Below are 72,089 nucleotides of genomic sequence, written 5' to 3'. Positions count from 1 at the left end.
AAGCCTTCAGAGCGGTCTTCAGGGGTCCAGACCCAAACAGTGAGAGTTGCACAAAATCATCCATATGTTATATATATGCCTGACTAATTTACTATCTGGTACGCATGTTTTATAAGGGGACTGGTGTATATGTAATTTTGGGGTGACATTAAAGCTTTACAAACGATACTGCACCATATGGATTTTTTCTTCCCTTATACATCTGTGGATATGATACCTTGAGAGTGAAAAATATAAAAACGGTGATCCAGAAGTGAGAGGGGTATGCAGATTCCAATATCTAAGGGCAACACACAAGGAGATATATATTGAAACGCCATTTGAAAGAAACCGTCTGGTGAGTGTTTCCCCCGAAGGGGACCCTATATCCCCCCACGTGGTGATTGTCCTGTTTGGTGATTGGAGCACATATTCTGGCTACATCTGATCTGGCCATCCTATACTAGCCATTTTGTCTATCAAACCAGGAGTTTGCAGCGCTGTTATAAATCTGCGTCTAGCAATATAGCATATTGGAAATGTACAGACCTCCTTCAATTACTATATCACAAATAACATTCAATGAAACAAATAAGCAGGCAAAACATAAAACATGACATTGTGGGGCACCTTATCACTGGTTAACTCAATGAAAATATATATTTTTTAACTTACCGTAAAATCCATATGTTGAAGTCCATTAAGGGATTCAGAGACTGCCAGCTTATACTGATGCTTTACAGCAGGATAGGCAAGCAAATTAAATGCGGGTCAGCTGAGCATAACCCCTCCTACCTCAGTTTTGTGGCAAAACAGTATGAAAAAATAGTGTAGCGGTGCAGTCTGGGCACAAGTTCAAAAAATCCACACATCACCTTTTTGTCTGACCCTTCATTCATCCATTTCTCTTTCTAGACACAATGAAGAGTCACTTGTTTTACCTTGCTGTATTTTTGTTATAAAGATTTCTTGGATAGAGTTGGGTAAGGGTGTGACGACATGAAATGCCCATAGATATTAGTACTTAGTTGATTAGATTTTGAGGATAAGGCACAACAATGATTGGAGTTTAGTGAGCTGCGACACTGCAGACTATTGCTCCTTTGTATGATGTACTGATTCCTGCAGAATATTAGTTTAACCACTTCCATACCAGGCACTTACGCATCTTCCCGCCCAAGCCAATTTTCAGCTTTCAGCGCTGTCGCACTTTGAATGGCAATTGCGCGGTCATGCTACACTGTGCCCAAACAAAATTGGCGTCCCCACAAATAGAGCTTTCTTTTGGTGGTATTTGATCACCTCTGGGATTTTTTTTTGCGCAACAACTAAACTAAAGACTGAACATTTTGAAAAAAATAAAGTTTATTTTTTTCTGTTAATTTCTTTCTCTTTCAATTACGGGCACTGATATGGCGGCACTGATGGGCACAGATGAGAGGGCACTGATGGACATCGATGAGGTAGTACTGATGGGCACCGATAAGGTGGCACTGATTGGCGGCGCTGGTATGCGGCACTGATGGGCACTCATAGGCGGCACTCATAGGCGGCACTGATGGGCACTCATAGGCGGCACTGATGGGCACTCATAGGCGGCACTGATGGGCACTCATAGGCGGCACTCATGGGCGGCACTTATGGGTGGCACTGATGGGTACTTATGAGTGGCACAGATGGGCACTGATAGGTGGGCACTGGGCATGGATGGGCACTGTGGGGTGGCACTGATGGACACTGTGGGGTGGCACTGATGGATCCATGTTGCCAGTCAGGGCCCATTTGTGAGCACTGATTGGCATCTTTTTTTTTTACTGCCCTTTTTTTTTACTGACTTTTTTTGTTTTGTTTGCCCTTCCCTGTGGGCTTCCCTGGTGGTCCAGTGTGGTGATCCGAGGGGGGGCTGCGCTGATAAACAATCAGTGCGAACCCCCCCTGTCAGGAGAGCCGCCGATCAGCTCTCCTCTACTCGCGTCTGTCAGACGCGAGTGAGGAAGAGCCATCAACGGCTCTTCCTGTTTACATCGTGATCAACCGTGATTGGACACGGCTGATCACGTGGTAAAGAGCCTCCGCCCGAGGCTCTTTACCGAGATCAGAGATGTGAGGTGTCAGACTGACACCCCGCATTACCGATCGCCGCGCTGCGCGCCCCCACGGGCGCGCGCGGCATGAACTTCTGCAGGACGTCAATAGACATCCAGTCAGGATTTCAGAACCACTTCCTGGACGTCAATCTGTTATTGACCGGGCGGGAAGTGGTTAAGGAATCCTGAATAAAACCCCTTTTGTATTTCTTGTGGAAAAGTCACTCTGAATGACTTTCTGTGATGATTACAGTTATCCAAATGCTGGCCCTGCGTCCGGAGCATATCCTCACACACCCCCCTCCGACAGTCCCTCTACTGCAAATGGTAACTGACGGACTACTAGGCCCAAATAGTCCAGTGATGGAAAGGCCACAGCCTTCCATATTGAGATTAGATAAGGTTAGAGTCTGTCCTTGTAACATCCTGCTGTATAGGACTGACCGTGCAACATCCCGTCTAAGACACCCCCTTGTGGCTTTCAGTTACTAGGTTAAAAACAGATATTCCCAAGCTCCTTAAATAGACTCACTTGCTGTCATGTACCCACTGACCTGTTCCATGGTCCCCGGTCCATGGAAGAGACATGGTTCAACCGCACAGTCCAGCAGTAACAGTTCCAGGCTCCTTTCTATTAGTATTGAATTCCTCCTCTGCGGTGTTAAAGAAAAGTGGTCCTCCATCAGGACTTTCTCCTCAGCACCTGGTAGGTCCTCAGGCTGGGGGCTCCTCACAGCAACACTCCTGCTCAGATCCTCTTTCCTCTCAAGACTTCTCTCAAGACTCCCCATCAGTGGCATGTTACCTCAGCCTATATAGCAGGCCCGCCCCCTGCCAACCCTAGTTGGGGATTGGTCAGAGCTGCCACACAAGCTGCCTGTCACTCAGAGCTTCCAGCTCCGCTCCCTTCCACAACATTCTTTCTGAAAGCAGGGGAGGAGTTCCAGAGCCTGAGCACAGGTGGCCACACCCACTGCTACTCTGACACTCCCAGATCAAAACAACCAGGCCTAGCTTAATGCACAGGCCTAACTAGATTTTGCCTGCACTGACAGTTTAAAACAATAAAATTCTATCTAACACATACCAAAAAGGTAGTGGGCGCTACACTCACCCCCCACCAAAATCACAGCTGTCCTCAGCTGTGGTGAGTAAAGAATTTAGGAAAATACCTCCTGAAGTCAGGAGGAAAGGCATCCCATATCAAATATTTGAAACAAGGGGGAAGGAAAGGGAACAAAAAATGAATTGCACAAAAAAGTAAAAATTATCATATGTACACAATGACCATATACATATTTGTACACTTTATACATCCTGACTCAAAGGTCCCTGTACTAACATGACATACAAGTGGAGCCAGAGCACTGCTCCCTTAGGAGGAATACTCTGCCTACCACAGGTCTTCATCTGTTCCAGCGATAAGGATGGACAGCCGTCCCATCCCAAAGGTACCTAAAAGAAGACATAAACAAACACAGGGCCATATTCTCATAGAAGTTACGATGGAGTATCTCAGGATACTCCATCGTATCTCCCTTTTTTGGCCCGTGTATCTATGCGACTGATTCTTAGAATCATTTTCGCATAGATACACTTAAGATCCGCCATCTGTAAGTCACTTACACTGGCGGATCTTAATGTAATGACGCCGGCCGCCGCTAGATGGCATTTACGTGAAGGACTCATTTGCGTATGCAAATGATCCTTCTACGCCGATTCCCGAACGAGTTTGCGTCGCGTAACCGTCGCTAACGTCGTTTGCGTAAGCGGAAATTTAGTCCTGCTATATGAGGAGTACATTTCCGCAAGCCCCACGTAGGCCATGTTACGGATGGCGTCGGGTCCGCGTCGTGTTTTTTCGTCGGGTACGTCGTTTCCGTAAGTCGTTCTTGAATACGACTTTACGTCAATGACGCACACATCGGCGTCATTGACGTTTTCCGCCGAGAACTGGAGCATGCGCACTGGGCTTTTTGAAGCCCGACGCATGCGCAGTTCATTAGAATCGGGGGCGCGCTTAATTTGAATACAAGCCGCCCCCTTGGAGATCCGCCAGGCTACGCCGGGGCATTTACACTCCGCCGTCCCAACTTATGGAGCAAGTGTTTGGGGAATACAACACTTGCTCCTGTAAGTTGGGACAGCGGAGTGTAAGTGCCTTAAGCGCAGCCCGCGGGTTTTTAGAGAGAATATGGGCCACATAGACTAACTTTACACTGACTATATATATTAGCACTTCACCATGAAGAGGGGGTTATGATCCTCTACTTGGTGACAGAACAACATTAAATAGCACATTCTTTTCTTCTTCTCTCCAGCCGGAGAGAGTGAAGCCCTGTACACATGGCTGGGAATCCTGTCAGGAAAAAAACTTTGGTTTTCCTGATGGAGCTTTGCAAAGCCGTGCATACAGATGGCCAAATGCTCTCCTGGAAGTTTTTCTGCCGGGAAAAAACGGTCGTGTGTACAAGGCTTAAAGGGTGAAGCCTCTTGATGAGGTACAGAGTGCCCAGAAGCAAGAATAATGTGTTAAACTTCCTAAGTAAGATAGTCCATTAGTAAATTAACTTATTAAATTAACTTAATTAACAGATAGCGAGTTCTTGCGCAAAGAGACCTCACAGAAGCAAATAACAAAGAGACTTGAGTAGAGACAGCACATCCCTGTGTCCATAACAGTGTCCTTCTCATCAGGCACCCTGGCAGTGGTGTATTTCGATTTTGTGCTGCCCTAGGCCTGACTAAACTTGTGCAACCCCTAATTTAAATATAACCCACCCCTTTCTGTCAAGGTCACACACCTGCCCTGAAATTTTCCAGTGGGGACACTAGTTCTGAGGGCCTTGGGGAGGGGGATTCCCTTAATCTGCAGAGATTTCCTCTCACTTCCTGTTTGGTTATGGGGCAGAAAATGAACGGGTGGCAAAAAGAAAAAAAATTAACAGGGGCTATAACCCTCCCTTACTCTATCCAAAATGGAAAAAAAATGTTGGACTAAGAGGATATAACCATGCCAGTATTGCAGCAGAAAACATGTAGCACAGTGATGGAGGTACAGTATGCGGTCCAGGCAGTGAGCAAAGGAAGGATCGGGGGCAGGAACAAATAAATCCATCTGTTTATTTTTCTCATCAGCAATCAACAGAAATAAAATTAAGATTCCCCAATATGAACAACTGACACAAGCAAAGGATTGCAGGCGAGTCCTACTACCTACCTGCCAGATATAGGTGACCCTGCCAGTGTCCCTTGTGTTTGCACCATCCCTATCATACTGGCAGTAGTGGGGCCACTTTATGGGGGCACCAGACCCATTTGTCTTTGCGGCCAAGTCCACCTCATAACACTAGCGCTGCACTAAAAGTGTAGCGCAAGCCGGCGGGGACTCTTTTCATGCTGCCCCCCTGTAAAGTGTCGCCCTAGGCCTGGGCCTTGTTGGCCTAGGCCAAGATACAGCATTGCACCCTGGGTGGCAGACGTGGCTGTCTCTGCATGGTTTTATCTTTGGGAAAACCCACCCTAACCCTGCTATTACTGGCAGTCCTGGTAGGTGTACTCACTTGTGGCCACTACACACAGCAGTCCAACTACAAGTAAAAGCGGGGATCCGGAAACCTCCTTCAGACGTCCCCCTCCCCTCTGATGGCGACAGAGTGGCTTCTGGTAGGCCGACCCGCCTTCACCACCAGGACTCTGTCTTTGTGAATTGCACGCCCCAGTCTCCACTAGATGTCCTTAAAACAAGCCCAAGTTTCACGCTCTGGCACTCTTTTAGGCTTAGGTACTGTGACATTGGGGGTTGTTAGTTCTTGTGGTAGATGCATTTTCTTGTAGTGAGTCCACACCAAACAGGCATATATCGTTAAGGACGTGGTAGCCCACATTTATTGAATGAGAAAAACTAAATAAAAGTTCACTCAGGAATCCCACGCAGGGGTTTAAACGACATTTAAAGATAAATGAAAATACCAGCCCACCTGGCTACTCTTCAACAGCACTGCTGCTATAGTTACTGGTACCTTAAAACACCAGATCTTGCAGTCTCAGTCTTGGACGCACACATCTTTGGGCTTCTTAAACGCACACAGCTTGAAGTCCCTTAATGCACACAACTTTAGGCTCCTTGGGCGCACACAGCTTTGAAGCCCTTCAACGCACACAGCTTTGAACTTCTTGATGCACACAGCATCTATCTTCGAACAGAGACACTCTCTAGCAGCTGCTGCTCCAACTCCACCTTCCTCTCACTTCTGCTCTGACCAGTCCCTCATTATATGAGCTGTGTGCACTTAGGCACACACCCTGCAGGCTATCTATATGATCTGGAGAAAACTGCCAGAGCAGTTTTCTCTGTTTCAAATCTATGCTCTGCAACTCTGCAATCTGGCTATATGCCGACCCTGTGTCTATTTCAACAACATTTCCATAGGGACAGAGCCTCGCTCTGCCACAGTACATAGAGATAGTCCCAAATTAAGTCATTCTCCCATCTCTCCCGGGAGCTCTCAACAATGTCCATAACTTAGGAGGAGACATAGGGATAGTCCAGGCCCCACTCTAAGGCAACCCTCTACTGTACCTCCTGCTGAAACCGTGAAAACCTGGGCAACTCCTTAGGTGTCCCCCAGCCAGGCAAGACACAAGAGTCAGGGTCCTTACTGACCCACTGACGGTAGGTGGGTACCTTAGTTTTTGTAGTGGTGGGTGGACTAGTGAAGAGTCTGTGGGACTTTTCCTGGGAGTGTGCTGGGTGTAGTGGTTCCTCTGTCACTTTGGTCGGGGTTCCTGTTGAAGGGGATTCCTCCATGAACCAGGGCTCCTCATCACTTGAAGAGGCTTCCTCCGGGGAGGACCAAGGGAACAGATTCTCAAGGGACCCAAATTTTTCCAGCACACTGGGCGAACCCCAGTCAATGATCCGGCCCTCGCTTACCTCATCCAGCTCACCTGAGGGATCCCCCTCCGACTTAATGAGCTCCTTCCGGATGGGCACAGCAAGTGTCTTACTTGGAGCCGGCTTTTCAGCGATATCAACCGGAGGCCGCACAACAGCACTAGCAACCTCCGGGCCCCTGGCCAGGCCACAGGTTTTCCCGACATCCTCTTCATCGACTTTGTCCTGGAACTCAGGAATGGACAAGCCTGGGGAAAGTTCTCTTACTGCTGAGGTTGGTGATGCACAGCCCTCTCTGGCCCTCTGATGCACCTGCAGCTGGGGTGTACATAGCCCAGTGAGTAGATTGAAGGAGTAGTAGGTTGCCTCTCGCTGTACAGGCCCTAGGCGGGTGAGTGGGTCCCCACAGTGTCTGCACCAGGCTCAGGCGCTGATTCCAGCTGTGGGAATGCGACATCCGCGACACAACATACATAGCCGCTCCACTCCTGCTACTACACCTAAAGCAAGTCCTCCGGTGAGTTTCAGTCCCACAAACAGGGACTGCAGACTGGGAGATGGGGCACAGGAGGGGCTGCAATGATGGGCACAGTGAGGCTGTATTCGTAGGCACAGTGAGACTGCATTTGATATGCACAGTAAAGCTGCATTTGATGGGCACAGTGAGGCTGCAATGATGGGCACAGCGAGGCTGCATTTGATGAGCACAGCGAGGCTGCATTTGATGGGCACAGCGAGGCTGCATTTGATGGGCACAGTGAGGCTGCATTTGATGGGCACTGATGAGGCTGCATTGAGCTCTTGTATCATGTCTGCAGCCTCTGACCATCTCCTGTATCATGTCTGCAGTCTCTGAGGGAGTCTGGAGAGGAGTCAAGAGTGGGAGCACCGCCGGGATGGGGGTCATGGGAGAAGTCAGATGTCTGTGGACTGTGGAGAGCAGACTATATAGGAAAAAACTAGAGCCACCAAGCTGGAGACGACTGACTGAGCCCTGCATGGTGCACCTGAGAGGAGGTCGGTGACAGCACCGCTAGGCCTGTCTGAGGGGGGTTTACTGATGTAAGGGGGAAGTGAATACAATAATGTAGGGGGCACTGATATAAAGGTTTCCCCCTTATATCAGTAACCCACTACCCTTACCGTATTCTTTCTGCGGAAGGTGTTCACCCCCCACATTCTGAGTTCCTGGGGTCCCCCTTGATAATTGACCACTTTTACCTGGAATTTGCGTTTATAGATATAATCTATAAATCTAGTTGTATGTAAGATTTAACAACGAGGTGTAAAGTCAGTGTTGTTTTTACAACATATACCACTCAATATCTCTGCACCCAAAGCAGCACAAATGTTTTTTTTTGCGGAACAAACCAGCCGCAACCAAAGAGGCAAAATTTTGAGGAGTCAGATGTGTGCAGAATGTGGAGAGGATAATATAGGATGAAACCAGAGCCACCAAGCTGGAGCCTAGAGAGGACCGTCTGACTGAGCCCTGCAAGGTGCACCTGAGAGGAGGTCAGTGACAGCGCTGCAAGGCCAGTCTGAGGGGGATCACTGATGTAAGAGGGAGTGAAGACAGTAAGGTAAGGGGGCACTGATTTAAAAGTTCCCCCTGATATCAGGACCTGGTGTAAAGGGGCACTCTGATGTAAAGGGGAATGCTGTGCACTCTGATATAAGGTGATCTCTGGTCACCAGAAACCCCCTTACATTAGAGTTCCCCTTTACACCAGTCTGCGGCATTCCCTCTTACATTATGATCTGCAGCATTCCCCTTTACATAAAATGTTCCCTTGCACTGTAAGGGGGAATCCTGCAGACTCTGATGTAAGGGGGAACTCTGTGTTGGGTTATATTAACCTGACCTTCATGTAAATGGAGAAATATGTTTTTTGACTTTTGTTATAACTTAAACACAGTGGCCCAGATTCAGGTAGATTTGCCCATTACTTACACCTGAGCCGCTCAGCTGAATTTCTCTGCGCTGGAGCAATTTTGCCAAATTGCCACCTGATTCAGGAATCGTTTGTTCATTTAATTTGCTCCTGTTTAAGGCAAAGCTGAGGGCGCAAGGCCGTGCAAGTCAAAGTGGGTGTGCCCCTATGTAAATGAGGAATTTTTGGCTCAGCAGAGGTTTGCGCCGGGCGCGCGCATGCGCAGTTAGAGCGCTGCCGTCTGCGCATGCGTCAAACTGTGCCTAGCATAATTTCAGGGCAAATCCTGCTCAGCTGCTTGCACTGAGCAAATAAATAGGAGCAGACTTGTGCAGGTTCTTTGCTGAATTTCATCCTGCTTTTTCCTACCCCCCCTGAGCAAGGAAATTCAGCCCTTTTGCAAGACATGGCACCTCCCAAAGGGACCAAAAAAAGGAAGGCCAACTTTGTGGCTGCAGAGATGGACATCCTGATTGCTGCACTCCAGCAGCATAAGGAAGTCCTATATGGTGCCCAGGGCAAACACCACCATTGCCCAAAGGAGGGCTATATATGAAGCCATTGCCCTGGACATCAATGCCCTGGGTAATGAAGTGCGTACCTGGGATGACATCCAGAAGAAATTAAATGATATGAGGCGCAGGGTCCGGGATAAACTGGCCCTTATCAGGAAGCATACCGGTGGCACGGGAGGTGGGCCGCGATGTATGATCCGGCTCAATCAGGAGGAGCAGCTTATTGCCCAAACTTTTGTGCAGGAGCAGGTGGAGGGACTTGAAGGGTACGACTCCACTGTTGGGAACTTGGGGACTGGTAAGTTATTTTTCTTTCATATCTGCTGTGCATCATGGGAGGGGGTACAAGTGAACATATATGTGGGTAGAAGTGAAGATGTAAGTATTATTTTTCTTTCATATCTGCTGTGCATCATGGGAGGGGGTACAAGTGAACATATTTGTGGGTAGAAGTGAAGATGTAAGTATTATTTTTCTTTCATATCTGCTGTGCATCATGGGAGGGGGTACAAGTGAACATGTGAGAAGTGTGTTGCACCAGCAAAATATTTCGTTTTGGTGTCATCCACAGGTGGTGATGAGGAAGAAGAAGCTGGGCCGTCTTCAGCTGCGGCTCGACCCAGCCCATCCAGACCAGAGCCAGGGGTCCAGTCAGGCCCCATGGACATTCTGGCTATGCTGGTCCAGGATGAGATCATACCGGGGACAAGTATGGAGGAGCAAGTGGTATTGGAGGATTCCTTTTTCCTCATCCAGGAGGACTCTGGCTCCCTCCAGGAGGATACCACCATCCCTGTGCAACCCACCACCCCCCCGCCCAGCACGTCATCCCCCTCCAGGGCAAGCCCCTCCAGGGCAAGCCCCTCCCTTGTGGACCCCTCCCCTTCTCCCTCTGTCCGTGGCCGAGCCTCTCCTCCCAGGAAGGCTCTGTCCAAAACGAGGCATATACCCTCCAGCCTCCGTGACGGACTGCTGTAGGAGCAGGCCCTGCAGACCCGCCATATAGGGGCCATGGTGGGAGAGGTGCGTCGTCTGGCAGACAGCATGGCATCCACCTCCACCTCTATGCAGCATGCCCTCACCCTGCATTAGGACCGGGACAAACATGTGGCACAGAGCCTGGGGGAAATTAGTGGCAACTCTAAGGCCATAGTCACCTGCTTGGTGGCTCTGGAGACCACACCAGCTTTGTTAAGCAGGATCACAGCTGCGGTGGAGGCCAATACCGCTGCTGTGCAGGACAACACCGCTGCAGTGCAGGAGGAGGCGAGAGTTACCCGCCGGCATCAGCGGGATACCACCACCCGCCAAATGCGGATGTTGGCCCAGACCAACACCATCCTTGCCCGCCTGGCCAACGCCATGGAGGGCATGCAGCCACCACCTGCAAGGAGTGTGGAAGTAGGGGTTGATGCTCCTCCCCCCCTCCTCCCACCCCTCCATCCCCACCCCATGCCTCCTCCGCACCACGGAGATTGAGGAGCCGGAGCCGGGGCACCCTTGGCCCAAAGAAAAAAACAAAAAAATAATTTGATGTCTACATTTTTTTGCTCAACACAATATGATTTTTTTATTATTTTTCTATATGCTCAGGGTATGAGATTTTATATTTATTTGTAGTCCCTACACACGGTGAGGTGTGTATACTACAGTGTGACTGGTGTGTGAATGGGGGGGTGGCACTCCTGCTGGAAAAGGGGTGTCACCCTCTGCCATGTGAAAGGTGTATGAATGGACAGCAACATAATTGGAGCCTTGACGCGGCGTTGCTGCTCCCTAATACCATGGGGTATTGTTGGGTCTAATCCAATTTGGGGTGCATGTGTCGGGTGTGTGCTAGGGACTACAGTGGTGTACATACATGCATTATACTTGTGACAAGATCAGGGTGTGTTTAATGTGCAAAGAGACGTTCCACAAGACCATTCCGGATTGCTCTTCCCTCAGAAGATCCGGTAGTGTTTCTTGGGGGGGGGGGGGTTGCGTGGTTCGGGGGTAAGGTCATTGCGTAGCTCAATGTGCATGCCCCTTCTTTGAGCTAAATTGTGGAGAATACTACATGCCCCTACGATTTGGCATACAAAGTTGGGTGAATACAATAGGGTCCCCCCTGATTTATCCAGACATCTGAATCGAGATTTAAGGATGCCAAATGTGCGCTCCACCACCGCACGGGTACGTGCATGGGCTTCGTTATATCTTTCCTCTCCTGGTGTTTGAGGGTTACGAAATGGGGTCATCATGTGAGGTCCCAGGGCATAGGCAGAGTCACCTGGAAGGGAAAAGACAGGAGGATGTTAGTCGTGCATGTGCCCCTTGTGATGTGTGCATCATGGGGGGGGGGGGCAGTCATACCTGACACCCATGTCACTCACCAATCAGCCAGCTGTCTCCATACATGTTCTGGTCAAACTCGGTTGGGATGGGGCTGTGTCGGTAAATAAAACTGTCATGGCTTGACCCTGGGTGTTTGGCACGGACATGCCATATGAGGCCATGTGCATCCACAATCATCTGCACATTTATCGAATGCCAATGTTTCCTGTTGCAGTAGATATGCTCGAGGAGCCGGGGGGCGTAGTGCCACATGGGTACAATCTATTGCACCCACAGTGCGTGGAAATCTGGCTAATGCATAAAAATCACTGATTGCCTTCTGCCGCAGGTCAGACATGGTTGGTTTGATAAATTGTGTGCCCATTCGTCTGAGTATTGCAGGGATCACTTGGTGCACACACCTGCTCATGCTGGATTGGGACATCCCCGCCACCACTCCACCTGTGCGCTGAAATGAGCCACTTGACAAAAAATGAAGGGTTGCCACTACCTTCACCAGTGGCTGCACTGCCTGTCCCCGATGGGTCGGGCTGCTGATGTCATCCTGCAGGATTGTTACCAACTCAAGGATGACTTCAGGGCTGAAGCGAAACATGCGATACACCTCATTATCACTCATCTGAAAAAGGTTGTAGCGCCCTCTGTAAATCCTCTCCCGTGCCCTCCTACGAGTCGGCTCAGTCAATAGAATATCAAGAACCATAGCTGCCCCTGGCATGTTGGTGCACAGATGTGAGGTCCCGAAAATGTGGGTGCTCTGCTTGTTCAGATCGTCTGTCTAGGTGCTGCTGAAGTTGCGCGCTCCTTCAGATGACATTTGGCCATCTTTTGCTAACTTGCCCCTGCTTTTAACAGGAGCAAGTTTGCCCAGGGAAAAAAGCTTGCGCGCTTCCAGCGCAAGATGCGCATCACACGCGCATGTTTCTGAATCATCGGCAGTACCTAATTTGCATATTCGCTGAGGGAATTCCATGAAGGCGCAACTTACACCCCGCGCAAAATTGCGCGAAAATTGCGCAGGAACAGCTAGGCTGCGTGCATTTCAGGCTTAACTGGTTTACAGAATCAGCCGCAAATTTGCATAGGAGCAAATCAGTACTTGCGCGGCGCAAATCACACTTGTTCCCGCGCAAGTGCTTCTTGAATCTGGGCCATTGTTAGTAGCAGCTGCACAAATTGTATCTATATTTGTGTGGGTGTAATAATAAAACAATTGTGTGTATGTATATATATATATATATATATATATATATACACACATACCCTATGTTTAATGATATTTGATTAAAGAATAATTGGATAGAGAACATTTTAGAAACTGTGAATTCATAGGGCCTAATCCTCAAAAACCCGGCGCAACGTAATTTTTGCCATTTAAGTTACACCGCCGCAAAATCTCTAACTAAGTGCCCGATCCACAAAGCACTTACCTAGAAATTTTGAGCGGTGTTACTTAAATCCGGCCGGCGCAAGGCGTTCCTCTTCAACTGGGGGCGATTCCCATTTAAATTAGGCGCGCTCCCGCGCCGGCCGTACTGCGCATGCTCGTGACGTCATTTTCCCGACGTGCATAGCGCAAAATTACGTTACGCCGAGCTTTGTGGATCGCGACGGGTCAATAAAGTTGCGTCGGGAAAAAAAAAGATACGGCGGGGAAAAAAAAATTCAAAACAAAAAAAATAACGCGTCGCTGGACAGAAGGGTCTGCTTTTACAAGGTGTAAACAGTTTACACATGCCCTAATTTTACACATTCAACTTAATACTTACGGAGAAAAAACGAAGCTGAAAAGCTTTGTGGATCTCCATAAGTGCTAATTTGCATACCCGAGGCGGCATTTCGACGCGAAATGCCCCCAGCGGCGGATGCGGTACTGCATCCTAAGATCCGGCAGTGTAAGTCCCTTACACATGTCGGATCTTCTGCCTAACTATGGAAAACTGATTCTGTGGATCAGTTCCAAAGATAGAAACAGGGATACGACGGCGTATCAGTAGATACGCCGTCGTATCTCTTTTGAGGATCTGGCCCATAGTTCATAGGATTTAAGGCTCTTAATATAGGTGATATATACAGTTAATTTTTTATCGCTTTAATTATTTTTCCCATTATGGGCGTGAATGGGATCTCATGTCTAAGCTTTGCCTAAGGCCTCACAAAGTCTAGAGCCGCCTTTGGCCAAAGGATACCAAATCACTGTAGGCAGGCAGCAAGGATGAACCAAGGAGAGTACCACATATAACTTCAGTTTTATATAACAGTCAGAACCAAAAGCAGGAAAGTACTTAATGCTGGATGAAAGTAAAAGGAGCACTGTGTGCACAATGTACAGTGGTCGTACATCACCTAGTGGATGACATTAGCGCAGAAGCCCTCAGCAATAGCCCCTGCCATTGTGAAATTGGCTGGAATTTTAAAAATGTCTCTCATCAGTGATCAGTCTGAATAGTGAGTCTTCAGAGACAGGTTCACACCTGGCGCTAACTTTCACAATACACGCAAGTCTGGAAACCTCAAACAAAATTAGTAAAATAAGAGTATGTTGGCTCATGTAAAGGGACTCAATTTTAACAGTTCACAGAGACCAAGTTACTGTCTCACCTTGCATAACTTGGTGGGGTCCTTTGAAGCTAAATCACAATTTTACTAAGGCCAGGGGGGCCAAATAGGTCCACCCTTCTCAAAGTAGCTTTGTTTGAGGCCCAACAGCGGTGTAACCATGGTTTTAAATACATTTTTATTGAGAAAAATACAGTAAAACCTTGGTTTGCGAGCATATTTTTTTCCAGAAACATGCTTGTAATCCAAAGCACTTGTATATCAAAGCATTTTTTTTACAGGGTATAAAAGAGAAGAGAGGCACCTCTAAGTGTAATAAATTGTTGGATCTGAAAAGAAGTGCCTTTATTGGTGACAATCTTCAAACATCCATGAGAAATGTATTGGCAAGTCAGACAACCTCTTTTGCGACATTGAAAGATACCTGTCCGCTTGTCAAATAGGCCCTGATATCAAGCAGAGGTCTTTTGTTGGATTTTTCTAACTTGCTCGGGGCAATAATGTGTTTTTTATGGTTTGAGATTTTCTAAAAGTTATTTGGGGGCTTGGGAGGTAGCAGAGGAGCCACATGTTGGTCCAGCTTTAAGATGTTATAATGTTTGTAAATTATTTTTGAAATGGCCCTATATTTAGTGTTGAAAGTTGACACAAATCTAGCTGTATTTTCCGTTTCTTTAGTAATGTTCTTATTTTTTGTTTTTTTATTCATGTTCAAGAGGAAAGCATTAAGAACTAAATCCCTAGTGTACCCCTTTTCCTCAAACTTTCTCTGCATATGTTCACCCTGTGTAGTATAATCTTCCATTCTCGTACAATTTCTTCTTAGTCTATGAAATTGACCATAGGGAATATTTTTCTTCCAGGTTGGATGATGCCAATTTTCGAAATGGAGATACGAGTTACCACATGTAGGTTTTGTGTGATTACTGGTGATGATATTCTGTTGATCATGAGATAAAACCAGATAAAGGAAAACTAGTTCTTTTGGATCGAACACATGTATGAACGATAATCCCAGTATGTTGTTATTACAATAGGCAATAAAGGAGGAGAACAAGTCTGGGCCACCACTCCAGATGAGCAAGACATCGTCGATGTAGGGGCCATAAAAGACGATGTGCTCAGAGAAGGGGTTGTTGGCCCAGACATGTACCTCCTCCCAGTACCCCATAGTGATATTAGCATACACAGGGGCGAAATTTTCTCCCATAGCTGTTCCCTTCCGCTGGAGATAAAACTGATCCAAAAAGGTGAATAATTGTGCCGTAATAAAAATCTATGGGCTAGATTCACAGAACACTTACGCTTTCGTATCTACAGATACGCAGCGTAAGTGAACAAATGCGCCGTCATATCTATGCGCCCTATTCTCTTAACTAGATACGCCTGAATTTAGCCTCCATCCGACCGACGTAAGTCTCCTACACCGTCGGGTCTTGGGCGCATATTTACGTTGTTTGCATTGAGCCGTCGTATCTTATGGAGTATATGCGACGTGATTCTGAGCATGCGCGCGCATGCGCCGTTCGATCGGCCCTTCATTTACATGGGGTCACGGTTAATTTAAATGTAGCACGCCTACTACCTGCCTACTTTGAATTAGGCGGGCTTACGCCGACCGCATTACGCTACGCCGCCACAACGTACAGGGCGAGTGCTTTGTGAATACGGCTCTGGGCTCTCTGCGCGCCATCGGCGTATCGTATATTCGATACGCTACGCCGGCAAAACTAGGCGCCGAGGTACGTGAATCTAGCCCATAGCTTTTAAGCAAGAACTCGGTAGAATTCATCTCTCCATTTTTGGTAAGAAAGTATTGTTCAGCGGTGATTACAACCTCATGGGGTATGGATGTGTACAATGAGGCAACATCCAAAGAGGCCCACAGATATCCGTCCTGCCAGGAATAGCTTTGTAAAATGTCGATGACATGACTAGAGTCCCTGACATACAAAGACAATTGGCAGACTATAGGCTGTAATAAGTGGTCTATATAAACTGACAAGCTGCTGGTGAAGCTGTTAGTACTGGTGACAATCGGCCTACCTGGAGGGTCCACCAAGGAATTATGCACCTTGGGTAGATGGTAAAAATAGGGGGTGCTGCATACTTTCGAAAGCAAAAACTGTTTTTCTTTCTTTAGCACATTCTCTCTACAGGCAGCTTCAACCAGGGTGATGAGCTCCAACTAATATTGGGGAAGAGGCTCAGAGAGAAGTTTTAAATAAGTATCAGTATCGGCTAGTAGCTGATAGGCCTCTTGGAGGTAGTCTGATTTGTTTTGGACAACCAGGCTGCCTCCTTTGTCTGCCTGTCTTACTGCAATGTCCTTGTTGGATGTTAAGTCTTTAAGGGCTTGACGTTCGGCTACACTTAGATTACAGGGGGTCTGCTTTGCCGAGGCATCACACAACTGTACAATATCTTTATAAATTGCCTGGTAGAGTGTCTCAATGTGTGAACCTTTGGACTGTGTGGGGGTTAAAAGCTAGTGTGTTGGATGTCTGGGTTTAAGAATGGACATTGGGTTTGGGTTTCTATAGTTCCTTCTAGCCATAGGTCCTCTAAGACTCGCAAGATGCCATCTTGAGATTGGGAAGTGGCCTCATCATTAGTGGCCCCCAATATCAGGTTCTCATTAGGGTTCTTCGTAATCTGACATTTAGCATAATGTTGTTTAACATCACATTTATGCTTGTTATCTTCACCCCCTCCCCATCCCCTTCAATGTGCTTAAAAACCATTGTTGCCGCTTCCTCTGTGACTTTGAAAAAGCGCATGCGTGCGAAACATGTATGCCACGGCAACCTAGAACTTGCGGTCCACCAGGACAGATGGGCTTCCTGTTTCCCTTTGTTTCCAGCGCGACACCGACGTCATCCAGTGCGCCCAACTTCAGTCAGCTTGTTCGGTGGACCCATCCTCTAGTGCAGACACCATACCATACTGCCTGCGGTTCAGCGGGATTCACACCCATGACCAGCTACAGAGCCGTCCGCTTGTCACAAGGGCACTCTGCCATTGCAATCTCCTTTTTGGACATCAGCAGAGCCTGACCACCAGCTGGAGGTAAAAGGTTGTGACTTAACCATCTACTACTGATCACCGGGCTTCCATTGTCATCCACATCAGTGGTCATCAACCCGCAAGCTGATCCGTTGATGTTGACCCTTCTCCACCCGCATGTTATAGTTGTACTGTTTTTTTCTAATAACAATTTTTTTAATATTAGTATCTACATTAGCTTCATGCTTCCATGACTGCCTTTGCAACCATTGAAAGTTTTTATTATTGTCAGTTGCTGTTTATTTTTAGAAGTGCAATAAATTAACTTTTTACTTAATCAAAGGTCTACAAATATTAATGCTTTACCCATAGAGCGCTGCTTCTTTGTTTTGCATAGAGCGTCCAATCATCCTGAAAGTGGCAGTATAAACTGACAGTCTCTGAACCCCTGTGTCCTTCAATGGACAAAAATAAAATAGGTTTTAATAGTACAGCAGAACAGAACTAACCTGCTCTTCCAGTGATGTCCCTTGCTGTTCATTCTTTGCCATCTTTTCCGATAGTCTCCCAGGTCCTACATTGCACATCTGTGTATTCACAATGTTTTTTTTTTGTAATTCCTGGGACACAGGTGCATTTATGGCATCTTACAAATGTCATGGCTGAACTTGGGAATTCACTGCACTATGCATGCAGGAACTACACTTTTTAATACATTTCTAAAATAGTGGGAAGAGTTTTTTTCAGAAAGGACATTGAGACTAGGTTCACATATGCTGCAGCTCACAGCATGGGGTCCGGTGCGTCCATGTTCACCGATTCTGGTGCGGATCAGGTCTGAATTTCTTGCCTAAATTTGCACCAGAATCGGAAACAAAGACACAGGACCCTTTTTAAATGTGGATCATGACCACACAGGAGCTGTGTAAAACAGCTCCATTGAGAGCAGGTCACACTCATGTCATGCGAATTGGATGCAGGGAAACCCTCATCAAATTTGCATGTGTGAACCTGGCCTTACTCTCTGTTCTGGGAAGAAAAACTCTAAGCAATTGTAAAGAACCCTAAATTTTCACTTTAAGTATCATTATTAAGTGCTGTAAGGTCAATGTAAACTCCTGGTAACCAGATGAATAGTGTTTCCGAAGGTTGATCCAGCTTCTATTTGACTTTTTCAGTCTTTGCCAAAGCATGTGCACTGCATCCAGCCACCTTATTGCTGGTCATCCCCTGCTTTTTTCCCCCTCAACGTTTCCAAACAAAGAAATAGCACCTGTAAAGCGCCTGAAAACTGCTGCCCCAGTGTGAAAGCCTGAGTGCTGTGACTTTAGAAGAAGTCCTGCAAGCAGCATCTTCGGGGCAGTTAAGGAGCGGTGTATACACCACTCCCAGACCACCCCTGCCCATTGGAATGAATGGGCAGTGCTTCTGAAGTAGCTGAAAACTAATAGGGGAAACAGGTAATACGCCACCCAGGTGTACGTGAGGTAATGCAGGAATAGCTTCAGTGACCCCCAAATCCATGAGAGACCAAATAAGACACAGGGAAACATATTTGAGTGTGTTTATAAGGTCTCCCACGGATTTGGGGGTCACTGAAGCTCTTCCTGCATTACTTAAAGTACACCTGGGTGGCGTATTACCTGTTTCCTCTATCAGGTGGTAGCAGCAGTGGGATGAAATAATCACCTTTGGTAAGAAGGATCGCTTTGTCTTTTAGACAGACTGTTTCTCTTGCCTTAGCTCTGATTTAAATTTAATCTCAAACTAAATTTATGTCGAAAAGGGATACAAACCATGCCTTGGTGTATAGGGGATTTTTGGGGGGAAAACCCACCTTGGAAAGTACCTCTGTGAAGGTCCTAATTAATAATACAGTACTGTACAGTCCTTTTGGGAAGGAGCTGAAATGGTTCATGAGAACTTTGGTGACCCAACCTACTTTCGCTTTTCTTTCTGTCGCATAGAAGTAATAAGATAATCAGTCATGTAGATACACTGGCCGCGATTCAGATACATTGTCGTATCTTTGAGCGGGCGTAACGCATCTCCTATGCGCTACGCCAAAGTAACATTGAGAGGCAAGTACTGTATTCAGAAAGCACTTGCTCCCAAAGTTACGTTGGCGTATCGTAAATGGGCCGGCGTAAGCCCGCGTAATTCAAAGTAGCAAGGCAGTGGGCGTGTTGTATTGTAATAAAGCGTGACCCCATGTAAATGCATGTCCGATCGAACGGCGCATGCGCGCGCATGCTCAGAATCACGTCGCAAATACTCCCTAAGATACGTCGGCTCAATGCTTTGTCGATGTGAACGTAACCTACGCCCAGCCCCATTCACGTACGACTTACGCAAACGATGTAAAATACGACGCTGTTCCGTTTCCGAAGTCCATACCTTAACATGACTTACCCCTGCTTTATGAGGGGTAAACTTACGCCGGACATACGCCTTACGTAAACGGCGTAGCTAATTCCGACGGGCGCAAGTACATTTCTGAATCGGCGTATCTAGGCCATTTGCATATTCGACGCGTAAATCTACGGAAGCGCCCCTTGCGGCCAGCGTAAATATGCACCCAAGTTACGACGGCGTAAGGAGACTTACGTCGGTCGTGTATTGAAAAATTCAGGCGTATCTCAGTTCCTGCATAAGCGCATAGATACGACAGCGCGCATTTGGACTTACGACGGCGTATCTGAAATCTCCCTTGCTTATATACAAATATCGTGAGAGCGGGGTTTTAGCTATACTATACAAGCCAAGGTTTTAAGCAGTTGTTAAAAAAAATGTAGTTTCTGTTTAAAAGGAGGAAGTACATTTTTTTTATAGCCAGTTTCAAGCTAGCAGTAGATATATCTGTGTGAGCCTATATGTGTTAGTATTAAAACTAAGAAAGGGGGAACTTGCCTATTGGCATACTATTTGTTGGTAGTGTTAAATGATTAAAAGGTGAATTACTGGTTATTAGTTAAGAAAAAGTGAAATGCTTACATTTTATGTGTTTTTTTGTTTGTTGTTGTCTTGGAATTCCAATTTAAAGTATAAGTTGTTTTTCTCTTCTGAATGCAAATGGATTCTTGAGTAATTGATGTCCTTTGATCCTGCCAAGTAGGAGAGCGTTGCTAATGTTGGCAGGTGAGAGGGACTGAGTAGGGTACTCATTTGTAGGGGATAGTTTTATGGCATTTTTATTAATATTTTTTTTTACTGGTAATGGCGGCGATCAGCAGTTTTTATCGTGACTGCGACTTAATGGCGGACACATCGAACACTTTTGACACCATTGTAATTTTTACAGCGATCAGTGCTATAAAAATGCCCCGATTACTGTAAAAATTACACTGGCAGTGAAGGGGTTAACCTGTAGGGTGCGCTGAAGGGGTTAAGTGTGACCTAGTGAGTGCTTCTAACTGTTACGGGGCATCGCTTGCCGTGACACGTCACTGATCACTGTTCCCGATGAAAGGGAACAGGCGATTATTGACAGTGTCACTAGGCAGAACAGGGAGATGCATGTTTACACTTGCCTCCCCCCGTTCTGTGTCCCGATCGCAGGCCACCGGCGGACATAAAGTCCGCGAGTCCCGCGGGCACAGAGCGCGCGACCACAAAGTAAAGGGGACGTGTATGTATACGCCCATTTGCCCAGCCGTGCCATTCTGTCGAAGTAAAAGTGCGTGCGGTGGTCGGCAAGCGGTTAAAATGTTTGATTTTATCTTTTTTGGGTTAAATACAATTTTAGGACTGGGTTCACACATATGTGGTGCGAATTTGAGCTCTGTTTTGACAGCTAATTGACAAAGTAGTTGTTCAGCATTTCTTGTCAGTTTTTGATCAGTATCAGGTCAGGATTTTAAAATGTTCACAACTGAATGACATGTGCGGTTCAGAAGCATTCCCATATAAGTCAATGGGCCTGAATTCGCACTTAAGCCGGACCGTTTTTTGGGCAATGTGGCATGTAAACCCACCGCAGGTATGTGAACCAGCCTCATTCAAATGAATGTATTTTAAAGGTGTTCTGCGAATTGGATGCGGTTTAAACCGCATCCAATTGGTATGGGTGTGAACCTAGCCCAAGATAATTAAGTAGTATATATCTATGGAAAGAATAAAAAAGTTATGTATTCCAGGTGCTACGCCAGAGGAATTGTGGTTGCTAAAGAAAAAGGGAGTAGATTAAGGTTGTGTAATCCTATGCACTAGGGAAAAATATGAGGTATATGGATAAAAAAAAAAAAAAGAGGTAAAGGTGTTCAAAGGGATAATATGGAAAACATTTCTAAATGAAGAATGAATGGAATGAGAAAGTGGCTGTATTATATTTAATGAATGCACAAGGTATTATTTGATTAAAGTATCTTTAAAGCAGAGCTCCACCCTATAGTGGAACTTCCGCTCAAAATGCGACACCGGAGGGGGGTGCAGATACCTATCTAAAGCCTCGTACACACGGTCGGACTTCAAACAAACTTTTCCGTTGATTGTTGTCCAAAGGGAGTTGGCCGGGTACACTCATAGCATACACACACTCAGACTTTTCTGCAAACTTTCCCAACATCACATGTTTTTTTCTGCTCTTTACTGCCATCCTTTGGTCATCTTCTGCTATTGTTGGTTGATGCGTATTTGTACTTCGGACAAAAGTCCGATGGATTTCTGTACACACGGTCAGACTTTGCACCATCGGACTTTTGTTGCTGGAAAGTTTGTCCGTTTGCTGAACGGACTTTTGTCCGATGAAAAGCGAAAAAGTTTGTCCCATGGAGCGTACACACGGTCAGATTTTTTGGAAAACGTGCTCATTTTGAAGTTTGTTGGCAAAAAGTCTGACCGTGTGTATGGGCATTAAGACAGGTACTTGCACCCACTTCCAGGAGTCCTCTCTGCGGGTAGTTCGTCACTTCCCACCCCCGCCTTTTGTGTTCTGGGAAACACTTAACTCCCAGAACACAGCGGGGACCAGTGAGGACGGCGCTGCGCGACTCGCGCATGCGCCGTAGGGAATCAGGCAGTCAAGTCGGAAAGCTTCTTAATTCCCTCACCGAGGATGGAGGTGGGGGCAGCAGATAGACGAACGATTGCTCGTCTTCTGCTGCAGACGTCGCTGGACTCCAGGACAGGTAAGTGTCCATATATTAAAAGCCAACAGCTATAGTATTTGTAGCTGCTGGCTTTTAATATATATTTTTTTTAAACGGCGGAGCTCCGCTTTAAGTGTTTGTTTAAAATGTACACAAAGTGTTGTCTCATATTGTGTTTTCTTGTTCTGGGTGTAGAGGTTATTAGGCCCATGTTCCTGGTAATATATATTTTCCTAAAAGCTTGGGGTTAAATAAAAAATAATGGGATTTTGGTTTAAAAAAAAAAAAGGGTGAAACCAAAAAGAAAATGTTTGAAGAGTTACTGAAATTAAGTAACCAGGATTGAAAACAAATTGCTTTATATATTGAGTCCATGGGGTACTAAAATATGATGGGAAAGTTTGTTTGAATGACAGTCAGAGTGACTATTCAAGATGTTTACCTTTTGAATCCCCAGATTTGTAATCGTGAAGTGTTAATGATGTAATGTTGCTTATCCATCAATGTTTTGTTTGTCGCTGATGATCAGATATATTTGCAAAGTTGGGAAGCTGACTCCGAAGTCAGAATATGTGTTTGGGTTAAAAAGTTATGTTCTGAGTCCCTTGGGTCCCGGGATAGAAGAAACTAAAAGTGTTTAAGTTCTGTTGAAGTGCTGCTGCAATACTGGATTTGAAAATAGGTTAAATACATACAATGAAGACTGTTGCCAAGAAACATTTTATATTTCTGCATGCTTTACTTATGTTTGAGTTAATGAGGAATATTCTTTTTAATACCTTCAAATGGTTAAGGCCTGAATTGATCAAGTAGATTCTGTGATTATTCATGTTGGATGAGGAGTATTCACACTTAGCCCCCTGCACATGGAGATGCCTACCCCATTCCTACCCTAAACCCCATCATACCCTACCCTATCCGGGTGAAGAGATGACTACAGCTTTTACATGGAAATCTTTGTTGTTCATCTTTTCTGTTCAAATGCCATGGGAGGTGCTGAGATGAGTAAAGGCTTACTCCCGCTGGAAAATATTCCTGGGAATGACAGGTTTAGCCAAATGACGCACACCCAAGGTCTACCAAATTCCAGTGAGCATCACAAGGGAGAGATCCAGATACGCCAGCCCAAAGACCCAAGTCTAGCCCAATGCATCACTTCCAGTCTGTCTGTGTATATCGAGTTCTATCCTTACAAAGAGGTAGAGTTTTGGGGTAGAGGATCTCTGTAAAATATGGATGAACATAGAACAAACCAAAAGTTTAGGAAAATTAGAATTATAAATATGGACATTTCCTTCCCTTTTATGAATTTATCAGACATTCAGAAGTCATACAACTTTTGTGCCTTTCTTTGGGACCATTTTTTATTTGACCTAAAGGTTGTCACACCCCTTCCCCTTTGTATTTCATGGACAATTGCTAAGCAGCGGAGATGATGTGTTTGTTTTCTATTTTACATGCTTAGGATAACGATACATTTATGGGAAAGTAGTCCAGTGAATGTTGGGGGTTTCAGGGTTTGCGATTGTCACCTTTGTGACAAGAGGGGATGGTAATAGAATGTATAAATAACTGACTCCATTTTCTTTAAGTAGAAAGTAACTTTTGAATGTGTTTTGACATAATTAGCTTAAGTTTTTTTTCTATGCAAACACCCTGCAAGTCATTGTGGTTAAGCCAATTCATGGAGCAGCCTGTTGTGCAAGCAAAATTAGCTAGTTCTTGTTAAAGCGGAGGTTCATCCTAAATATCAACTTCGTCTCACTTATAGCAGCAGCATACATAGATGTGCAAACCATCGTTGTTTTTTTTTCGTAGGTCAATGTTTACCTTTAGAATCGTGCATTCTATGTGGCTTCCGGGTTTCATTCCCCTCGGGAGTGGGCGTGTCTTTAGATTTCCCCGGCCGTGCGCAATGTCTCCTGGGAGTGATGTGTTGAGACTCCCAGGAGACGATCTATACTGTAATCCCGCGTTCGGCAAGCGGGTCATGTGACGAGGGCGCTCGCCGTCAACACTGCACATGCGCGGGATAGAGCGGTGAATGCTGGGACATCAGCATTCACTGTATCCCGGAAGGAAATGCTTGTGGGCTTCAAAGTGCCCACAAGCAAGATGGAAGCGTCCATCTAAGATTTTTATAAAACATCTTTTGCGGCACAATGACAATGCTGGCGGCTATAAGATTAGGACACGTGAGTACCAGATTCACTAAGGTAACAGCGCAAGAAGCATCTTAAAAAAACGAATTCCCGCCGAACCCCCGCTTTAACTAAAGTCAGCAGTTTAAATCATAAGAAAAGTACAGGGTTTTTATAACTTTTAGAAACATGTGAATTAAAACACCGCCCCTCCCGTTCTTTTGCATATGAGCCACGGTAGTATTCAGTCAAGGTCAGAGACCTTATGAACACACTCAAATCTGTTTCCCTGTGTCTTATTTGGTTTGGGACTTCCCAGAACTAGTGTCCCCATCGGACGATTTCCTCTTACTTTTTTAAAGACAACCCCAATTTTTTTTTTTTTTACTCTGAATAGCAACGGTAAACAGAACAGGGTGTTCTAAACCCTTTCCACTCTGTTCAAAAGAAAAAAAAATGTTGCCTACATCATATGGGTAAAGGACAGGGCCGGAATTACCATCTGGCAAAATAAACAGATGCTTATAATTCAGGGTAGGAGGTACCAGAGTTTTCCCCTTGCCATCATGCTCTTAAAGAATAAGTGTAATTTAAAACAAAGTAAAAGTTAGTGTCTATAAACTATGGGATATAAAAATGTTTTACTAGTAATGGTGATCAGCTACTTATAGCGGGACTGCGATACTACGGTGGACAAATCAGATACTGACACTTTTTTGGGGACCAATGCGAAAAAATATGCAAGGTCATTGTACTAATGACACTGGCTGGGAAGGGGTTAACAACCGTGGCAAAGGGTTTAATGTGTTCCTAGCCAGTGCTTGTGTACTGTGGGGAAGGTGCTTTTACTAAGGGAATGCATAGATCATGTCCCTGCTTCATAGGAACACAGGATCAATGCCTTCCCTACTGACAAAACGACGATCTGCCTTATTTACATAGGCAGATCACCATTCTGCCTGTGTACTGAACAATCAGCAGGAGTCAGCGGACAGAGTCCACTGTACACGCTGCTGGTTGTGTGCGTGCATGCATGCTCTTTACCCAAGAGTTGGATCATGTACTAAGAACGTGATCCGCTGTGCCACCGTATATGAAAGTTATTTGGTCGGCAAGTGGTTAAATGAATAATTATAGTTGTGGGGTCTGGCCTGGAAGACAGCTGAAGATTTAGTTTGTCACTTTAAGCACTTATTGAGTGTTAAATGGAGGATTCAGTAAAAAAATATTTTACACGTTCTGGTGGTAGCTTCCTATTAAAACTACCTGCTCCTAATTCAGGCAAGCAAGTGTGACAGTTTTGATAACAGTACCAACACACGCAGCAAATTCAGGTATTTCCTAATTAAAACAAATTGTCATTAAGGTTGCAACAGATTCTTTAAGAATTACTGCTAGTTTGCAGAGAAGAAAACTGGTGGTAAGACAAACTTTTAAGCTGGTTTACAGAGAGAAACCAGTGCTCGGTGTGGGGTGGGATGTACTGAAGGATAGTGTCCACTATAGACACTTTGGCCTCAGGGCAGCCACCCCCTAAGACAGATTCATGAATCTGTTGTGAACAATGATTTTGGTGTGAGGGAATTTTAGTGTCAATAACTTTCTCCTCAAGGTCTAGTTAGTTGAGCAATAAAAAAGGAACAAAGGGGGTCATCATCACTGGGTTGTGCTTAAAGAGGAAGTAAACCGCAATGGGTTTTACTTCCTTCAGTTCCCTGCAAAGGTGATGCATAGTAGCCCATTATGTGTCAAACCGAAGCCTGCAATGTCACCGCTGTCCCATGAAGCGTCCATCTTTCACACTCTTCCTTCCGGGTATCTCGGCTCTGGCGCTGTGATTGGCCGGAGCCACAATGACGTCACGATCTCTTTTAGAAACAGCACGATCACCTGAGTCTACGGTGCATGCACATCTCTTTTGTAAATATCTCCTAAAGCGTGGAGGTTTAGGAGATATTTGCGAGCACCTACAGGTAAGCCTTAATCTAGGCTTTCCTATAGTAAAAGTGGTTGTGAAGAGTTCACAACCACTTTAAGGCATCACTTACTCTTAATCCAGCCCTAGGAGAGAGCCATGCAGACCTTACAACCTTTGCAGAGGTCAATCCCAAGGTGAAAATCAATAGGAAAATATCTGGCCAAGAGTAATTCAACTGTAACGGCCCCACAATGCAGAACATTTCAGGAATTTACTTGACAAGCATTCTGGAATATGTTCTGCTGGCTGTTTCTGTTCAGATAATGAATATATGGACCAGTGATCCAAATAGTGGATCTTCCATCTATAATTACAGAAGCCATTCAGGGGGAATGTAAAGCCCAAATTCATTAGAACCCTGCATCCCAAGCTCTTGATTCTGTGGCAGTTCCATTTTTATTTTATTTTTTTAAAGAAAACCACACACACCAAGTAGTGAAATCCCAGGAAAGCAATACATTCAAGCCACTTGGACAACATTTAAACTACAAATTTGTCACAGAACAGCAATCCTGGTGAATTAAATGACCAAGTAATGGCAGCCCTTTGGTGAGTAAGACAGAACACTTCTGTAAGTGAAGAAAACAGCAGATTAAGCCATCTTCTACACAAATTGTTTTTTAGCATCCGATTAGATTTGTAGTGTGCCATCTGAATTTTTTAAACCATATTTCCTTCTTGTTTCAAGGGCAAGGTCTGAATAGCCACAAGGAATTATAGAAGAAAGCAGTTCTAACAAGAACAGCTTCCTAATTAAAGGCATGTTTTTATTAGTGAGGCAAAGTTTTCTCAGAATATCAGGGGAAGGTGGCCTCCTGCCATCTAACTCAACAGTAGATCTTTTGTACCTTTTCAGGATCGGCTTTGAGAAATGTACTGTATATAATTATCCATTTTCATTCTCCAGTTAAAGAGCAACAATGCTACATAAAACGACAAACTATCTTTTCATGTGTCACTGAAGAAATTACACTTTGCTACAATGTAAAGTAGAGTGTACAGCTTGTATAACAGTAAATTTGCCATCCCCTCAAAATAACTCAACTTACAGCCATTAATGTCTAAACTGCTGGCAACAAAAGTGAGTACACCCCTAAGTGAAAATGTCCAAATTGGGCCCAAAGCATCAATATTGTGTACCACAGGCCACCATTATTTTCCAGCATTGCCATAACCTTCTTGGGCATGGCATCCACCAGAGGTACACAGGTTGCCATTGGAGTCCCTCTTCCACTCCATAAGGACATCACAGAGCTGGTGGATGTTGGAGACCATGCGCTCCTCCATCTTCCCTACGGCCCAGTCACCAAGGGGGGGGGGGGGTTGGGGGGAATCATGCTCTGCTTTAGTATGTCACAGTACATGTTGGCATTCACAATTCCCTCAGTGAACTGTAGCTCCCCAGTGCCGGCAGCACTCCTACAGCACCAGGCAAAAACACCCCCACCAGCATGCTTGACAGTAGTCAAGACACAACCTCTGAAAGCAATTTGTGTGTGGGGGGGGGGGTCAGAATATATATAATAATACAAAATAAAACAAACACACTTTTTTGGTTACAGGGTAGAATAACCGCACAATTGTCAGTTAAAGTACTGCAGTGCTGTATCAAAAAAATGGCCTGGGGGGTGGGGGGGGTTAAATCTTCCAGAGGTCAAGCGGCTAATACTGAAATTGCCATTGGGGAATAACTAGCTACACATGTCAGCAGCAATAAAGTCTCTTTAAGATACAGGGAGGATGGGGGCGTGGCTTGACACGTGGCGCGGATGGCAGCATAGAGAAGGAGCTCCGCTCTTCCCGAAGCCCTGAAGCCAAACGCGGACACATCATAGATCCAGAACATGGGCAAAACGAACCTGCCACATCCCGGTACACCCGCCAAACGCTCGTCTTCAGTCCCGCGATCGCTCAGCATTCCGGACTTGTTCAGGTCCCGATCAGCGGTTCAGAGCACAGGCGCTTCCAAGATGGCGCCGGAGGACAATGAGGACAGCGAGGATTCGCAACCTCCGTCGGAGGACACGGTGAGACACTGCTCCCCCTCTGATCATCCACTGACTTATGCTGATATGTCAGCCTTTGTAGATGATATTAAGCACTCCTTTTCTTCTGCTATCACAGAGCTGAAGGCTGACTTGCTAGCCCTGAATGAGAGAGCTCACACAGCCGAACATATGGGGCAAAAAAAGGGATAAGGCAATCTCCAGATTGGAGTCAGTATCCTGCACTCACACTGCCCAATTAATAGCAGTTAATCGCCACCTGGAAGATTTGGATAATAGGGGCAGAAGGCACAATATTAGGGTGCGGGGTGCCAGAATCAGTCTCTTCAGAACAAATGATCCCTGTGCTGTCCTCCATTTTTAACAATCTTCTGGAGAGGCCGGCGGATAGCACAATTGATTTAGAGCAGGCTCATCGGGCCCTCAGACCCCGTCCAAGCGAACCGGCTCCACCTAGGGATATTATATGCTGTATCCCAAATTACAAACTTAAGGAAGATATCCTGGCACATGCCCATCAAAATGAACTGATCTCCTTCAACGAGCAAAAAATTCTCCCTATTTCAGGACCTTTCGCCTATAACTCTGGGCAAACGTAGAGCCTTGCATCCTCTACTTGAAACGCTCAGAGAGCATAATCTCACCTATAGGTGGAAGTTTCCATTTGCTTTGTCAGTCTCTGTGGATGGGGTTCTATACACCCTTACGACCACGGATGAATTGCCATCGTTCTGTGCAGCTTGTCATCTTCCGTCGGTGGACCTTCCTGATTGGTACAGGGAATTTAGATTACCCCCAGCATCTCATAGCCCACCGGCCTCGCAACAATCTACTCCGACCAAACCTGTGCCTAAGAAGGGGAAATACCAAAAGCAACTTGGTGCGGATTCTGAGAGATCATCTCAAGCTACCAGGAGTACAAGGGCAAAAGACTACACCTGAGATGTTCCTGCCCTAGTAATTTTTTGCCCTTATTGACATTGTGAAAGTGGATATTGCAAGTTATTGTTTTGGTCGCTTCACCGTACCACAAATGTTTTTGATGAATCGCCCACTGGGAGTGAGTTTGCTCTTGATTAGTCTTTACCCAGGCGGGCACCTGAACGTTTCTCTCTGTTTACCTCCTTTATCTTCTAAGCTGCCTTTGCCCAGGTCCCAGAGCCCATCGGGCTCTATGTCTTAGCTGTGGCCACCGCCCCATACAGGGGCTGGTGGTACACTGAAGGTGTTTCAGACTGTTTTGTTTGTATTCAGTTATTTTTGGTTGTTCCTTGTTTAAACTGAACTCATTGGTGCTTAGTCCGGGTGTGCGCACACTGCATCGATGTTTCCCTTTTGGGCTGCACCGGATGCAGCGCGTGCGCTGTATTAATAAAACCTTAAGCGTTGTTCTCTTTCTGGATCTTAGTACGCTGCTATACTCATACAAGTCAGTAGTGTTTTTTGTTACATCATGTCCTATGGGGCTGAGGGAGGGAGTAGTTATTTACCTTCCATATCGCCAGAATACCCCTGGTGCTTTCTTCCTTTTGGTTTTCTTTTCCTTTTTTCTCCTAACCGTGTGCCCTAGGGTAGACACAACTTGAGGAGCCTCTCTACGGTTTGTAGAAGTGTGCTCATTGTGTTATTTGTACATATCCCACCTGTTTAATCAGAACCAGAATGGCACACTCTTCATTAGGCAGATCCCCCACTTTGATCTCTCACAATTAAAGGGGCCTCAATATTTCCTCTTAAGGGAACTGAAAAAAGTACAACCAGCCTTTGGATTTATTCAGGAGACCCACTTTCAGACCCGTTCGATACCTAGGTTATTTGATAAACATTTCCCAGAGGTGTACCACGCGCCAAATCCAGACCACAAATCCAAGGGTGTGTCCATCTTATTGCACAAACATGCAAATGTCAAAGTGTCCCAGCACTGTGCTTATCCGCAGAGACGATTTCTGTTCCTGAAAGGGAAGTAGCATAACAGACAGGAAAATAAACATTTGCAACGGTTACCTAACTCAGGTCACCTTGCCTTCTGTCGTCGTCTGGTAGACGAGTGAGGCCCCGTACACACGACAGAGTTTCTCGGCAGAATTCAGCCAGAAACTCGATCGGAGCCGTATTCTGCCGAGAAACCCGGTCGTGTGTACACTTTTGGCCGAGGAAACCGACGAGGAACTCGTCGAGCCAAATAGAGAACATGTTCTCCATTTCCTCGTTAGTCATGGGGAAACTTGGCTCGCCGAGATCCTCGGCGGCTTCACAAGGAACCCGTCGAGTTTCTCGGACGTGTGTACAGGGCCTCAAAGGGCTTTGCCACTGGCTGTATCATTTTGGGTGGGGATTCCAATATCCCTCTGCTTCCTCAGGATACCTCCAATGGCAAATCCAGTGTCATTCTATTTTGCAGAAAATAAAGACCCTGCTGAATTCTGACCTTGGACGCTTGGCGCACCCAATGGGCAGAGATTTTACGTATTATTCATCTTTGCATAAGAAGCATTCACGTATTGAATATGTGTTCATTACGCAACGTGACCTACCTTTGCTGCGTGCTGCCAACATAGGCATACAGACAGTCTCAGATCATTGCCCAGTATAGGTCTCCTTGTCTCAGACTGATAAACCTTACAGATCGTGCAGTTGGTGGTTAAATCCTACCCTACTGACCGACCACTCTACATACCAACAAATTCTTGCAGCACTTAAAATGTATTTCCAGTTTAATGTTACAGATGACATGTCACCCCTAACGATTTGGGAGGCTCATAAGTGCGTCATGCGAGGCAAACTTATCCGCCTGGGTTCCTTCAAGAAAAGAAGCTGAAAAAGCTACTGCTTCGCTGGCGGAAAAAATTGCGTCACTAGAAAGTCAACTTAAAAACAATCCCAGGCGGTAGCTCTCTCGTCTGAGAAACGCAGGAAAACTGAACTCTTTGCTTAACCTTAAAGCTAAAAGGCATTTTGGATTTAAAAAAAGGCTTCTAGTATGAGCCTGGAGATAAGTGTGGCAAATTTCTCGCAAAGGCTCTTAAAACAATAACTCATGCCCATTCTATTCTCTCCATTAAGAATTCGGAGGGCCAACTCGTACACCGAACGGACCAGATTGTAAAGCTTTTTCTAAAAGGCATGAAACTGATGCAATCTGCCCATGCCTCACAAACCCCCAGATTTTCAGGGTGGTAGAGTATCCATTTTACGTGATTTTATCAAGGAGAGTGGCATTCCCACTTTAACTCCGGCTGAGAGTGATTCTTTGGAATCGCCTATTAGAGGATGAGCTCATATTCGCTATTAAGACCCTAAAACCAGGAAAGAGCCCAAGCCCTGATTGGTTAAGGCCCATTATTATAAAACATTTATAGACACCTTAAAGGCGCCTCTTCTCCGTGCCCTTAACCATCTTAGAACCTCGCCACTCACCTCATACACTTTTACGTCAGGGCATATAAAACTTTGATTCCTAAACCTGCTAGAGATCCCACGGATTGTGCAAGTTAAAGGCCAATTTCGTTACTGAACCTAGATTTAAAAATCCTAGCCAAAATTCTGGCCATTAGACAGACGTCCTTTCTCACAAGACTCGTAGGACCCGAGCAGGTGGGATTTATGCTGGGCAGGGAAGCTCGTGATAACGTTAAAGGCCCTTAACCTGGTCCATTACGCACATACCAGAGGAATTAAGGGCCTTCTCCTGTCAACTGACGCGGAGAAGGCCTTTGATCGTGTTGCCTGGGATTATCTGTTCGCTACCTGCGGACATATTGGGCTAGGAGCACACATGACGTGGATAACAGCCTTGTACCAAAATCCACAGGCGCGGCTTAAAATTAATGGTTTCCTCTCAGAAGCGGTAGACAATGGCACGAGACAGGGCTGTTCTCTCTCCTTTTTTTTGTTTATTCTGTCTCTAGAACCCTTTATTTGCTTTATCAATGCTAACCCTGACATGCAAGGTTTCCAGATAGGTCAACGCACCTATAAAATAGCGGCATATGCCGACAACCTTCTGTTCTTCTTGGCACAGCCACATATCTCAATACCAAATCTAACTCAGGCTGGGTTCACACTACTTTCATCCTACTTTGCTCTGTGTTCAATGTTTCCCTATGAGAGCGTCTTGTAGCGTCCTACACAAGTCGGTCCGACTTTGAAAATGCTCCCTGTACTACTTTTGGTCCTACATTGATCCTACTTCAGGCCCATTGAATATCATTGAAGTCGGACCAAAGTAGTATCCTGTTCATGAAAGTAGGATGGATGTAGGACCAATGTAGGATAAATGTAGGACCAATGTAGCAGAGCAAAGTAGGATGAAAGTAGCGTAGTAGTGTGAACCCAGCCTAAAGCCTTCAAGCTCTTTGGTTACATATCAAATATGAAAATAAAACTACGCCAAGTCAGAAGCCCCCAATCTTACATTGCCTCCTGGTCATTTAGCAAAAACGCGTTCCTCTTGCTTGTTCAAATGGGTAACCTCATCCATTACATACCTAGGAATTAAACTTACGGGCAATGTAGGGGATATTTACAATGTAAACTTCCCTCCTTTGCTAAACGACATACAATCGGATCTTAATGGCTGGACGTCTAGACCCTTCTCCTGGTTCGGCAGAGCTGCCATACTGAAGATTGTAATACTACCTAGAATCTTGTACCACTTTCATACGCATCTTTATCTGGAGGGGGCTAAAAACTCATATAAAGCTTGACACTCTTGCAAAACTTGAGGGGGGGGGGGGAATAGGTCTTCCTGACTTTAAACTATATCACTATGGGAAACATTTGGCCAGAATCCTGGATTGGAATTGCCACAGGGAACAGAAGGATTGGGTCACCCTAGAGGAGGCCTCCTCATTACACGAGATTCCTTCCATGGATTCCTTGGAACAAATTACCACAAAGTTTACAGCAACACCCACTGGTAGGGGCTACATTAAAAGCATTTCATGTGATGGTGAGCCACCTTAAAGTGTCCTCATCCCCTGGCCCACTTACACCCATCGTAGGCAATACAGATTTTCTGCCCAGGATAGATTAACACTTATCTTCTCCCACTGACCAAGAGGTGCCCCCTTTTAATGACACACTGTGTTGACGCTAGTTATTTAAAACCCTTTGAGTCTTTGAAACGGAATCCGAGTTCTCAGATGCATTTCTCATTTTGGACTTCCCGCCAGCTGCATAATTATGTACATACTTCCACAGCTAAAAGTCAGTTACTTAGACCCACCACTCCTTTTGAAGAGGTCTGCCTTTCTGGTGCTCCGGTTTCCAAATCTACCTTCCTCATGTACTCCTGGCTTCAAGGAGGCAGAGGTGGGGAGGCTTCTGGAGCACGAGCACAGTGGGGAAAAAGCACTTAAAATAAACTTTACTGATGAACAGTGGAAGCATGCCTCAATTTTCGCACATAAATGTTCTATTGGTACGAGATTGCAAGAAATGTCCTATAAACTAACGCACTGGTATGCTACACCTGACAAAATCAAACAGTGGTACCCATTGTCCTCTGGCTTCTGCTGGAGATGTGAGCAAGCCCGGGGCACCATTGTTCATATTTGGTGGGATTGTCCCCTTTTGGGACATGGTGTGCAAACTGATTAAAACCATCACGGATACTGCAATCCCTCACACCTGCTTGTTGCCTACTGCATATAGCAGACTGCTCTAAGCGACGTTATAAAAATTGGTTGACTAGGCATCTGCTGAATGCAGTGAAAATTCTGATTCCCAGGCTTTGGAAATCAAAGGATATTCCTTCCATTTCTGAATGGTTTCGCTCCAAAGGGAACATCCACCAACGGTTGCCATTGCTAGGGATTTATCAGAAAAATTTAATCAGTTGTGCTCACCCTGGGTGTTATTCCGGTACTTTGATCAGTACTCACAATTAGATAATGGACAAAGCTGTCATTTTAATTTAGGTCACTATTTTTTTTACATCTCTGGAGGGTTAGACTATGGTCTGTATACTCATTACTGTAGACTGTTGATGTTCATTCTTTATTGGGCTTTGATATCCGCCCCTTTACGTCTTATTAGATGATTCAGATATTTGATCCTCTCACTGAAGGCTACTCTACGCCTCCTCCCCCGCTATGCATTTGTATAGATTGTTTTGTTTTCTCTTCTATATAAAAATGGTCTTTCCTGGAGTATATAAGAATTATGTTCAATGTGTGTTAATTTGCTGTATTCAAGCATCTTCTTGAATTTTGTACTCAATTTTGATTTTTCCCCTCAATAAAAAAAAAAAAACAACTTATTGTTAAATAAAAAAAAAAAAAAAAAAAAAAAAAAAAAAAGATACAGGGAGGATGAGATTTCCAAAATGCCTTGGAACTGCAAAGATTTGACAGTACATGCATGCAAATCTACAGAGGTCTTGCATGCAAGTAATCGGAAAACTGCACAAATAAAAGAGGGACATTTTTATTGGTGTTTCTTTGCAGACACAAATTTACAATCCAGTGTCAACTTCTTATAACAAAATTAGTCAGATTGTGTGAGAAAAAAAATTAAAATAAATCAAATGTTTCCTACTCTGCAAACTCAAACAGGAAAAAAAAAAAAAGTATACAAGTGTTGCATGCACATCGCATGCTGTCTGTAATAGTTTGTAACACATACAAAATATTTAGAATTAGTAAATCATATAGGTCACAGAGGGGGAAAAGTGTGGCATTGACACAGCTGAACCCATTTAAATTTTTGTGCACCAGAAGCCTTTAGCAACTATTCACACCAGTATCTAGAAGTAGCCCCTGTCAGCAGAACTAGAACCACATGTACATAAAGTCCAGCAGTATAGCTAATGGCTAGAAGCCAATGTCTTCCAGGCATTACACAAGATACATAACACAAGAGGAATTGTCAATTATATTTGAAAGGTCATGGGACAGGGAATCCAATGAACTCTTGAGTGCAAAACTCCGGAGCTTGTTCTAGGAGTAGTAGTCTTCACCTGAAAGGCAAAACAAAAAATAATAGGATTCAGTTGCCAAGTTAGAAATTAGACAAAAAAAAAAAAAAAGGTAAAAGATCAAGAGAAACAGCTTTGTCCTTTTAGGTTTATAAGCTGAAGCTATTCTGCAAAACCACAGCATAAGAGAATGTGGTGCCTATAAGGGAGAGGAAGACCAGTAGCCTAAAAAAAAAAAAAAAAAAAAAAAAAAAAAGCAAGAGTCCAAGATTAAGTCCGAATGCAAGTCTGGATATAGGTGGATGGCTGCCGGCTTGTTGGCAGCCTTACTGCTCTTGGTATTTATGGGCCCATAAATGGCAAGAGCAAAATGCCCCCCACACGGCCCAATTAAGGAACATGCATGCCCTGAAAGTGCACCAGCTAATCAAATTTAAAAACACTAAAGTCAATACTTATAAAAATAATTCAGTAGGATGTCAAAACAGTCACTGTAGACTGGAAAGCAGAATCCAAAATGTTATGCTTTGAGGTCTTCTAAAAGAGGCAAAACTAAGAAAACTTACACAACCTCCAATTAAAGGGGTTGTAAAGGTTCGTTTATTTTTTAAATAGATTCCTTTAAGCTAGTGCATTTTTGGTTCACTTACCTTTTCCTTCAATTTCCCTGCTAAATGTTTGTCTGAATTTCTCACTTCCTCCTCAGTAAGCTTTTCTAGCTGACTAACCCCCAGCCAGAACGGCTCGGATGACGGGGGCAAGCTTACTGAGGAACAGGAAGTGAGAAATTCAGAAAAAAAAAAAAAAAAAAAAAAAAACACATTTAGAAGGGAATAAAAAAAAAAAAAGAAAAAAAAAAGTGAACCAGCGCAATGCACTAGCTTAAAGAAACATTTAAAAAAAACACACACACACACACACACACACACACACCACAACCCCTTTAACTATGTACATCCATTTTCAGGGAGTGTTAGTAGAAGAGGGGGGGGGGGGGGCGACAACACACTACTGTCTGTGGACAGGTTGGCTCAGACTTGCTACAGAAGAGGCAAATAAAATTCAGGCACATTCATTAGTAAACTTGGGGCCCATGCAGGTCTCAACTAAAGTCCTAGGATTTCAGAATAAATTGCCCACCAACCAAATTTTTGACCTGGCCAACCAACTCTCTCATTGGGTATTGCTGTCAAGAATGCATCGCCTTCTACCACTTGGACGAGCAAGAACAAAATGGAAGGAAAAAAAGAAGGGGGAGGAAAAAAAAAAAAAAAAAAAAAAAAAAGTAGGGATAGCTAAACACTACTCAAAATTCAGCATGTATAACCTGCTTATGATTATCAATGTAGAGGGCTCAAAGTACTGTCAGTGCATAATTCATCAACTGTTCCTGCTTTCCAACAAACACCCCAGGCTTAGAATTTGAGAGGTCAAATGAGCAGAATCTAAAAAACACACACACAATATTTTACATGTACTTAATGAGCAAGTTCGCCTTACCTGCATCTTAGCTAGAGTTCCTCTGTCGCACAGTGTCATTATTTGCACCAGCATTGCTTTTCCTACAAAAAGTCAGGGGAAAAAAAATATAATATATAAAAAATAGTTACGAAGGAGGGTTGGATGTTATTTTCCAACTATAAGCAAGCGTTTCTTTATCCTAAACAGAATATACAAAGTCTTACTAGAACCATTTGCCCAACAAGCATCACCTCAACTTCATAAAATAGATTTCCCGGATAACATTCAAAGCTCACCAATGGCAGACTAACTTTCAAAACTCTGAATAGTTGTCTTTATAGACCGAATAAAATTCAGTTTTTCTGCAGATTTATTGTATGACAAGCTTTACAATGAACATATGTTTTTCACAAGTTATTCCCACTGTGCCCTAAACTTCAAGGCTGTTTTGGAGTGGGAAAGCAACCACCATATATGGGTACCAATAATAAGAGCATACTAAAAATAAATGGTTATTAGGCAAAACGGAAAACTGTTGGATTTTCTCATCTCTTGAAGGGCTATTCAGATATGCAAGAGAAAATTCAAAATGACTTTTAGTATTGATAGAGTAGAGATGGATTAGAATGCTTCTCTTTTAGAGCCCTTTCACACTGCCAGCACCTGAAAAACGCTGTAAAGAGCTGCTTTACCGTGTTTTTCTAGCACTTTTATCCCCCGCTAGTGGCCAAATAAAGTGTTAAAAGCACTGCTGTCAAGGCGCTTCCCATTTCAATGGGTGCTTTGGGAGTGGTGTATTCACCGCTGCAAAGAAGCTGCTTGCAGGACTTTAGACGCTCTGCCAGTGCAGCGCGCCTCAGTGTGAAAGCACTTAAGCCTTCACATTGGGATTGTAGATGAGGCTTCTTTCAGACACTTTTTTAGCGTGAAAGCGCCTGAAAAACGCCCCAGTGTGAAAGGGGTCTTATTGCCATCTATGCCCGTTTAGGAGAGTCATCCTCTATTCTGTTTAAAGACCCCTGATGTCTCACCTGTAGAGCCACTTGGATCATTTCTACTACTTTGTTTGGCTTCAAATTTTGCTACTAGGATCATGGCTACGGCTGTATGGAAGCAAGTGTAACAGGGGCATGTGCAAACAATCTGGTGGCAAAAAGCAGCTTGTCAGATTTACACACTCCGACCTCCGCCTTGTAATTTTCATCTGCACAAGATGTACATTGATCATGTTGTGTCAGTTGTTGCTTTGTACACAGCCTATAGTAAAGCCGGCTACAGATTGTTCGAATCTTGCACAGTTCAGCAGGTCCAAGCCGAGATTCAAACCATCCATGGGCAGGCTGACTAAATTGTTGATCCACTGAGACTGCAGTACAACCAGTATGCTGGATTTCTAGCATGAGATAGTCAGCTTAAGCTGCTAGCAATTGTGTTCTCCCAGCAGGGATGGCTACCCGCGCCAGGAGAACACCGCCTCCACCCAACACGAAAGTCAAATCATTTATGGCTTGTTTAAGTCTTTACATTCCTGTGTCAGATGTTTGTTTAACCACTTAAGCCCCGGACCAATATGCAGCCTAAAGACCCAAGGTGTTTTTACAGTTCGGGACTGCGTCGCTTTAACAGACAATTGCGCGGTCGTGCGACGTGGCTCCCAAACAAAATTGGCGTCCTTTTTTCCCCACAAATAGAGCTTTCTTTTGGTGGTATTTGATCACATCTGCGGTTTTTAGTTTTTGCGCTATAAACAAAAATAGAGCGACAATTTTGAAAAAAAAGCAATATTTTTTACTTTTTGCTGTAATAAATATCCCCCAAAAACATATATAAAAACATTTTTTTTCCTCAGTTTAGGCCGATACGTATTCTTCTACCTATTTTTAGTAAAAAAAAAAATCGCAATAAGCGTTTATCGATTGGTTTGCGCAAAATTTATAGTGTTTACAAAATAGGGGATAGTTTTATTGCATTTTTATTTTTTATTTTTTTTTTACTACTAATGGCGGCGATCAGCAATTTTTTTCGTGACTGCGACATTATGGCGGACACTTCGGACAATTTTGACACATTTTTGGGACCATTGTCATTTTCACAGCAAAAAATGCATTTAAATTGCATTCTTTATTGTGAAAATGACAGTTGCAGTTTGGGAGTTAACCACAGGTGGCGCTGTAGGAGTTAGGGTGCACCTAGTATGTGTTTACAACTGTTTGGGGGTGTGGCTGTAGGAATGACGTCATCGATCGTGTCTTCCCTATAAAGGGAATGACGCGATCGATGCGCCGCCATAGTGAAGGACGGGGAAGCCGTGTTTACACACGGCTCTCCTCGTTCTTCAGCTCCGGGGAGCGATCGCGACGGAGCGGCTATAAACAAATAGCCGCGCCGTGGTCCCGGATCGCTCCCCGAGCGGACCCGACCTCCGCATGTAGCGGGGGGGGTCCCGATCGGACCCCCCACCCGCTAATAGGCGAGGACGTACGTGTACGCCCATGTGCCTGTACGTGCCATATTGTGGACGTATATGTACATGCGGGGGTCGGGAACTGGTTAAACATGGCGCATACTAGACAACACCGCACAGGTTGATGCATGACCTCTGCAGTTTGAGGACGTAGTTAACACAATTGGAAAGTTTACAAAGCCTTTAAAAGTAGTGTGCTGGGGTCAGTATAAAAGGGTTATCGTTTTGACACTTAAAACCTTTGCCATCTTTTAGGATACTTTAAAGTCCAACACTGGGAACTTAAAGTGGTTATAAAAAAAGTTTTACCTTATGGATCGCTCTCCCCAGCCACCACCTTATGCTTACCCAAGCCCCATCTTAATCCAGCGCTGAGCAGCATCACTGCCCTCTCCCTCAATACTTCAGATACACGAGCAGGAGTCATTTCAAATCACTGTCAATCACAGCCAATAAGCAGGGAGTGGGGACAAGCCACACTATATAAATGGGCACATATGGGAGCAAGCCGCTTACTATGGGGCACTCAGAAAGCAAGTAGAAAAGGTAAAAAAAAAAAAAAAAAAAGCTACAAGCATTTAACCCAATCAGTGAAATCTTAGTACTTACAGAGGTGCAGATCCACCATCTTCATCTATGAAAGGAAAGAAAAAAATATTTGATTAAAAGCCTGGATAAGACAGCAGTAGGCACCATGGTAACTGGTTCAATAGAGCAGAGCAGATGTTCTAAACCAAGCAAAGCAGGAAAGGCTCAAGCTCCATCTTACCAAAAGAATTCACATGTCCAGAAGCTCAAAAAGAGAAACAATGAGTTCACTACAGTGATACACAGAAAGACTAGTAGGACTAGTAGGAACTTAAGTACCAATTCGACTATGAGAAGAAAAAAAAAATCTATATCTCCAATAAAAATTTACATACCATGGACACTATTCCGGCGAAATAGTATTTTATTATTAGGAATTTATATTAATATAGTCTTACCTTCAGGCACATCATCTGGCTTTCTCCTCTTTTCATAGATAAAGATGATTGTTACTAGGATCAGAACTTCAGCTACGATGCCAAGAAATGGCCAGAGGGCAGCAAGACGACTGCGCACATGCAGAGAGATGGTGGCCCCAGTGGTGCCATGTATATTTGATCCATTGCAAATGTATTGACGTTCATCTCTTTCAATTTCCAGCTGGTTAATACGTAGCTCTGTCTTATTTCCAGTGGACTTTATGTAATAACGGTCCTCACTCCCGTTCACTATGGACTGTAGAGCAAAAAAGAAAAAAATAATCACTTGAACTCAATCGTGTCATCTTTTCAAGTGAACATACTTTCAAAAGTGAAAATGCAAAAGCTAAATATATGCACACATGTATGCACTTTAACCATTGTATCCCAATTTCTTAAACAATACTGAACAGAAAGAATTGAGTTACCTTTTACACTAAATTTGACCCTTTCTAGGTCAAATGCAACGTGGCAATTCCCTACCAAGAACTTTAGATATTTCCCAGTAAATCTTCTGACAGAACATTCCCCCATTCTCAATATCCAAACTTCACCATGCATTACTCATGCACAAGTCACACAAAGCAGGATTCCAAAAATGTCTTCTTACTGAAGTCCAGGGTTCCTGTTACTTTAAATACCAAGTGATTCTGCAGCATCATATGCTACATACAGTACACAGCAGTTTGGCAGCAGTACAGACAACTTCCCGTCTGCTGCCGAATAAAAACCTGGTTCACTGTTAACCATTTATACGCTTCCTAGGCAGAGAGGCGGGTGCAGGTTACAATTTGCACCTCCTCCCGAGGATGCTTTATATTCATTGATAATACAAGTCTTCCCCTTAATGGCTGAGAAACTCTCAATCGGCATCTGTTTTTATACAGCAGCAAAAGTCTCCTATACTGTTGCAGAGCACAGCACCACATATAGTAGGTACAGTATAATACAGCACTCCCAATGGTCAAATAACTTTATATTGGAAAATAGTTTTGCCCAAGAGACCCTGAAGTGGCAGGAATCTTAGACATTCAATAGAAAAGAGCATTAAGAGACAGTGGTATGATTGCTAGCTGCAATAACCCCAGTATTTTTTCTTTACTTTGGTTAATTCTGATAAAAGTGGTCACGTGGGTGGATTTGCAATATAATTACTTTTAGAGTGGTGGGAGATGCATCCCTGGGCTTACCTGGCCCGTTGGTGAAACACACAGGAATGAACCAAAACGGTCGTTAGCTGGGTATGGAGACAAGTAGGTTAGGTTAAGATGACCGCCACATCTTTGCCCTTGGAGCACCTGATGGCGCTTGACGTCACTTCCGGTTACTGGGCCATAATACACCCCCAAAGAGAACCTGTGTATTTTAAGGGACGTTTGCTTTTTCAGGCCCACAGCACAGGCCTAATTTGCCATAACGGCCCCTATGTATGTCCTCCCGTACATGAGCTGCCTGCATGCATCTGAGGGGCACGCTCTGATCAGCAAGTCCACAAGACTCAGCTGATCTGAGCAAGGGGCTGATCCTGACCCCTTACCACTTGATCAGCTGATCGCGGGAAGTAAACGGAGCTGGCAATCTGCTATTTTTATCTCACGCTGATAGTGCGAGAAGTAAAAACAAAACCCGACTGTGATGCAATTGCCTATATATGCTTCAGTTTAATTCTCCCTGCTAATTTAATGCTGTGGGTTAGAGGTAACAGGTTTTCATGTGTGCCTCATCTCTCTGTGTAACAGACTGTTCATATGTTAAATAAGGCTAGCTTTTGAAAGGCCTTTAATTGTGATAACACTGTCTAAAAACTATTGATGCTCAGAGGTGTTAATAGGTGTCAAGCTGCATGCAGGGACGAAACGTCTGCCTAGGAAACTCAAGTGTGTGAAGGTGGTTTGTTGTTATGCTGTTTAAGGAATGTGCAGTGATTAGACATAATTATCGGTCGGTGCCGACCTGTCTAGAATGTTTTAGTAATTAGCCTTAGTGTGTGATTAGGGGGGGGTGGAGATCTCATTGTTGTTTTAATGTCTTGGACTGTATAAATAGCTAAGAAAACCATTAAAGGGTGTTCCAGCAGCAAGCTTGGCATGTGTGGCTTATTGGGCGACTCCAGGAATATTCCCCCCTTGTGGAATATTGGGTGATTATCTTTATGGGAAGAAGGGAGGACTTTGACGGGGATATCATTCTAATACCGTCACAGACATTCATTTGGGTTCAGCGTAGCATGACCGCGCAATGGTCATTCAAAAGTTCAACAGCGCTGAAAGCTGTGAAGTGGCCCGGAAGGAAAGTGTTTTAACACATCCCACCCCTCCGTGCGCAGAAGCAAACACATACGTGAGCATATGTAAACTGGTGTAGAAACACACGAGGCATCGCCGCAAATGTTAGAGCAAAAATTGTAGCGCAAGACCTCCAACTCTTATCAGGCAATCGGTAAACATTTTTAAAGTGTATATCATTTGAGCGCTGCACTATTTAAAGTGTCAGTCCATACGCCTGTTGCCTTTACCATCTGGTAAGCAGATTAGCACGGTTGTGTGGCGTGTTCTGTCTATGTTCACACTGAAGCTGTGGTGGAGGTCTATCAGCTTTATCAACTTTCCCCTGCATTGATTTATACTTGGACACTTTATATCATTTGAGTGCTGCACTATTTACATGTGTTTGCTGAATCCACAGACTGTGCTAGCTGCTTTTTCATATAATACATTAGTTCACTTTTAGTTAGCGCAGATATTTGTTCACATTGTTTACATATATTTTTCAAGTGTCGCCTATGGAGATTTTTTAAATAGTAATTTGTTGCCATTTCATGACCGTGCACAATTTAAAAAGTATGACATGTTAGGCATCTATTTACGCGACGCAACATCTTTCACATGAAAAATAAAACATTTAAAAAATTGCAACCACTATTCTCTAGGGCAGGGGTAGGCAACATCATCCCTCCAGCTTTGGTGAAACTACAAGTCCCATAAGACATTGCAAGGCCCCAATAACCACAGGTATGAGGGGATTTGCATTTTCACCACAGCTGGAGTGCCATGGTTGCCTACCCCTTCTCTAGGGTCTCTGCACAGAAAATTATATCTTTATAGAATGTATTTATAGATTATATTTGGGGGCTCAAATTTTTCTAGCACAAAATACTGATTTAAACAAAGTGCCACAAAAGACCTGGTTGGCAAGTGGTCAACATAGCCAGCAATGGTTCAAACTAAATAGGTAGAATTATTGGGAGGTTTTAGGAGATAAAAGGGACCACCACTTTTGTCTGTCACAAATGAGCAACTACTCCCTACAGCCAAATCAAGTTACCAGTACATTATAAAAATTACACTGGCTAAATATTTAGCAATTTGCATACTTTGCTAAAAATATGCAGCTTTGCCTCCATCTGAACAAACATTGGCACAGTTAAGTGCAGATGACCCATTTTATAATAAAATGGAAAAGCTCACAGTACCAAAAGTTTAATGAGCTCATTTTGCTGCAGTGTTTGGGCTGCTATGTGCCAGATAACAGGCAGCAAAGCTTCCCTAAATATCCATTCAGCCAGTTGGATTTCTGCCAGGAGGCAGAGCAGTTATGCAGAAGTAAAAAAGGCATACAGATGCAAGTTTCCTCTAAAAAGTCCAGTCCATGGGAGGGTACACGGTGTGTATACATTCTGAATTATGCACAGCTGGTGAATATACTTGTACAAAACAAAGGCTGAAGTCTAGGTTCACACTGCTGCAGCATTGAAATTGTGCAAGTTCAGCTAAACTCACATGATTTCATACCCACACATCATGCCAACTTCGGGGGCAATTTCTGAGACATTCGTGCGGGTTCCTGCACAGAGGTCTATTGAAATTGTCGCCAAAAGTAGTCGCCAAAAGTAGTACAGAAGCTACTTTTGGCAATGGGTAGGCACTGCAAAGTCGAGAGCGCACCAATTCGAACATGCCATTGCCAGGAATAGTGGCCCATTTGGCATGCGATTTGACATGTCAAATTGCATCAATGGGAACCTAGGCAAAAAGGGGGGGGGGGAAACGTTCTCCTCCGGTTTGCTCATTACTAGTAGGGTTGTCCCGATACAAATACTAGTATTGGTACCGATACCCGACTTTCCCGGTGTCCCCCCTCCATGTCCCTGCCTTCTGCCCTCCCCCTCCGTGCCCCTGCCATTCTGCCTGTGCCGCCCTGCTCCACCCCCCTCCGTGCCGCCCTGCTCCACCAGGAAGTGTCCAGAACAGAGAATGATTACAGCAACATCAGAGCAAAAACGAACAATGAGGACATGAAACCAGGACTGCAGTAAGGAATTTTTTCTTTTTAGCTAAATAGCTTCCTTTACTTTAGTGACCCTTTAATCACTGAAAACATGCAGTTGACGAAAATATTTTAGGAGACTAAATTAACACTGGTGATCAGAGTAGAAGCTCTATAGATTACCTTGTTTTTAGTTATGACTTGGTTCATACATTTTTTTTGTTCACATCAACGCAGTACAAGTTTGAGGAAGGGTCCTTTGCAATTTTGTGGTACATAGATTTGAATGGAAACTCCATGCGTTTGATACAATTTGTGCACGTTTGTGTCCAAAAACAAAAGCAGAGTGCCCCTTTTACACAAGATCCACAGGTGATAAAAGCACAAAGAAAGCCCTCTCCTGCCCAGATCAGACGACATTTCCAGGAGGCAGGTGGGTATCTGACATACTGTATAATACAGAGCCAAGCGCAGTCCAGGACCAAAATTCAAGGAATAGACAGCCCCCCAGCGCCGCCTCCCCCTTGGAAACTTTCACATTGTCAGTTTAGGGGGGGGCAGGCAAACTTCTCCTGCGTGTTAGGAGCGGCTGAAGTGATGCATGCAGATTGCAGAGGAGAGCTCCCAGAATACACACACGGAAAAAACCCACAACTGATGGTTAACCAAATTCATACCTTAATGCCATCTTCTGCAACCACTGACCACATCCAGTCTTCTACGTGTGGGAAGGTGTTACTTTTGCAGGTCAGAACTCCAGTGTCCCCTTCATTGCCATGTTCTGTTTTCTTGTAAGCCGTAACATGAGGGGCAACTGAAAGGAAGATGCGTTTTACAGGCATGAACATTTTTTCCTACACTGTAAAAAACAGCAACAACCTGCCAAAACTTAAAGCGTTTTTTACTCAAATACTTCATATTCCTGATATGTGCCTGCTGTACCATATACGAGAAAGTATCCTTGTCTTGGTATCTTTTCCTTTATGTGAAATCCCTGGTGTTCCTGCTAGTACCTTTGCGATTATATATAACAAACACACAAAGCAGGAGAGCACATAGTGGTCAGTTCTCTAGCTAGGCTGGGAACATGTATTCTCCAATCAGACCTGTCCTGGCACACATTTCCCATAGGCGCCAATGTGTCCATAAAGTGAGGTATGCCTGCAGTATTGAATATAAGCATTGCATCTCATTTGTTGCACCAGAAAGATTCAGGGCAGGCAAAGCAAACTTTTGTACAATTGCACACCCTATAGATCTGTACATGCCCATGTGCAAGATGGGTAAAGTATCAGCCACCATAAGCAATAAAGTCCAGGAAGTTTATTAAAAAAGCCCAAAGACTATTCAACAAAGGCTAAAGTAGTAGTTGCAAAATCAAAACATTAGCCTACTTAAAGTGACCAACCACACCCCAAGCAAGGTCAAAGATAAAAGTTAGTGTGCACAACTTGCAGCTTGTGCAATATTATTTAAATACTTTATTGGTTCTGAGCAGCCACCTGACTGCAAGCAGGACTCCTACATGCCCAAACTGACAATTACCCATTGTCAACATTCAAGTGTTGAGTATCAGAAAAGTAAATGTTCTGGCAACTGAAAGCCGAATGGCAGATGTAGGTCCTAATACTATAAAGTCAAGAGCTAAACATTTAGTGTAGCTGTAGAGGCCTTGTACAGCCTGGGGCAGGAATTCAGCCAACTCCAGTGGGGAAAAAAATAAAATCTGCAAAATATCACAAGCGCCTACAGTAGTATTACCACTTTAGACTACATTTAGGACCCAATGGGCTCTCTTTAAGATACAATTATAAGCAGATTGGTCTGAGAAATCGAAGAGGCTCATGAAAAAAGCAGCAAACAATGAATCCAGACAACGATTAAAGTCTAAGGATGCAGACTTTAGGTTATAGTTGCTATACATTTTACTGGAGAAAAATGTAAAAATTTGGAAAGATCTTTCCATTTTAGGTTATACATTTGCTTATTAAAATACTAGAGCTTTTAGCAACATGGAGAAACTTACCTGTTACGTTAATCACTGCATACACGTCGGGAGAGCTCAGGTACTTGCATGTGTATTGTCCAGAGGTATCTGCATTCACTGCAGTAATACTAGGAAAAGAAGCAAAATACTGTTTATTCAAACCTCACAAAAATGGCATTAGATAATATTGCCAAAGCGACAAAAGTCAAAGTGCATGTCGTTTGGGGTCCACAGTACATGCCTTTTTGGTCTACAGAAGTAGTCTGGTAAAAAACTCAAAGCGCTGCTAATCCATTAAGATAGCATGTGCAGTGCCACCACTTCAGCATGACATTGTTAATGTGTGGGTTTTGTGTCTGTGCAGTCAGCTTCCTCAAACTTTCCCCAACTCTGACACAGGGCATTCCCATGCCAAGACAATCTAGGCAACAATGGTCTAAAGGCTCACAAACGAACATCAAATTCCACTGAAAAGGCATCTCCCCATTAAAGAAAAAAATAAAAAGGACAACTATTTTCTCAAAAGGGCATGGTTTATACTTGTGGCAACATAACCAAACTGCCATGTCCCCAAATTACAATGCCTTAGTTTAAAGAAGTATGTGATTTTTTTAAGAATTATACTTACCTGTGTGGAGGTAGCATCGGTCTGATGCTGAATCTGTCCCCTGCCAGCACCGAGAGGTCAAACACCGCCGATTGCTTCTCACAGCCCCCAGAGCAGAGGGCTAGTGACTGTCAGTCACCAGCTCTGATCTATAGTAGTACAGCCAAATGAACTTTGGTTGTACTTCTCCTTTAACAGCTTGCCGACCAGCCGCCAGTTATTAGGCAGCAGGTCGGCTCTGCTGGGCGAGATCACGTAGATCTACGTCAACTCGCCGTTCAGCCAATAGGGGCGCGTGCCCGGCAGGCGCAATCACCGCCGGGCACCCGCGATCGCTTGTTACAGAGCGAGAATCGGGGGCCGTGTGTCCTGTCAGGGGGAGAAATGCTGATCTTCTGTTCATCGAATGTATGAACAGCGATCAGTCATTTCCCCAAGTCAGTCCATCCCCCCCCCCTTCAGTTAGAACACACCCAGGGAACATACTTAACCCCTTCCCTGCCAGTGGCATTTTTATAGTAATCAATGCATTTTTATAGCACTGATCGCTATAAAAATGCCAATGATCCCAAAAATGTGCCAAGTGTCCGCCATAATGTCGCAGTACCGATTATTTAAAAAAAAAAAAAAAAACACGCTGAAAGCCGCCATTACTAGTAAAAAAAAAAAAAAAAAAAAACGCAATAAAACTATCCCCTATTTTGTAAACGCTATAACTTTTGAGCAAACCAAACGCTTATTGCGATTTTTGAAAAATATGAAGACTGCGTATCGGCCTAAACGGAGGAAAAAATGTTTATATATTTTGGAGGATATTATAGCAAAAAATATAAATTTCTCAAATTCGTCGCTTTATTTTTGTTTATAGCGCAAAAACTAAAAACCGCAGAGGTGATCAAATACCACCAAAAGAAAGCTCCATTTGTGGGGGGAAAATTAAGGACGCCAATTTTGTTTGGGAGCCACGTTGCACGACCGCGCAAATGTCAGTTAAAGCGACGCAGTGCCGAATCGCAAAAAGGGGCCTGGTCTTTCCCCAGCAATATGGTTCGGGGCTTAAGTGGTTAAAAAAACTTGCTGTATAATGACAGGTCTGCAATTTGTAAAGTTAATGATGTACCGATGCAACATTGCTCTGCTCTTCATTCTTTTGCATAGCTGGTGTAATAGAATACTTACTTGTGGGTTGTAATTTGGGAGGAATACTCATCTTCATGTATCACTTTGTCTCCTTTAAGCCACTGATGACCAGAAATGGCAAGAGTAGAGTCTGTTAAATTGCAACTGAGCAAATCCCCACCAGTTGCATCTGGCTGGGTGGTTTCAATAAGTGGATCTAAAAAAAAAAAAAAAAAAAAAGTCAAGAACCACAGTAGGAGATTAACTAAAAATCGAATTTTTACCATAGCTACTGGGGTGGCACAAATAAGCAGGGCCAGGCAATGAACTGCTAGTAACCTAGAATTTTTACAGGAAGGGTTACATTAAAAGTAAAATGAAATGCCGTTTCTGCACACCAACAATATCTTCTCAATTACAGGAACTACTGGCTTTGACAAAAAGAGCAAATATACCTTAATCCCATCTAAGCAGTGGCTTCTACCACTCGTGTACCTCTGCTTAAGCTGGCTATAACTCTTAAGCCCTGTACACTATCGGTTTGTCTGATGAAAATGGACCGTTTTTTGGACAAAACAAATCGTGTGTGGGCCCCATCGATTTGTTTTAAAATTTTCCTATGGATAAAAAAAAAAAATAAAAAAAAAAAAAAAACACGATCGTCTGTGTGGAAGTCTATCCGTTAAAAACCACAAATGCCAAGAATCAAGTCGATGCATGCTCGGAAGCATTGAACTTCATTTTTCTCAGCACGTCGTAGTGTTTTACGTCACTGCGTTTGGACACTGTCAGATTTTTGACCGATGGTGTGTAGGCAAGACCAGTGAAAGTCAGCTTCATTGGATATCGGATATCAGACGAGAAAATCCATCGGATTAGATTCCATCAGAGATCCGATCGTGTGTACAGGGGTTTAGAATTTCATTCAGAAGTTTGAAGTTAAACATTGGTTCTATTTTCGAACCAATGGGGACAAAAGCGGCAAGTTTGATTAAATTTTCATACAAATCTACTGGTGTATAGCCTGATTTACCGACACCAAGCTGCCCATAAAAAAAAAAAACTAACATTCCTGATCAAAAGTTACCGTGGAGATAGACCATTTAATCCATCTGGCTAAAGAAAAAAGTCTCTGGGATGGTTAGACTAAAGAATTCTCTGACCAAGTCCTGGTTCACACCAGTGCAGCTTTGAAATTGTGCTACATTAGTGCAATTGCAAAGCAAATTGCGGCTTGTGACATCAGAGAAGAACGCAAGTCCCAAAGAATTTTTTTTTAGAATTTGCAGAAACCTTTCAAAGTTGATGCAACTCGAGTTGCATTGATTTGAATGATTCCATTGCTGAAACTGTCAAATCGCATTGTGTAAACAAGGGCTAGTCTGAATTGATACTCCAGATATACAGCTCTAGTCACACTTTTAAGACTCCAAAATGGAGTGCAACTTTTCCCTCTGCAAAGTTGGACCCACTATTGTATGAAAGCAGTATCTGAATGTTTTAGATGCAACAATTGAGGGTTAACATTGACCCCCAAGTTGCATGAAAGTCAGGCCAAAGTAGTGCATTAACAACTTTAGGTTGCACATATATGAATGGTTACTGGAAAACATGGGGTACAACGTGTCATGCGACTTAAGTTTGTAGACACTTTTCACATTTGTGTGACTTTTAAAACTACCATTTTATTGCAAGCACTGCATCAACATTTTGATTAGAGCTGAACCATTTTAAACAGAGGTTGTGCACAAAACTATTGCCTTTTTAAAAAGTTATTTTGCAAGCCATTTTATTTTCAAAAATTTGCTCCTAAATCACAAGACATATGAAAATCTGTTCAATGAAAAGCGGAGAGGAAAAAAATGCTCTATGAACAGTAAAAACAAATTTAACATTTTAAACTCTTGCAGTACAACCCCTGAATTAGTAAACCCATCACCACTTTCAGAGTAAAAGGCTGCATTCACACCTGAGCGTAGGGCGTTCGGTCGTTTTTTCGGGCGTTTTTTTTCGCGCGTATTCATGCTTATTTGCGCGTTTGCATACAGCGTCGTGCGACGTTTTTGTACTTCGGCGTTTCTTATTTTAGCCAATAGGAAAAATTATCATCTTTTCATCACTTGTTGCTATGTTGGTAGATTTTTTTTAATCTTCTGCATGGGCGACAAGTTCTATTGATTAAAGCGACGAAACGCCCATAGCAAACGCCCGTTGTCGCGCGATACGCTCAATACGCGCGTTTCCCATTACTTTCTATGGGGAAAAAAAAAACGCTCAAACGCCGCTGTCGCGCGATTCGCGCGACAAAAAAAGGTCCGGGACTTGTTTGAGCTTCGCGCGACAGGCGTTTGGGCGTTCAGGTGTGAACAGTCACCATAGGGAATAATGTTAATTCTCCCCTCTGGCGTTTGTGAGCAGTGCGCTTCAGGCGTAAAAACGCCTAGGTGTGAATGGGGCCTAAGTCTCAGCATCAAAATACACTTCTTGGAAACCAAAGGCCGAGTAGAAGAAACACTGAGAAGTGGTTGCGTAACGTGAAGACAAAACTGGGACACAAATGTAGCAGAGACAGACAAAGGAGATTGGTACGAGAGGACAGAAAAGGGAGTTGCTCCAATGGGGAAGATTAAAAGCTATTACAATTTATTGGACAGACAGCACTAGTGTAGGATGGCCAACATAAGGAAACTAAAATCAGACAATATGCCAGACTTCTGGAACTATATGTAGAGAATGACAATTGGTAGAAGAAACAATGGACTCCCAAGTGTACATTTCCATGCTGAAGCTTTTGTTGAACAGGATCTTCGTCTTTCGTATTGTGTCTTGAGCTTAAAACATTTGACATAAAAGCACATTTTCAGTTAGAAATAGTCTCTTGAACCCAGGAGAATCAATTTGGAAAGGAAAACAAACTTGAAAAGGAGAAGTATGCTTTACTGCAAGCCAATCCTAATACAAGAGAGGAGGTCACCAAATCTCTAAACAAGGGGAAACATTAAGGAATGGGATCCTGGACAAAAAAGGAACAGTTCATATTTAGCCAAGCACTTGCAAGGGAAGTTCTAATCTAGGACTGCTGGGAGGAGGCACTCTGGATAACGAGGGAGCAGGGCTTCGGGATATCTTCACCATTTAGTTGCTCACTCACGGTCTATAACAACAACATTGGCTTGGGAACGAATCCACTTGAAGCGAGGAATCTTGGTCAAATGGTTACGATCTGGATCATTGCTGGCACGACACTCATAGGTTCCCGAGTCGTCTTGGCTCAGGTCAAAAAGATAGAGTGTGCTTGTAGCATGGAAGACATAGGTTGTGTTCATCTGTACTCTATCTTCACGAGCTCCATCCCACAGCTGAGAGAAACTCTCGTTGTTATAGTCTGCCTCAAACCACCACTGAATCTCTGGTATGGGGCGCCCGATGGCCTCGCAGTGTAGCTCCACTGATTCACCTGTCAGTCTGACCTCCGAGAGTGGAGATTTTATGAACCCAGCTGTGGGGCACAGGTAAAAGGTTAACAAAAGAAAAAACAGTAGTTGTGAACTGATGTATACTTTGGAACCTTGCTGCTCACAGTTTAGTACTTCATCTAACAGCTAGCACCTTACAGCAAGCATATTAAATGTTGCCACTAGTGCCCCTCATGTCTAGCTGGCACTGCAGTTTGATAAACTATAGGGTTTTCAGACCTGGTGCTCAACACACATAAAAAAAAACACACAATTCGAATTATGCAAGCGTATTTGATAAAGGAAAGAGCAACGGAAGCAGGATGGTTAATGAACACTGTTCTCTTCATCTGAGCCAATTAGGCTGCATACAGCTAAATAGGACAAGGCATAATTAAACTGATTAGATTCAGACCAAAACAAGAAATAGACCTCACAAGACTGTATAAAAAAAAAAAATTCAGTCCACCACATTAAGATGATTAACCCCCAACATTCTTGGTTTCTGGAAGTGGCATTTGGAAAAAGTTCAGACAGGTCTATCCTTTGCAATGAAAGAAACATTCCATTGTACAAAAATTGGTGACAGTCAATGCATTTTTCAAGTGTTAATACCCAGAGTTTTAGAAATCGAGTCATCATGAAGAAAATCTTGTGTTTTTGTTGTGTTCTCTTAAGACAGGCATGTCCAAAGTCCAGCCTGCGGGCCAATTGTGGCCCACGTTACGGTTTAATGTGGCACCCCCTGGTAATTTGGATATACATATCTTTTGTGGCCCCCAGGGCCACAAAAGTTGTATACTGTATTTATCAGTGCTGCCTCAGGGGACGGGATGAGCGACAGCAGATTACATACAGGAGAATCTCCTGTTTACTCGGCGGCGTCTGTAATTGGAAGTCCTGTCTCCTGGGCTGCCATTGGATGACTGTTCTGTCTATCATAGAAGGCGCGACTTTGTATTAAAGAGGCCGCCATGTAAACAGGAGATTCTCCTATATATAATCTGTCGGTGGTCGTCCCGCCATCCTGCCTATCCCCCTCTGAGGCTGCAGATGGGCATCAGGCTGCACTGTCAATGGTGAGTCTGCAGATGGGCACTGACCCTTATTTTGCTTCACAGTTAATTAAAATGTACGTTTTTTTTCCTGAAACGTCCCTCTTAAAGTGAAGGTGCATGTTATTCGCCGATAAATACGGTATATCCAAATAACACACCCAAGCTCATCTCTTGACCACACAAGATAATTCTTGTTAGGCAGTGTATTAGTGCTCGAACGAACACACATAGACTGCATTTTAATGGTTCAAAGAATGTCAGGCAAAATGGTCGGCCCCCACGCATGTTTACTTCATCAAATCTGGCCCTCTTTGAAAAAAAGTTTGGACACCCCTGTCTTAAAGCGGGGGTTCACCCTATCGACGAAAAAAATTTTTTTTTTTTTATTTTACCATAAAATCAGGCATTGTAGCGCGAGCTACAGTATGCCTGTCCCGAATTTTTTACCCCCGTACTCACCTTGTTCTCGTAGATTGAAGATACCGGGGAATGGGCGTGCCTATGGAGACGGAGGATGATTGACGGCCGGCTCTGGCGCGTCACGCTTCTCCGGAAATAGCCGAAATAGGCTTGGTCTTCACGACGCGTGCGCCGTGAAGAGCCGAGACCTACTCCGGCTGTCTTCGGGGAGAGTGACGTGCCAGGGCCGGCCGTCAATCATCCTCCCTCTCCATAGGCACGCCCATTCCCCGCGGGAGCCGAAAAATACGATCTACGAGAACAAGGTGAGTCCGGGGTTAAAAAAATCGGGACAGGCATACTGTAGCTTGCGCTACAATGCCTGTCTCGATGGTAAAATGTGTCGGGGGGGGGTGAACTACCGCTTTAAGTGTCAAAAGTATTATAATAATAAAAACTGTGCAGCAGCCCCCCCAATACTTACCTGAGCCCATCTCTATCCAGCGATGTTCACAAGTGCCTCGTCTGTCCAAGACTCTCCCTCCTTATTGGCCAAGACACAACAGTGGTGCCAGTTGTGGTTACATGGAGCTGCAGCTTAGCTCAGGTGACCCCATAGCAAGATGCTCACTGTGGAAGCACGCAATAGAAGGGAGAGGCCAGGAGTTCCAGCCAGGGACCTGAGAAAGGATCTGGGCTTCCCTGTGTAAAATCACTGCACATAGCAAGTATAGCAGGTTTTGTTATTTTAAAAGTCTTATTTGTCTCTCCCCCCCCCCATATCACTTTAAACCACCCATCATTCACTGCAGCAGCTGTAGACAAAGCAACATACTGATAAGTTGCTGCATAATGCCAGGTTAAGGGCGAGCACAATTGTACACAGCCAGAAAGTCCTGGTTAATGATTCACGGCTGGGATCTGCTGATTGGTTGTGTGCAATAACAGCCCAGAACTCTGATGGTAAACGAAGTTCTGTACAGAGGGAGCAATTTTTCCCCATTTGCAGGGAAAAGAAACAGGTTAGTAAAAGCAGAGTACATTACACAAAGTTGGGCACACATTTAACCCCTTAACCACTCATAGATGTTGACCCCCCTTCCAAGCCAGTATATATTATCACTGATCACCGTATTAACGTGTCACAGTAACAGTGTCAGGTTGTCCACTGCACCATCAGTCCAGGTAAGTTGATCTCCATACATACACCATAGTTTGTAGGTGCTGTAACTGTCACGCACATTTTTTTAAACACATGTAGCAATACATTTGGCCAAAACTTAAGTGTTTTCTAGCAGAAGTAAATAAAAAAAATTGTCTTTAAATTTTATTTTTTGCAAGTGTTGTGAACATGTACCACCAAAAGAAAGCTCTAGTTGCGTGAAAATATAAATTTTGTTTTGGCTACAGCATTACATGACCACGTGATTACCAGTTAAAGTGGCGCAGTGCTGAATAGCAAAAAATGGCCTGGTCATGAAGGGGGTAAAATCTTTTGGCACTTAGTGGTTAAACCGTGTAGGACAAATCCTGGTCACCAGAGTGACAAACTATCTGGTAACCTGGTTATTGAAGCCTATTTGGAGTTTCAACTTCATCAGTTACCAGCAGGTGAAGACTGGGAGAATAACCATTAACACCATAACCGGCTGTGCCAGTCGCAAAGCGTCTCGTTTGAGACTATGGATCAGTGAAGTACATAGCTAAAAATGCGCACAACCAAAGCCTTTGTGTACACAGATAAAAGGATACATCACTTACACATATGCACAATTGCACATGTACTCTAATCAGTTGCACATCTGTGGGAGGCAAGGTGTATGTATCTAATGCGTGTCATAGTATGCATAATGCTTGTATAGGATACCGATATAAAAAACGCGCATATATTCTACCCAAGTGGTTGTAAATCAGTTCAATGTAGGGAAATATTCTTAGTAAATGTGCGATTTGGGAGCAAGCAAAATATTAGTGTAGCCCTGCTTTATACTAGATTTTACCAACTGGACAAGTAACGCAAGCATAAGTGACAAAGACACCAAAAAAGGACACACACACACACACACACGGAATTTAGCATTTCTGCCAAATCAATTGTAAAGCCTTCATTAAAGGTGATTAAAAAAGGGATAACAGGGTCCATATCATATCTATAGGTGGATGCATAATATTTAAAAACGTAGGGAATCCAAGGCACTACAACATTTCATTTGCTGACACTTGCAATAGATATTCCTGAACAGCTGTTGACCTTTGTCAGCTACACTGAAGATCACATCCTTGACCTTACAATACTGAAACAAAACACTACAGAGGGGGGTAAAAACTTGCAGTCAGTAAAGTATTTTACAAGATATTTTTTACAATCAAATCTAAATATCCATGCACACTGCAAGAGTCAAGTCTGACAGTGAAGCAAAATTATATATGCATGTCTTCTAGCCACATTTGACACAGATGCAGTGTGGTAGATGAGGATTTCTGTACTTTCTATTAATTCCTACCCTCTGAGTTTTAGGGAAAATTTATTTTTGGTAATAAGCAACCAAGGTTTACACTGCCACCTACAAGAGAAATTGACATCTAGTGCACAGAATCTGAAGGCTAGACCATCATGGCTGCATAACGTGTCAAATGGACTTAGAAATAGTGTATCAAGGAGTAAAACTTTAAGGCCCTCTCCAAAACTAGACAATGGGCACAGCGAAGTTAACAAAATCTGCAAGGTGGAAAGCAGACCAGCATGAGAAAAAAAAAATCCTAGTCCCAAAACAACCTTGTCTTTGTTTAAATTTAAATACTCTGGTATTCAGGACAGCGTTTCTGGGGATTCCTTGCAGAGTCCTGTGCCAGCTAGAACACAGATGGCCTTGTCCACACTGTCCATGGGACCATCACAGAAAGACCACTAGTATAAATTGGAAAAAGCCCGCGCATGTTGGGGGGGGGGGGGGGGGGCGAAACTGTCAAGATTTTATAGATGCTTATCATAGAAAAAATAAAAATATCTTCAATTCAAACAAAACCTGTAGCAGGAAGTAGGGGTGCAACGGATCGTCACCGATCCGTGATCCGAACGGGTCACCCCGTTCGGATCGGCACACTAGGCGATCCGCGGAGCGCTCCGGAGCCTCGGCCGTAGGAAAGTCCCCGGCTTCGGCCTAGCTCCGGAACTTCTTGCTCCACCCCAACCAATCACAGATCGGCTGTGATTGGTTGGATGGGATGTCCGGTCTCTGCACCTGATTGGCCCGCGTGATGAGCTGCCCGGATTGGCTGGCTTACTTGGCGGCGCTCTGGGAATCATCTCTGCTGACATGTGTCTTCATTCCGGTGCCTTGGCTTCCACTGTAAAATACACTGTGACGCACACTCCATGCAATCTGCCTGCACACTGATTAAACTTCTCCTGCAAACAGACCAGGTGGATAGGAAGGATGGCACAGGTCAGTGATGTAGCCCAGGAGCAGTTATAGAGCTTGAAATGAAGCCATAAAAGGTTTTGGGCAATTTTTTTAAAAGAAAATTAAGTTTACAAATTTGCAAAAAAAAAAAAAGACTGTGTATATTTATATAAAATCTCACATACGTATATACTGTTTACATGTTAAATTTTAAAAGCCGCAGCAAACCTTACATGTTTGCTAATGTGACAGAACACCTCTGATTTTCAAACATGTAAGGTTTGCTGCGGCTTTTAAAATTTAACATGTAAACTATATTTTGTGTTGAAAATAACTGAATCTAAAACTCTGTTGGGTGTAACAAGATTAGTCTTTTTTTTTTTCTTTTTTGCTGATCCGAAAAATGATCCGATCCGTGACTCCTGATCCGAGGATCGATCCGATCCGTGAGTTTTTCGATCCGTTGCACCCCTAGCAGGAAGGCAACGCGTGTTCTGACACCAAGCACAACAGAGCAGGCACAAGTTGTTTTAGCCTAAGGGGCTGCCCTACAGCTTCTGTGCCCAATATTCATTCCTCCTATAGACCAGTGCTCCCCAACCTTTTTATCGCCGCGGACCGGTAAACGTTTGATAATTTTTCCGTGGCCCGCTTGTTTTGATTTAATACATTTAATTGTATTTAACCCTTTCACGCCGACGGAACGCATATATTCGCCCTCGGCTTTCGGGGGTTATACCAGGATGATGCCTGCAGCCGCAGGCATCATCCCGGTACCGTTGTTTAGAGCCGGCGATCGGCTATCCAGACATAACAACCGATGCGCCTAAAAGCCGCTCGGTTGTTATGCCGGAGGAGGGGGAGGGGACACCCCCCCCTCCGGCTGCCTCTTGCCGCTATGACCTGGCCTCCCGTCCCACCGGGAGACCTGATCCCCGATCCAGCGCCTCCGTAGTCCAGGCGCATTCTGAAACAAAGCCGTAAGCGGCTTTGATTCAGTGTTCGCATTGAAAACACGGAAGCGACGTCATGACGTCACTTCCGGGTTTCTCGGCTGCCAATGACGCCGGATTTAAAAAAGTACACAGTATTCAGAATCGCCGTTTTTGGCGATCTGAATACTTTGAAGTGCAAAGGAGGGATCGGGGGTCTTTTAGACCCCCGATCCCTCCATAAAGAGTACCTGTCACCACCTATTACTGTCACAAGGGATGTTTACATTCCTTGTGACAGCAATAAAAGTGATCAAAATGTAAAAAAAAAAAAAAAAAACACAATTTATTATAAAAAAAAATAAAAAAAAAAATAAGAAAACAATTTTTTTTTTAAAGCGCCCCTCTCCCCGCGAGCTTGCGCAAAGAAAACACATACGGAAGTCGCGCCCGCATATGAAAACGGTGTTCAAATCACACAGAGGTATCGCCGCGATCGTCAGAGCAAGAGCAATAATTCTAGCACTAGACCTACTCTGTAACTCTAACCTGGTAACCCTAAAAAAAGTTTAAAACGTCGCCTATGGAGATTTTTAGGTACCGTAGTTAGTTGCAATTCCAGGAGTGCGTGCAATTATAAAGCGTGACATGCTTGGCATCTATTTACTCGGCGTAACATCATCTTGCACATTATGCTAAAAAAAATTGGGCTAATTTTACTTTCATTTTTTTTAAATTCATGAAAGTAAATTTTTACCAAAAAGTTGTGTTTAAAACGCTGCCGCATAAATACCGTGTGACATAAAATATTTCAAAAAAAGCCATTTTATTCTCTAGATTCTCTGCTAAAAAAAATATATATATATATATATATAATGTTTGGGGGTTCCAAGTAATTTTCTAGCCAAAAATATGGATTTTAACTTGTAAACACCAAATGTCAGAAATAGGCTTAGGCATGAAAGGGTTAAACATGCCTTCAAAATAAAATAGTTACACCAAAAATGAATATAAAGTGATTTTATTTTATTTAACTCTGGGTATTTCGCCATGACCTTAATCCAGAACACCGGCAGAGTTGTTGTCTCGAACGTAGTTTTAAGGCCACCGTCATTTGCAATCTCCAGCAGTTCTTGCATAGACATGCTAGATTCGCCTGATTTGTTGGCAAATGGGTTGCGGATCCATTCCTTACCAGTTTGTGGGTCTTTTGTGGTTGGGAAGTAGCGCTCAAACTCTTTTAAAAGCAAAGACAGGTGATTGTGCACCAACTGGCAGAATGAATGTTCAAGCTCAGCCTCGCCTAAAATCCCCACTAATGTCTGAAACATGTCCAAAATGCCTCTGTTCACGCGCTGTCCCCACAACTCCAGTCTGGCTTTACATGCAGCTACTTTGACAACTTGAAAAACAGTTGTCATTTTCAAGTGTTTCCATCCATATTTCTCTCCCATGACCCAGAATTAGTCAACAGTTTTCTGAAGTCCGCTGTCAACTGACGTCACAGAGCTGCTCCAGGGTCTGGAAGGATCCCAACCATTTTGTAAGGATCCACGCAGATGCCTGATTGATAGCTGGCTCCGGCTATCAGTGTGTAGCTGAGAGCCAAGGCCAGCTGCTCCTGCCTTCTCCCCAGTATGGTGCTCCAGTGTGTGGCGGAGGGGGATGCAGAGAAGAGAGCGGTGACTGACAGTCACTGCTCCTTGCTGGGAGCTCACTGAGAACTGAATGATTTGTGGTCATGTGATCACTCGGGCTTAGAGCCAGCGGCGGATAGCTGAAGCATTGGACCGATGCTGGGTTGAGTATGCATGTTTGTTGTTTCTGAGCCCCAAACTTCTCCTTTAATGCTGAGCATGTATTATACATTGTGACTTGACACATTACCCCCTAAGCACACAGGGAAGCCACCGTATTTCTTATTAGCAAGACCTAGCATAACGTGATCCCAGGCCAGGTGCCTGAGCAAACCCTGTACTATAGCAGGCTGTATGATGCAAAAAACACTAGGTAGGGGACATGAAATACACACTGTGATTCCCTTCACCCATCACTGTCACCCACTTCCTCTGTGCACTTGCCTCACGGCAGCTTCTCTTCAGTCCCCGCGTCTCCGACCTCGAGTCCTCAGTCCTCCCGCGGCGCCGCCTCCTCGGCCAATGGCGTGGGGTTTGCCTTTTGGCCAATCAGGAAGCGGGAGGACCCGCTCCCTGATTGGCCAGGAGGAGGATCAGTGTAACAATAGCGAATTTTTATTCGCTATTGTCACACAATAGGGCTCGGGAGGGCAATGCTCTGCGCTTCGGCCACCACAGTGAAATTATTTAAAGTTCCTTGGGCGGCCCGGTACCGTTTGATCCACGGACCGGTACCGGTCCGCGGCCCGGGGGTTGGGGAACACTGCTATAGACAATAGAGAAATAGCATGCACGTCACATGCCTAAATAGCATAGTGCAGTACTTTTGTGACAGTGTGCAAATATGTAATATACAGCAGTGACTATGCACTCTATCTACACTGGAAACCATGTCATGGCTCAGACAAAAGCAAGGCAACCTTCACAAATGCTACAACAGCCACTGATCTGCATTGTGCATAATTGTAAAGTTGTTTACAATGTAGCCTTTAGAGCAGAGGTCTCCAAACTGTGGCCAAAGGGCCAGATGTGGCCCTTTGCTTGCCTTTACCTGGCCTTTGAGGCACCGTTTCATCCACTGATACCAACAATAGGACAATTTCCTCCAATGACACCAATAATCGGGCACAATTCCTCCCAATGGCACCAACAATGGGGCTCAATGACACCAATGATTGGGCACAATTCCTCCTAGTGACACCAACAATGAGGCACAACATTTTCCCACTGAAATAAACAATTGGGAATTATTTTTTCCCACCGACATCTGGACCATTTCTACTCCCAATCGCCACAGTCCGGACCCCCGTAAAGTCTGAAGGACAGTAAACCAGCCCTTTGTAAAGTTTGGAGACCCCTGCTTTAGAGCATGAAAGGATCAGAACACCCAAGATATCTGTAGGCACGGCTCAGTCTATGGTTTATTATTAGGGTTGTCCCGATACCACTTTTTTAAGACAGAGTACAAGTACCGATAAATCGTTCAGTGGACATAAATAAAAAAAAAATAGTTGGTTTTATTTACATATACCTAGTGCAGAAAGTTCGGACGGGAAACACATTAACCTTCCGATTTATCATTCGGCAGAAAATGTCCAAACTTGGTTGCGTTTTTTCGGCTCAAAAACGTCCCAACGATTGATTTTGTGCCCATTAACTGTTCGAAAAATGAACGAACTGTCTGAACGTCCGATTTTTCATAGTGTATGGCCAGCATTAGCTGATTTTTCATACAACAAGAGAAGAGACTCAGCTGTCAAAAGAAAATATCGGGCAGTCTGCCAAGTTTTTAACAGGACACATTGTAATTAATGCTTCCTTCTTAGCTCAAAAGGGATAAACTGTAAATAAAAAAAAATTGCCTACCAGAATTGGGATTGAGCATGCACAAGTGCCCCATAGCAACAGGCTTGCTATGGGGCACTTGTGCATGTCAATCCCAATTCTGCTCTGTGTATCCAAAGATAAAGCATGGCCTGGCCCCTTGTGATTGTCAGCAGCGGGAGCCAATAAGCCACTGAGGGAAAGTGGAAAGCTGCTGCTGTCATGCACATCGATATGTACAGTTTTATACCAAAACATGTCAATGTTCCAAAATTATGTTCATTAGCTTGTTTTGTCCTCATTTACAAAGGTCTACCTTACGTTCCAACACCGCATCCTCTACTAGGAGGCGTGGAAGTTTGTTTGCCTTCGCTGCCCATAGACAGTGAGTGGAAAATGGGACATGCATAACCCCACCCCCTCATTACATACTGTGGTTTAGTGGCAGTTCAGTCTGATGTCCTTCATGCTGCACCCCCCACATTACAGGTGCAATGTAAAGAAGGCATCAGTGGTGGGTGGCAGAATATGCAATTACATAGGGGAATTTGGGGGGGGGGGGGGGGAATCTTGAAAATGCAAGTGCTGACAAGTGTTAGGGTTGTAAAAGGCTGTACAGCCTTTACATTCACAAAAAGGAATATATGGGAAGAGTCCCTTTTACATGGATGTTAAGACAGAAAGGGGGTAACCCCATTTAGACTGACCAAGAAGTTGGGTGTGCCCTGTGTGGTTCAGGATTCTGGAAGCAGTTTTGAACGTTTCTAGCCCATGAATGATTGCTATGTATAAGCAATAGATAAGTTTCCATTAAAAAATTGCATTTCTAGGCTTTCCGGTTACCAGACAAAACAGCCCCATTCTAAACCTATTCTATAAGGAAAGAGGTTTATAACTTGCCTATTCTGAAGTCACTCGTCAAATGATGGGGTCCCAGCACCAGCTTCAGTATACAGGAGGGACAGGCGACAAGCCTATGGGTGACTTTGCCAACAGCTGCAGTCTGTACAATCTTCTCTTCATTGAAGTTGGGCACTAGGACCTGATCATGTGACCAGAGCAACCTCAGAATAGGCAAATAGACTGCTTTTCTTTACAGGGTAAATAGAATGGACTTCTCTCACATGCTGTATCTGCCAATCTGACAGAACACAGTGGGGGAGATTTACTAAAATTGGTGCACTCAGAATCTAGTGCAGCTGTGCATTGTAGCCAGTCAGCTTTCAACTTTAACTTGTTAAATTAAGCTTTGGCAATAAAACCTGGAAGCCGATTGGTTTCAATGCAGACGTGCACCAAAATGTCCAGTGTTGTAAATAACCCCCAGTGAGTAAATTGTTTAATTGCATAATCAAGGCACAGATCATTTAGCACACAGTGAAGAAAAACGTTGTCAACATTTTCAGTCTTATTTACCCAGCAAAAAAAGTGCTGTCAAATGATTTTTTTAACCACTTCAAAACAGCACGCCGTCATATGACGTCCAAAAAGGGGATCCGTTATCCCGGGTGGACGTCATGACGTCCTGTACTTTGTGTGGGGATATCTGAATGATGCCTGCACCCAGAGGCATCATTCAGGTATCGTTTTCTTCCGCCGGCGATCCTCCGCACCGTAAGAACGATCATAGCAGCGGTTCCGCCGCTTGATCGTTCTTTTAGGCAGCGGGAGGGGACATCCCCCCTCCTGCCGCCATCCGGTGCTTCTCCGGGCTCTCCCGTGTCATCAGGGGCTCGGATAGATGATCGCCGTCCACCGTATGTGAAGCATAGAGATGACTGGTCATCTTTATGACCGTCGGAGGCCCGGGCGCGATGTGATGACATCACGCCCGGGTACCGGTAAGTAAACAAACCGCAATTGCAGCTAGTAAGAATGAGATCCATTCTTTCCAGCCTGGAGGACAGATGTGGGGTCTTATTGACCCCGCCTCTCTCCATAAAGAGGACCTGTCACACACACACACACACACAATTCCTATTACAAGGGATGTTTACATTCCTTGTAATAGGAATAAAAGCGATCGAAGAAAAAAATTTTTTAAGACAGTAAAATAAAAATTAATAACGCCCCTGTCCCCGGTAGCTCAGAAGCGAACGCACACGCAAGTCCCGCCCATGTATGTACACGTTGTTCAAACCACACATGTGAGGTGTCGCCGCGTGCGTTAGAGCGTGTGCAACAATTCTAGCACTAGACCTCCTCTAACTCTAAACTGGTAACCAGTAAAAAATTTAAAGCGTCGTTTATGGAGATTGAGGTAATGAAGTTTGGCGCCATTCCATGTGTGCGCAATTTTAAAGCATGACATGTTAGGTATCTATTTACTCTGCGTAACATCTTTCATATATTTTACAAAAATATTGGGGTAACTATTGTTTTGTTATTTAATTCATGAAACCATTTTTTTTTTTTTACAAAAAAAAAAAAAAAAAAAAAGCGATTGAAAAATTATTGTGCAAATACTGTGCAAGATAAAAAGTAGCAATGATCGATATTTTATTCCTTAGGGTGTCTGCTAAAAAAACATAATGTTTGGGGGTTCTGAGTAATTTTCTAGCAAAAGAATGAGGATTTGTATATGTAGGAGAGAAGTGCCAGAATAGGCCCGGTATGGAGGCGAGTTTTAAAGCCCTGTATTGAAGTGTTTAATAAAAGTGGAATTTGGGCTCAATGTTGCATGACCAAGTAATCGTCAAAGTATGACAGTGCTGAAAGCTGAACATTGGCCAGTCAGGAAGGGGGTGAAAGCACTTGGTATTGAAGCGATTAAACATTAAAGGCAAGTTCTAACTGCATTCCTTTTAAAAACATAATCGCACTTCTAATGGTATAACAGAACAAAATGGAATAGAATTATTGGGGCTCACACTTTAAAGGGGTTGTAAAGCCTAAAGGTAAGTTTTCACCTTAATGCATTCATTGGTTGAAAGCAGCGCAACTATTGGTTTGCGCTGCCGTCAATCACATCCAATGATGCAACACACCGGGGGTGGGGCCGAGTGATTCAGTGAGCAGCTATACCCGCCGGCTGTATCCCTGGAGCGCGCCCGCAAGAACTTACCACCTTGCGAGTGTGCTCGCATGAAGGTGGCGAGTTCATGCTGGGAGGAACCGAGAAAGCCGCCAAGGGACCCCAGAAGACCAGGTTCAGGGCCACTTTGTGCAAAACGAGCTGCACAGTGGAGGCAAGTATAACATGTTTGTTAAAAAAAAAAAAAAAAAAAAAAAAAAAGGAAGATCTTTAGTGTTCCTTTAATGTTAGTAGTTACATTGAGAATTTGTATAACAGAGGTAAACAAATGAATATACTACAGTAAAACTCAAGTACAAAAAAGCTATAAGGCGCCTTTCACATGGACGGCTGTTCTGCCGCAGTTAAAAGCATGTTTCTTTCTTTTGAAATTCAAGACTCCAGGCACAGCGATCGGCTGCATTTGTACACTGCGATTAGCTGCGTTTACATGCAGCTACGTTTAGCTGCGGTTGGCCATTATCGTCATCCCCATAGCAACAGTTTTTATTTTGATGTGTCCTGTTTTTTTCTTTTGTTCACGCTGCTATCCGCAGCTGACAGTGCACTGCGATTACCTGCAGTTATGTGTAGATAGCTGCGCAAAATCGTTCCTGGACGCACTCAAATCTATTTTTTCTATCTGCACCAAACCGCATGTAACAAAACCGCAGATAAACGTAGTGTGTGAATGGGGCCATAGGAAAGCATTGTGTGCTTTCAGCTGCGGTAGAAAATGATAAAATCCGCACCTAAAAGCACCATTCTATCCGCCCGTGTGAAAGAGGCCTAATACACCTAAAGTGAAAGTTCAACAAGCACTGCAGTAGATCTCCCAAGCCTTCCTTATACAGCAAGGTTCACACTTGCTAATGTTTGGAAAAACAATCCACGGTGGATCGATTTTTAGAGTGCGGCTAAGCAGCCACTGTCAGGTGTTCATCTCCTGAATGCCTTTTTGCATTGAACAGCAATTTGGTCAGTGCAATGGCAGGTTCCTGCAGACTCACCTGTCTGTTCGTACCTCACCATTCAGGCAGAAAGTTACTGAATTACAAGAAGAATCAATGAACTACAAGAGTGCTAACCAGTGCCCTAGCAGTTCTACAAGCCACACCCCTGTCAGCACTGGTAAATAGTTTGTCTCAACTCTATCACTTAGACCAGCGGTGTCAAACTGGCAGCCCTCCAGCTGTTCCAAAACTACAAGTCCCATCATGCCTCTGCCTGTGAGAGTCATGCTTGTAACTGTTAGCCTTGCAATGCCTCATGGGACTTGTTTTGCAACAGCTGGAGGGCCGCCAGTTTGACACCCCTGACTTAGACAGTTTGTTCTGTTGAGGGGGGGGGACCAGACTTCATGGCAGATCACCAGGTGAAAAGAAAGCCTTAAAGCCTACACCGCTTTACTCAGGGCAGGAGCGACAAAGCAATATGTCATGTTACACTAATTTAGTAAAGCTTAACATTTTACAGGAAGAGCCTTTAAGGAGCTAAACTTACTTTTTTACAGGTACATGTGACATAAGGATTATTCAACATGTAAATCATTGCTTAATGCCAAAACAAGCGTTAAGGAGGTCTTTTGGTTTGGTTAACCTTTAAACTTCATTTGTATCTTTCTCAGTTAATCAGTTATCCAAATAAAAACCAAGCCAATATTTAATTGATTTACACATACAAGTTAATGTCACTTTTAGCATGTACATGCAGAAATGGAAAACTATCCTGTAGCATGTTCATCGGCCCGGAAACCAGCAAAAAAAAAAAAAAAAAATTCGATTTACATCTGACAGGTTTATTGAAATCCAAGATGCCTGGACCTTCTGGCACCTTCAACACCAGAGCCACTGCTATGCATGCCCCACATGTCCAATCACAAAAGCCCTTGTATTATGTGAACATATTCTCAAACTATAAAAGCTTTTGAAAAACGGGCAGCAGCTTAGAATAAAGATCATGATTCTCGCAGCATAACAGCCACGAAAACATTGAGATCTCAGAGACGGGTACGTTTTAGTAAATACCAAGGATTGGTATATAGTTAGGCAAGGTAACCAAGACAGTTAATTACATGTGTTGACAGAACCATAAACATGCATCATGTTTAACCACTTCAGCCTCTGAATTTACCACCTTAATGGCAGGCCATTTTTTGCAATAAAGCACTGAGTCGCTTTGACAAATGCACGGTCATGCAACGTTGTACACAAATTAAAATGTCCCTTCCCCCCAAAGAGCTCTTTTGGTGGTATTTGATAACCTGTAGTTTGTTTTTGCACTATAAACAAAAAAGCGTAAATTTTTGATGTGTGTAAAATTAATGGTTCCTTATAGGAGCCGTCCTAACTGGTCAGACTTTGAAAAAAGGTTCCTTTGATCCTACTTCAACCCATTGATTTCAGATCAACGTTGAATATAGTCTTAACTTATCCAACTTTGGCATGCCACTTGTGCGCTGATCTTGAAGAAAACACCACTTCAAAAAATTGGGGTCCCCCTCCAAAACCCTTTGGCCACCAGAACATGGATCTGTGCATGAAAACACACAAATCCCCATTCCGACAGGTGGGGAAACAGATTAGCCATTCCTAGTGATTAGGAAGAGCAATATGTCTCCTCCAGTCAGTTTACAGTTAGAAAACTTAACCCCTTGGCTGCCAGTGACATTTAGACAGTAATTAGTGCATTTTATAGCACTGATCACTGTATAAATGTCAATGGTCCAAAAAAAAAAAAAAGTGTCAAGTGTCCGATCTGTCTGCCAGTCACGGGGGGGGGGGGGGGGGGCGGGAGGACCACAGGTCTCCATCACTCGGGGAAAACATAAATCTATCCCCCATTTTGAAGACAGCAACTTCTAGCGCAAATCAATATAAGTTTATTGCAATTTTTAGGAAAAATATGTAGAATACGTATTAACCTAAACTGAAGACAATAAGAATGTGGGGATATTTATTATAGCAAAAAGTATTTTTTTTATATCTCTCCCCCCCCCAGGCCGATCCCGGCAGGTCCCTGCGCCGCCATACGCGCTAATGGAGGATGTCGCTTTGACAATTGCGCGGTCGTGCAATGCTGTACCCAAAATTTGCACAATTTTTCCTCACAAATAGAGCTCTCTTTTGGTGCCACCTGTGGTGTTTATTTTTCGCACTATAAAACAGTGACAATATTGAAAACATAATATTTTGCTTTTTGCTATAATATCCACAAATTGTTTAAAAAAAAAAAATTCATCCTCAGTTTAGTATTTTTTCTTTTTTTACCAAAAATATCGCAATAAGTGTATATTGATTGGTTTCAACAAAAGTTATAGCGTCTACAAAATAGGGGATAGAATGGCTTTTTTTTTTTACTAGTAATGGCGGCAATCTGCAATTTTTATCAGTAACATAACGTAGTTTCGCCGAGCCATGCCGGCAAGTGGTTCGGATCATTGGGTGGAAGAGACGTTTGACGTCCAATGGTATGGAGCCGAGTGGAAGGGGGGGGGGCCCCCTCACTTGGCTCCAGGCTGTTGAGGGGAGAGGACACAATCGTCTCTGCCCGCTACCGACAGCTTCGGTAAGCGGCGGAGACGACCAGAGCGCGGCAGGAGGGCGCCCCTGATAAAAGTGATCTTGTAGCAAACCTGCCACAGAGGACACTTATCTGAAAGCAGACAGCCCACTGTTAAGATACTGGGGCTATGGGAGCTATAAAAACGGTATTCCACTTCAAACAGCCGCTGTGGTACAAAGGACAGTTCTTGTCAAAGCCGAGCTGTCCAGGGGCCTCACCTCGGAGCAGGAACCAGTAGCGTTAAACTGGTTCACCAATGGCTCCAAGCTGGACATCCACTGGACAGCCCGGAGCCAGTGCAGGCTCAGTGCCCATCACCGCAGCTTCATCATACATCAGTAAAGGAGTAAAATTACTTATTTGCAAAATTGTATAACAGCAAACAAACTTACCCGAGCCCTTGAAAGTCCTTCGCCGAGAACGCGATTGATGTTGGCCCGGTCTTCTCGGTTCTTGATTGGATTGATAGCGCAGCCATTGCCTCGCGCTGCGGTCAACTCCAAGTCCTGTAGTCGGCGGCTTATGGACGCCAGACACAGGACTCAAGAGAACGCCCACAAGCTAACCCCCTTGGGAAAGTGCTTTGCAGAGAGGGTTAGCTGATGCAGGGAGGAGACAGATACCAAGGGACCCCAGAAGACATGGATCAGGGCCACTCTGTGCAAAACGAGCAGCACAGTAGAAACACACCGCTCACTTTGGTATAAGCATTTTTTTTTACTAGATCTGTCTTATAGCTGGTTCATGATTTAGCAGCATTTGAGGCGCTTTTACCACCGAGCTGTATAGAATATACAAAAAGCATTTTAACCACAAGGTTTCTACATACACAAGAACAAAGGTCATCAAAGAATTTCAGAACTAGTAAAGGTCTTAGGGCCCTTTCACACGGGGGACAAACGGTCCGTTTTTTACAAGTCCGTTTACATCCGCAAACATCCGCTTTTTCAAACGGAAGAAAACCCTATTTTTCTTCCGTCTGGCGGAACGGATTGGATGAATACGGACACAGGGTCCGTATTCATCCGATTCCCCATAGGGGAGAGCGAAGGAAAGACAGGGCGGTCTCTGCACAGTGTGCGGGTACTGCCCTGTCCGCAGACAGATCAGCGGGGATTTACGGATGATCCCCGCTGAGCAGACGGACACACACGGGGCGGATCAATATGGATCCGCCCCGTGTGAAAGAGCCCTTAGAATCACATGCTGCATCTCAGGGCAGAGCAGGAAAGGATTATCAGACCAAAAAGCTTGTCACACTCCAAGTTTCAGCTCTTAAAACTAGCCCTGCCCTGTTTCAAAGAGACTTCAAAAAGCACTAATAAAACAAAGCTAACCTAAGAGCCGGTTCATACAGGGGCGGCACAACTTCGGGGGCGACTCGGCAAGGCGTCCTTAAGACGACTTCAGAGGCGACTTGCAAAATGACTTCTGTATAGAAGTCAATGCAAGTCGCCCCCAAAGTTGTACAAGAACCTTTTTCTAAGTCGGAGCGACTTGCGTCGCTCCTATTAGAATGTCTCTATTGAATAGAATGGGAGGCGACTTGTCAGGCGGCTGAGTCGCCCCAGTGTGAACCGGCTCTAAATGCCTACATTTCAAATCGTATTTGTGTGTACCCTTTTGTAATAGAGAATTAACATACCCATGAAAGGCAAGGGGTAAACATTTAAGAAAATTACAGGTTCATGAATCTAAACCTTCTTGGCCCTAAACTGCCCATAATCCCACTGAATCAGTCAAAGTTTGAGCTGTGGGTGACGCCATTGGCACTATCCATCTGGACAACTGTCAAGAAAAACGAACGGGAGTAGACGTCCCAAAACAGAGAAGTACTGAGTAAAGGAAAGAGCAGAAAGCAGAAAGGGCCTCCTGCCCAGAGGGTGAGGCTGGATCCGAGAAGCTTAGCTCGAGTGAGCCACCTCCTGTAGATAGGCATCAGTGTATAATAAAGCGATTCCAGGGTCGCCAGATCTCGCGAAAGGTCTCCTACCGGTTGTGCAGGGTAGCGGCGAGATCCTCCATGTCCCTCAGTTCGTTCACCTTAGAAAACCACAACCTCCGATCTCCAACAAAGGGAGCTGACTTTTTTTCAACCTGCTGTGTTGAATAGAAAAAAAAGTATAGTGTACCAGGCTGAACCATTTAAAGCACAACTAAAGTCTCCATATTAGAAAACCTACAGACAGGCTTTTTACAGCAGAATTTTCAGGAATATAAACCTGTTTGCAACCTTTAGGCATGTGCACCCGAGCTGCGCAAGCACAGCTCAGTTAACATTCCTGCAGGCCATCCCTCGCGAGGCTGATTTTTAGATGGCTGCAGCATGGCACCCAGAAGACGCTGGTAAACAATTTTATTTTGGGATTAATAAAATAATCTGTAAAGAATGTGCACCGCTGGAAGGAGAGGCAAGAATTGTGAACTTTAGTTATGCTTTAAGGGCCAGTTCACACCAAAAGTGCAAAATAACCTACAAACCTGTGTGCATTTTCCACTCAAGACTGCCTTTGCAGTCTTCTGCAGGTGCCAATATAAGGTTATGAGCACCCAGACACATCGATGCATGTTCGCTCAATTTGTTGTGGTTTTTTTTAAGCAGGTGCTCTACTTTATGTTCTGAAGCAACTTCAGCCCTTTTAAATGGGCTACAAAAAAAAATCACTCCATATGGGAACACACACACACACAAACTGGCCCCCATGAGCCACCTTCGCTGAAGTCAGCAGGACGTAAAGGGAACTTTCCCAAATGACACATACAGAGGTGTTACCAATACCCACTGTATCTAGAACCAAACAAGGCCTAGCTTATGTGCCTACAGCTTTCATGTATTCCATAAACAGAGCTCAGGCTGAAGACAAAGCTGTAAGCACTCCTCTTACATTCAGTGTCCAGCCTGGAGCCCATTAAGAGACCACAGCTAGTAGTATACAGCGCCCTCCTCAGCTCCTAGCTGGCCTAAGCAAGCCTACATCAGTCAGAGAGAGCTGCGTTTAGGTAGGTGCTGAACTATAAACATGGATGCCATGTCCTTCCTCTGCCACCACAAGTGACCCCGCCGGCTTCCCTCACACACGGTACCAGACCCGGAGGTGATGCCATTTACCTGAGCTGTCCGCTCCTCTCCCGCCCAATAAGAGTAACACGGCGGGCACCGTGATCAGTGCGAAGCTGTACATCGTGCGGCCTCTACACCGGGTCACACAAAGTCACGGCTCTCTCTCCTCTGCTCTCCTCACACACCGATAGCCAACTGAAAAGGAGATGGAGGTCAGCTGTTTCTTTATGTCAGGGGGCGGGGAGCCAAACACGTGCCTTGGTGGGAGAGGCCTGGGGCACGCTGGCTCCGCCCTCTTTCTTGTCACGTACAGAGGGCACACAGCTCTGGAGATGACTGCCCTGCTTCTCACAGCTTACTGAGTCTGAACACAACACCATTCTCTGCTGCTGTATAGAATGAGAAGTGCTGGAAATATGTGGGAAGATTTCTCCTCACCAGACACCAGCATACAGTACATTGAAATCATAAAGGACACCTAACACACCAGTCACATACATCTCATATACAGACAAACCACACAAGCCCTTCTTTTACCTCTATATTTTTATTTTTATTGGTGTTTCAAAATAACAAATGCAGTAATATGGAGGTTAGGTAACAAGTTTAGTGTAGCGTTTAATCTTTGATAGTACAATAGTACATTTTGTATCAGTGGCGACCCGTCCATTATGGGCGCATATCCATCCGGCCCCCTAATCTACGTGCAGGGCGCCGGACACATGGATTTTTATTTATTTTTTATACGTGATTAGAGCCTGAGGCGGGGTGGGCTCGGGGCGCAGAGCACTGCACCTTGAGCCCACCCAGTTGTGTGACATTCTCACACTGATCCTCCTCTCGGCCTATCAGGAAGCGAGTCCTGAGACCTGTCACGCGATTATCTGAAATGACATGCAATCATATTGGACACCTAGGAGGAGGAGACACGATGGAAGCCACCACCTGTAGGAGCGTTGCCCACCCATGACCTAGATGGGGTAAGTGCGGTGCTGGGTGACCGACCAACCGCCCGCCGACCAGGGGATTGGTCATTTGCCGCCCCCCCCCCCAAAAAAAAACACCAGCTGCCACTGTTTAGTATTCCTCTATGTGTTTCTGCTGATACCATCAGGTGAGCTGTATATATATACAGATGGTTTTATTATCACTGACAATATATACAGTATATATAGTTTGTGTTATATATATGCATTATGTCCAAAGCACATATGGTGAGGTATAAACATGGGGCCAGATTCACAAAAGAGATACGACGGCGTATCTCCTGATACGCCGTCGTATCTCTGTTTCTAACTATGCGACTGATTCATAGAATCAGTTACGCATAGCTAGCCCTAAGATCCGACAGGTGTAATTGTTTTACACTGTCGGATCTTAGGATGC

The 72,089-nt window shown here is 44.3% G+C and overlaps 1 protein-coding gene across 1 annotated transcript; it reads right to left on the bottom strand.

The window, feature by feature from the left end:
* Positions 1 to 34,939: 34,939 nt before the first annotated feature.
* Positions 34,940 to 70,909, bottom strand: BSG (basigin (Ok blood group)). The gene is made up of 9 exons (XM_040322064.1): positions 70,752 to 70,909; positions 51,508 to 51,855; positions 48,417 to 48,573; positions 46,670 to 46,758; positions 45,321 to 45,457; positions 40,357 to 40,633; positions 39,980 to 40,004; positions 36,946 to 37,007; positions 34,940 to 35,487 (listed from the first exon to the last, which is right to left on the bottom strand). Exons 1-8 carry the CDS (start codon positions 70,822 to 70,824, stop codon positions 36,953 to 36,955), a joined length of 1,161 nt encoding a protein of 386 aa, XP_040177998.1. The 5' UTR covers positions 70,825 to 70,909; the 3' UTR covers positions 34,940 to 35,487; positions 36,946 to 36,952.
* Positions 70,910 to 72,089: the final 1,180 nt, after the last annotated feature.

Source organism: Rana temporaria, chromosome 1 (assembly GCF_905171775.1).
Source record: "Rana temporaria chromosome 1, aRanTem1.1, whole genome shotgun sequence".
NCBI lineage: Eukaryota > Metazoa > Chordata > Amphibia > Anura > Ranidae > Rana > Rana temporaria.
Note: the sequence above shows the minus strand (reverse complement) of the source record. Positions and strands in the feature narration are given on the sequence as shown.

Bases quoted from the DNA above. Each gene is read 5' to 3' on its own strand.
- BSG (XM_040322064.1), bottom strand. From the start codon at position 70,824: ATGTACAGCTTCGCACTGATCACGGTGCCCGCCGTGTTACTCTTATTG. The intron at 45,458-46,669 runs GTAAGTTTCTCC...TCTTCCTTTCAG, and splicing joins TGCAGTGATTAACGTAACAG to TTGCCCCTCATGTTACGGCT. The intron at 40,634-45,320 runs GTATGAATTTGG...TTTGCTCTACAG, and splicing joins TTGCAGAAGATGGCATTAAG to TCCATAGTGAACGGGAGTGA.